The sequence below is a fragment of the Dendrobates tinctorius genome, unplaced genomic scaffold (genome assembly GCF_039654945.1).
Source record: "Dendrobates tinctorius isolate UK_male_01 unplaced genomic scaffold, ASM3965494v1 ptg000036l, whole genome shotgun sequence".
NCBI classification, from domain to species: Eukaryota; Metazoa; Chordata; class Amphibia; order Anura; family Dendrobatidae; genus Dendrobates; species Dendrobates tinctorius.
This window is the reverse complement of record NW_027361704.1, coordinates 27,559,729-27,631,817: the sequence shown is the minus strand read 5'-3', so window position 1 is coordinate 27,631,817 and position 72,089 is coordinate 27,559,729. Positions and strand designations below refer to the sequence as shown.

The 72,089-nt window shown below is 44.6% G+C and overlaps 1 protein-coding gene across 1 annotated transcript; it reads right to left on the bottom strand.

Moving 5' to 3' along the window:
* Window positions 1-46,016: 46,016 nt before the first annotated feature.
* CUNH5orf15 (chromosome unknown C5orf15 homolog) lies at window positions 46,017-71,725 on the bottom strand. Its single transcript, XM_073573781.1, has 3 exons — window positions 71,380-71,725; window positions 48,133-48,758; window positions 46,017-47,101 (listed from the first exon to the last, which is right to left on the bottom strand). The coding sequence occupies exons 1-3, from the start codon at window positions 71,543-71,545 to the stop codon at window positions 46,970-46,972; spliced, it is 924 nt and encodes a 307-aa protein (XP_073429882.1). The 5' UTR covers window positions 71,546-71,725; the 3' UTR covers window positions 46,017-46,969.
* Between the last annotated feature and the right edge of the window lie 364 nt (window positions 71,726-72,089).

The window sequence follows — 72,089 nt, the reverse complement described above, 5'->3', positions numbered from 1 at the left end:
ATACAGAATGGGCCATATATATTGCTCCATACAGAATGAGCGCCATAAAATACTCCATACAGAATAGGCCCCATATATTACTCTATACAGAGTGGGCTCCATATAATACTCTATACAGAATGGGCCTTATATATTGCTCCATAGAATGGGCCCCATGTATTGCTCTATACAGCATGGGCTCCATATATTGCTCTATACAGAATGGGCCTTAAATATTTTTCCAAGCAAAATGGGCCCCATATAATGCTCCATACAGATTGGGTCCCAAATAATGGTCCATACAGAATGCGATCCATATAATGCTCCTTAATGAATGGGCCCCATATATTGCCCTATACACTATGGGCTCCATATAATATTCCATGCAAAATGGGCCTTATATATTGCTCCAAACAATATGGGCCCCATATATTGCTTTATACACTATGGGCTCCATATAATACTCCATACTGAATTGGCCTTATATATTGCTCCAAACAAATGTGCCCCATACAATACGTGCAGAATTGGCCCCATATTTTACTGCATACAAAATGGTCCCCATATATTTTAACATACAGAATGGGCCCCATATATATCTCCATACAGTTTGGGCTCCATATAATACTCTGTACAGAATGGGCCGTATATATTGCTCCAATTAAAATGGGCCCCATATAATATGCCATACAGAATGGGCCCCATATATTACTCCTTTCAGAATGGGTCACATATAATGGTCCATTCCGAATGGGCTCCAGGTTTTCTTGGGCCACAGGTAGAGTCTCAGTGATCCCCTTTAACACACACCATGATTCATGATGAACAGTTATGGCAAAGAAATATATTGTTCTATACAGCATGGGCTCCATATAATACTCCATACAGAATGGGCCACATATGGTTCATACAGATTGGGTCCTAAATAATAGTCCTTACAGAATGCGATCCATATAATGCTCCATACAGAATTGGCCCCACATAATACTCCATACAAAACGGGCTCCATATATTACTCCATACACAATGAGCCCCCTATAATCCTCCATACAGAATGGGCCCCATATAATCCTCCATACAGTATGGGCTCCTTATAATGCTTCATACTGAATAATGGGCCTCTTATAATGCTACATACAGAGTGGACCCCATATAGTACTCCACAAAGAATGGGCCTTGTATATTGCTACATACAGAATGGGCCCCATATATTGCTCTATACAGTATGGGCTCCATATAATATTCTATACAGAATGGGCCTTGTATATCTTTCCAAGCAAAATGGGCCCCATATAATGCTCCATACAGATTGGGTCCCAAATAATGGTCCATAAATAATGCGATCCATATAATGCTCCATAGAGAATGGGCCCCATATATTGCTCTGTACACTATGTGCCCCGTATATTGCTCCATACAGAATAGGTCCCATATATTGCTCTGTACATTATGGGCTCCATATAATACTCCATACAAAATGGTCCCCATATGTTATAGCATACAGAATGGGCCCGATATATATCTCCATACAGTTTTGGGCTCCATAAAATACTCCGTACAGAATGGGCCTTATATATTGCTCCAATTAAAATGGGCTTCATATAATCATACAGAATGGGCCCCATATATTACTCCATACAGAATGGGCCCCGTATATTGCGCTATACACTATGGGTTCCATATAATACTCTGTACTGAATGGGTCTTATGTATTGCCCCTCAAAAAATGCGCCCAATATAATACTACGTACAGAATTGGCCCCATATATTACTGCATACAAAATGGTCCCCATAAATTATAGCATACAGAATGGGCCCCATATATTACTGCATACAGAATGAGCCCCATATATTACTGCATACAGAATGAGCCCCATATATTACTGCATACAGCATGGGCCCCATATATTACTCCATACAGAATCGGCCCCATATATTGCTCTATTCACTATGGGCTCCATATATTGCTCCATACAGCATGGGCCCCATATAATACTCCATACAGAATCTGCCCCATAAGTTGCTCTATACAAAATTGGCCCCATAAAGTACTCCACACAGAATGTGCCACATATAATACTCCTTTCAGAATGGGCCACATTTAATGCTGCACTCAGAATGGGCCTCATATAATGTTCCATACAGTATAGACCCCATATAATGCTTCATACAGAATGGGCCATACAGTATGAACCCCAAATAATTCTTCATACTGAATAATGGGCCCCATATAATGTTCCATACAGAGTTGGCCCCATATATTACTCCATGCAAAATGGGCCCCGTGTAATGCTCCATACAGAATGGGCCCCATATAATACTCCATACAGAATGGTTCCCATATATTACTGCATACAGAATGGGCCCCATATATCGCTCTATACAATATGGGCCCCATATATTGCTCCATACAGAATGAGCACCATTTATTGCTCTATAGATTTATAATATTCCATACAGAATGGGCCTTATATATTACTTATATTACCCATATATTTCTTCATACAGTGCATAAAGTATTAAATACTCATCTCTCCTCACTGGCCGAATGGTCGGACTCCTCAGTGTCGCCATCTTCTGGTTGTCTGCCCTGTGACTACTCTGAGTAGAGGGCGCACTGCAGTGACATCGCGGCCTCTGCCCTGAGACAGCAGGCGGAAAATGCTGAAAAGACACTAGAGGTTTGCAGGGAGAGTTAAGTCTTGCATGTGCTGTGGCCCTGAGCAAGGGGGGCCCACTTGGCACCGGATGCTACTTACTCATGGGCCCCATAGCGTGCCGGTGTCAACAGCGAGTGGGCCCCCAAGCTTGCTAAAGGCCCCGGCACTTGGTATTTACTTCAGCCCTTTTTGATGTCTGTAATTACAAGGGAGGAAGGTCTGATCTGATACCTCCACTTTCCCCTCCCCCTTTTAACCCATTTCCCACGTTGGACTTATCCATACGTTGCTATTACCTGTGGCCGCAGCCGGGATCACATGATCGGGTCTGAGAGAGCAGCGATGCCGCCGCTAACAGGCACATATGGCAACATCAGGTATTTACAAAAATGCCTATTTAAAAAGTTTAAATCGATGGACACTTTATACAATGTAGTGGACTACCTCTTTAAATATGACACATTTCCTTTGTATTGTAAAAAATATATTGTATTTTTCACTTTATAAGATATACATATGTTTTTAATGTGCTGAAACATTTAATAAAACAAATATTATTTTAATGGGGATGGAGTGGGAATCTGTGGATGAGACGCTGTTATGGAGTACTTTTGTAATTGATTTCAGATCTTCTGTCCGAAAACTTCCCCATTCCCTCCTTGTAATTGCAGACCTCTGATCTGAGTGGTGCAATTACAAGGGAGTGAGGTATCTCATATGACGTCAGGGCCGGCTCCAGGATTTCTTGGGCCCCAGGCAAAAGACTCTTCAGTGAGCCCCTTTAACACGCACCATGATTCATTTATGCACATTATGTAAGCGATATCTATTGTAAATTCTGATATAACTCAGAAACCGGTTAATCCTCTCAGCACACAGTGCATCCCCTGGGGAAATCAAGTTTTCATTTTAGGCTTGTTTTACACTTGCCGTGTTTTTTCTGCTCATTTTTGCAGCCCCAGTGCATTTCTATGGAGCCTCAAAAATGGCCCTCAAAAATACATCGGAGCGCCGTGTCCCGTATGGCCGTGAGGGCCGAATATACGGCCATGAAAAAATATCGAGCTTCCTCAATATTTTTCACGGACACGCCCTCTTTTTAAATCAATGGTACCGCAAAAACAACGGTAGCTTGTTTTTGCGGTATACCGTATTTGCGGATTGCATTTTTTTCCTTACAGTTTGTTACAACAGGGAAAAATGGTGATCCGAGAAGGATTTTTGCGGGAGACGGCAATACGGCCAGCAAAAAAGGCGTGCAAAAAAAACAATGTGTAAAAGAAGCCTTAGACTGCAGTTTAGTCCTCCATACATTATAATGGGCACCACAGAATTGAGCAGCCAATCACAGCGATTGTAGTTGCGGGGAGTTTCACCACCCCCTGGGACAACAACTCTATGTGGCTTGCTCCAAATTGGCACTGGAATTTTAATGGTAGTGCTGCGATAGCGGTCGCGGTGCCGCATTAAAGATGAGACTTATCCATACATCCCAGGTCGATAAGGCACAAGTCACAAGGATGTCTGGATACGTCCCAGGTGGAAAAGAGGGGAGGGGAAAGTGGGGGTATCATATCCTACTCTACTCCCTTGTAATTACAGACCTCAGACAGGGCTGGAGTCACCACCAAGTGCCGGGGCTCTAAGTAGGCAAGGGGGCAAATTTGCCGTCGACATCGGCAATCTATGGTGCCTGTGAGTAGGGAGAGTCCGGTGCCAGCGCACGCGAGTGGGCCTCCTGCTTGTTCAGGCCCCCAGCACTTGTAATACTTAACTCTCCCTAAAAACATCTGATGTCTTTTCAAAGTGTGTGATGTCACTAAAGTGCACCGTCTGCTCTAAGTAGTCACCGTACATAGAACCAGAAGACAGTGACGCTGAGAAGTCCAGACCTGCGGCCACCAAAGAGAGATGAGTATTTGCTTATTTTTTTGTACGGAGAAATATATTGGGCCCATTGTCTATGTGCGTGCTTGCCCTGGGGTAAATCAAAAGTTTTCATTTGAGACTAGACCATATAGTCTTCCATACAGTATTATGGGCACCACATAGTTCTCCATACAGTATAATGAGCCCCATATATTGCTTCATACAGAAAAATGAACCCCGTCAAATGGTTCATACACAATAATGGCCCTCATTTAATGCTCCATACAGAATAATGGACCCCATATAATGCTTCATACAGAATGGGCCCCATATAGTACTCTATACAGAATGGGCCCCATAGATTACTGCATACAGAATAGGCCCCATATATTGTTCCATACAGTATGGGCCCAATATATTACTCCATACAGAATGGGCCCCATATAGTACTCTATACAGAATGGGCCCCATATATTACTGCATACAGAATAGGCCCCATATATTGTTCCATACAGTATGGGCCCAATATATTACTCCATACAGAATGGGCCCCATATAGTACTCTATACAGAATGGGCCCCATATATTACTGCATACAGAATAGGCCCCATATATTGTTCCATACAGTATGGGCCCAATATATTACTCCATACAGAATGGGCCCCATATAGTACTCTATACAGAATGGGCCCCATATATTACTGCATACAGAATAGGCCCCATATATTGTTCCATACAGTATGGGCAAAATATATTACTCCATACAGAATGGGCTCCATATATTGCTCTATACACTATGGGCTTCATATATTATTCCATACATAAGGGGCTTTATATATATTCATCCATACAGAATGGTCCCCATATATTACTTTATACAATAAGGGGCACCATATATTACTCCATATAAAATTGGCCCCATACAGTACTCCACCCAGAATGGGCCCCATATAATGCTCTACACAGAATGGTCAGCATGTAATACTCCTTACAAAATGGGTCCCATATATTGCTCCACAACGAATGGGCCCCATATATTACTCCTTTCAGAATGGTCCCCGTATAATGCTCCATTCAGAATGGGCCTTATATAATGCTCCATACAGTATGGGCCCCATATAATACTTCATACAGAATGGGCTCCATATATTTCTCCATACAGAATGAGCCCCATATAATACCCCATACAAAATAGGCCCCATATATTGCTTCTTACTGAATAATGGGTCTTTTATAATACTCCATACGGAATGGGCCCCATATTATACTCCATACGGAATGGGCCCCATATTATACTCCATACAGAATGGGCCCCATATATTACTGCATACAGAATCGGTCCCACATATTATTCTATACAGAATGGGCCTTATGTATTGCTCCATACAGAATGAACTCCATATTATACTCCATACAGAATTGGCCCCATATATTACTCTACAGAATGGGCCTTATATATTGCTCCATACAGAATGGGCCCCATATATTAGTCCATACAGAATGGGCCCAATATAATGCTCCATACAGAATGGGCCCCATATATTACTCCATACAGAATGGGCCCCGTGTGCTGCTCCATACAGAATGGGCCCCGTGTAATGCTCCATACAGAATGGGCCCCATATATTAGTCCATACAGAATGGGCCCCGTATAATGCTCCATACAGAATGGGCCCATATATTTCTCCATACACCATGGGCTCCATATAATACTCCATACAGAATGGACCTTTATACATTTTTCCAAGCAGAATGCGCCCCATATAATGCTCCATACAAATTGGGTCCCAAATAATGGTCCATACAGAATGCGATCCATATAATGCTCCATAGAGAATGGACCCCATATATTTCTCCATACATAAAATATTAAATACTCATCTCTCCTCGCTGGCCACCTGGTCAAACCCCTCAGTGTCGCCATCTTCTGGCTCTCTGCACTGTGACTGCTGAGTAGAGGGCGCACTGCAGTGACATCATTGAACCCTCTGCCCTGAGGCGGCAGTCAGAAAATGCTGAAAAGATACTAGATGTTTGCAGGGAGATCCAAGTCTTGCATGTGCTGGGGCCCTGAGCAAGGGAGGGCACTCGCTCGAGTTTGGCACCGGACTCTCCTTACTCATGGACCCCAAGCTTGCTCAGGGCCCCTGCACTTGGTAGTTACTTCGACCCTGTTTGATGTCTGTAATTACAAGGAAGGAAGGTCTGATCTGATACCCTCACTTTCCCCTCCCCCTTTTTACCCATTTGCCACCTTGGACATATCCATACGTTGCTATTACCTGTGGCCGCATCCAGAATCACGTGATCGGGTCTGAGCGAACAGCAATATTGCCACTAACAGGCACATATGACAGCATCAGGTATTTATAAAAAATGCCTATGTAAAAAGTTTAAATCGGTGGACTCTTTACACAATGTAGTGGACTACCTCTTTACATATGACACATTTCCTTTATATTGTAAAATATATATTTTGCTTCTTACATTATGTAAGTGATATCTATTGTAAATTCAGAAATAACTCAGAAACCGGTTAATCCTCACAGCACACAGTGCATCCCCTGGGGAAACCAAAAGTTTTCATTTTAGACTGGATAGTACAGTTCTCCATACAGTATTATGGGCACCACAGAATTGAACAGCCAGTCACAGCTTTTGTAGTTGCGGCGGGCATCACCACTCCCCGGGACAACAACTCTATGTGGCCTGCTCCGAATTGGCACCGGAATTCTAAAGCTAGTACTGTGACAGCGGTCTTGATGCCGCATTAAAGATGAGACGTATCCATATATCCCAGGTCGATAAGGCACATGTCACAGGGATATCTGGATATGTCCCAGGTGGAAAAGGGGATGGGAAAGTGGGGGTATCAAATCCTACTCTACTCCCTTGTAATTACAGACCTCAGACAGGGCTGGAGTCACCAAGTGCCGGGGCTCTAAGTAAGCAAGGTGGCGCAATCGCCGTCAACATCGGCAGTCTATGGTGCCTGTGAGTAGGGAGAGTCCGGTGCCAGCGCACGCAAGTGGGCCCCCTGCTTGTTCAGGCCCCCATCACTTGCAATGCTTAACTCTCCCTAAAAACATCTGATGTCTTCTCAGAGGGTGTGATGATGTAAATACAGTGCACCCTCTGCTCTAAGTATCATCGTGTATAGAACCAGAAGACAGCGACGCTGGGAAGTCCAGACTTGCGGCCACCGAAGAGAGATGAATGTTTGCTTATTTTTTTTGTATGGAGAAACATATGGGGCCCATTCTCTACGTGCGTGCAATGGGGTAAATCAAAAGTTTGATTAGACCATATAGTCCTCTATACATTATTATGGGCACCACATACAGTAGTTCTCCATACAGTATAATGAGCCCCATGTATTGCTTCATACAGAAAAATGAACACGTCAAATGGTTCATACAGAATGGCCCTCATTTGATGCTCCATACAGAAAAATTGACCCCATATAATGCTCCATACAGAATAATGGATTCCATATACTACTCCATACAGAATGGGCCCCATATATTGCTCTATACAATATGGACTTCATATAATACTCCATACAGAATGGGCCTTATATTTTGTTCCAAACTAAATGGGCTCCATACTAGTACTCCATACAGAATGGTCCCCCATATAATGCTCCATACAGAATGGGCCCCTCATATTACTTCATACAGAAACGGGCACCATATATAACTCCATAAAAAATTGGCCCCATACAGTACTCCATACAAAATGGGTCACATATAATGCTCCATAAAGAATGGGCCTCGTATATTTCTCCATACATAAATCAAATGCTCATCTCTCCTCGCTGGCCACAGGTCCGGACTCCTGAATTTCGCCTTTTTTGGCTCTCTGCACTGTGACTGCTCAGAGCAAATGGCGCACTGCAATGACATCACAACCTCTGCCCTGAGACTGCACCATTAGAAAGCGCTGAAAAGACCCCAGAGGTTTGCAGCGAGAGGTGATCAGTTTGCCTCTATATAACTGTATTACTGACTTGCTATGAGTGCCGACCACTGGGTGGCGCTCACAGCAAGCCGGCACTGACAACCATAGAGGTGTCCAGGAGACCTCAGGTTGTCATGCCAACACACCGGTGACCCGCGATCACATGACGCAGGTCACCGGGGTGCGTATTTCAGGCACGATTGCTGGAAGCACGATTTATATGCCGCTGTCAGCGTTTGACAGCGGCATTTAACTAGTTAATAACTGCGGTTGGATCGCGATGCCATCTGCAGCTATTGCGGGCACATGTCAACTGTTCAAAATAGCTGACATGGCCTGGGAAAGATGTGGGCTTACCGCCGGAGCCCACTTCAAAAGGGAAGGATACCGACATTGGCGTAAATGCACGCCTGATGTCAGTAAGCGGTTAAAGGTTCCCCGGTTAATATGCAAAAAACACTTAGTTCCCTAAGTGGTCCCAGAGAATAATAACCAAAGAGTAATAATTTATCAAGAGAGCGTTACCTCATGGTGATATTATGCTGTTATACTTTAAATGTCAATCCGCTCTCCCAATATCTTCCGTTCCATCCGGGTATTGATTGGAGACAGCTGGTAACTTAGAATGGTGGAGTTGGGGCGCTGTTCAGGCCGGTGACAAAAGCTCCTTGCTGCTCTTCCAGTTCTGCGCTGACGTGTTTTCACCGCAGATCCTGTCTTCATACGCCGGTCTTTGTGCCGAAGCAGGAGCTTCGTGATGTTGCCAGTTACGTAATGCTCACTTGCCTTAGACCGGTACTGAGCACTAAGGGGACCAAAATTCAGGCACATTTCGGAAAACAAGGGGTTTCCTTCCTCAGGGATGGTCCTGCTTTTAGCGTGGTTTTTTTAAATATGTATGTTAATAGTTCTCAGGCACTAGTTAATGAAATGCAAATAGTTCTACTTCACTATTCAAACCTCGTGGTTTAAAGGGATTCTGTCACCCCATTTTTGGCATATGATATGCGGCCACCATCATGAGGGGCTTATCTACAGCATTCTGTAATGCTGTAGATAAGCCCCCGATGTAACCTGAAAGATAAGAAAAACGAGTTAGATTATACTCACCCTGGGGTCCGATCCGATGTGTGTCGCAGTCTGGCGCCTCCCATCTTCTAGCGATGACGTCCTCCTTCTGCCGTGGCTCCTGCGCAGGCGTACTTACTCTGCCCTGTTGAGGGCAGAGTAAAGTATTGCACTGCACAGGCGCCGGACTTCTCTGACCTTTCCCGGCGCCTGCGCACTGCAGTACTCTGCTATCAACAGGGCAGAGTAAGTACGCCAGCGCAGGAGCCACGGCAGAAGTAAGGAGGAGGACGTCATTGCGAGAAGATGGAAGGCACCGGACCGCGACACCGATCTAAAAATGTGCTAAAAATGGGGTGACAGATTCCCTTTAAGGGAATCCAGTTGGAAAATCCAGCGACTTTCAGCTCGCAACATCTGCTTGATGTAATCGCCCCTGCGCCAATGTTTATGAATAACTTGTAAACCCGTTACTGTTGTACCTTGTATAGATTCTCCATGATGCTCTAGAAAATGCTTTGATTAAAGATGGCCGGCATATTTTTTGATGAATTTTATATTCTGTATCCACTTTGATAAGGGTCATTTTTTTTTCTGTAAGGTTTGTCACATTTTGCATTTTCTACATGATTCGTAGATTATATGGATTTCCTTAAACCACAAGGCTTGAATTGTGAAGTAGAACTGTATACATTTCAATTAACTAGTGCCTGAGAACTATTAACATGTGTATTTAAAGTAGCCATACTAAGAGCAGGACCATCCCTACAATTTTGGTCCTCTAAGTGCTCCGTACTGGTCTAAGCCACGTGAGCATCGTGTGACCGGCAGCATCACGAAGGTCCTGCAAACACTGGCGTATGAAGACTGGATCTGTGGTGCTTACACACAGTCGCAGCATCGGAAGAGCAGCAAGGAGCGTCTGTCACCGGTTGGAACGCCTCTACTCCACTGCTCCGACTTATCGGCTGTCTCCGATCAACACCTGGATGGAGCGGAAGGTATTGGGAGAGCGGGATCAGGTGCAATAAATCAGACCGCCACCATCTTTGTGCAGATAGCGGCGGTCACATTAAAACTGTGCATGCGCTCATCCTGTACAAAGATGGCAGCAGACAGTGAATCATTCGACTGATCCCAGCGGCAGCGTGTTCGCGATGATGTTTCGCTGGTGGTATTGCGCAAGAGGCTGCGTGAGTGTGAATGTGAGTGAGTCTGTGAGTGTGTGAGTGAATGAGTGGGTGTGTGTTAAGTGTGTGTGAATGTGAGTGAATGAGTGAGTGAATGTGAGTCTGGGTGTGTGAGAGTGAGTGTGAATGTGAGTGAGTGGGTGTGTGTGTGAATGGGAGTGGGTGTGAGTGTGAATAAGTATGAGAATGGGGGGGTGTGAGTGTGTATGTGTGAGTGTATGTTAAACTGTAAAGCGCTGCGGAATATGTTGGCGCTATATAAATAAAGATTATTATTATTATTATGTGTGAGTGTGTGAATGTGTGTGTATGTGTGAGTGAATGTTAATGGATGTGAGTGTGTGTGTGTGTGTGTGTGTGTTGCTTACGGCGTATGGTGTGTGTGTGCAGAACACATGATAGAGCAGATCAAAGATAAGAATGTACCTTATAGTATCCAGATAAAAAAGTGAGGCAGGTACAAGGAAGCTGAGAGAGAGAAACAGAGAAATGTTTATCACTGGTCCCTCTGACGGACATTTCGCCAATTGGCGTCTTCAGAAAGGGGGGATAGATATCACAAAACGTGGCTGCCAGCCCGTACACTACAGTCCCTTGGAATCTGCCTGGGGGTCACTGTAAAAACCGAACAAATGAACATAAACCAAAATATTACTTATGTATAGAAACAATAGAAACTACATATGGATAAAAGTATCCTCGCGTATAACAATAAAGGTTAAAATGTCCAAAGGAAATTGAATGGCTGAACCACTCAGAGTAAAAAAACCACCAAGGTTAGGATAGAAAACTATGGGATGAATAATGAGTGAATATAGAATATACAAATAAAAATATGAATATCTAAAATAATAAATAAAACAAATATCTAAATTGTATATGAAAAAAATGTGCAATACATGTATGTGCTCATAAATATATATACACACATGCACAAATCACATAGCAATTGTAACAATAATATACTCACCCATAATGAAATGAAAATAGAATTGAAGACTGATATGATATGGATATATCTACAAATATATATAAATAAGATGTAGAGGCAGGAGGAGTGAAGTAAAAATGCCTTTATTGGTATAAAATGGCAAATTAGTGCAAAAGCACGAAAAAAGGGTGTCCACACACTAAAATATATGCATCATATATATACAGATACAAGAAATTAAAAAAAATGGCAATAATAAATTGTCAAAGATGTTATATGGGTATATGTATGTATGTATGTACAGTGACCCTATCCTATGTTGTCTGCTAAATGGCCGTGAAGAGTAAGAAGAACATAAAAAAACAATGTTAGAACACCGCACCATGGGTAATTAGTCACCATAGGATCAATAGAAATGGCAGGTCATATGTAGTGTTGAGCGATACCATCCGATACCCTAAAATATCGGATCGGATGGTATCGGCCCGATAAGAAAAAAGTATCGGGTATCGCCGATTCCGATACCGGAAGTCCCATTCAAGTCGGTATCGGAATAAGAAAAACCCTTTTCTGTCCTTGTACAGCCTCTCGGGGGTCTGTGCCGACTGTCCGGGGGTCTGTGCAGGCTGCGGGGGGCTGTGCCGGCCTGCCTGTGGTCTGTGCCGACTGCCCGGGAGTCTGTGCCGGCCTGCCGGTGGTCTGTGCCGACTGTCCGGGGGTCTGTGCAGGCATCGTTCGATGGGACTACAAGTCCCATCGGGCGATGCCTGCTACCATGATGGTGATTGACACATTAGCAAATGATGGGACAGTAGTAGTCCCATCATTCGGCTAATGTGTTGAATGTTAAAAAAAAAAAAAAATACATACTACATACATGCTACATACATACTACATATATACTACTTGCATGCAACATACATACAACATATATACTACATGCATGCAACATACATACAACATATATACTACATGCATGCAACATGCATACTACATATATACTACATGCATGCAACATGCATACTACATGCATGCAACATGCATACTACATATATACTACATGCATGCAACATACTACATATATACCACATGCATGCAACATGCATACTACATGTATACCACACATACTACATGCAACATGCATACTACATATATATACTACATGCATGCAACATACATATATACTACATGCAACATGCATACTACATATATACTACATGCATGCAACATACTACATATATACCACATGCATGCAACATATATACTACATGCATGCAACATACATACAACATATATACTACATGTATGCAACATGCATACTACATGTATACCACATACATACTACATGCATGCAACATACATATATACTACATATATACTGCATGCAACATGCATTCTACATATATACTACATGCATGCAACATACATACAAGATATATACTACATGCATGCAACATGCATACTACATATATGCTACATGCATGCAACATACATATATACTACATGCATACTACATATATACCACATGCATGCAGCATGCATACTACATGCATACTACATATATACCACATGCATGCAACATATATACTATATGCATGCAACATACATATATACAACATATATACTACGTGCAACATGCATATTACATATATACTACATATACTACATGCATGCAACATACATATATACTACATATATACTACATGCAACATACATACTACATATTTGCTACATGCATGCAACATACATACTACATGTATACCACATGCATGCAACATACATATATACTACATATATACTACATGCAACATACATACTACATATATACTACATGCATGCAACATACATACATATATATATATATATATACTACATGCATGCAACATACATACATATATACCACATGCATGCAACATACATATATACTACATGGAACATACATACTACATATATACCACATGCATGCAACATGCATACTACGTATATACTACATGCATCCAACATACATACTACATATATACCACATGCATGCAACATGCATACTACATATATACCACATGCATGCAACATGCATACTACATATATACCACATGCATGCAACATGCATACTACATATATACCACATGCATGCAACATGCATACTACATATATACCACATGCATGCAACATGCATACTACATATATACCACATGCATGCAATATACATATATACTACATACAATACAATCATACAATACATACATATAGACATACAGTACATATAACCGAGTACATACCATCACTTGTCACTTTGATCCCCGAAGCCATTGTCATCTGTGGAATAAATATTAAAATAACAAACCACCAATATACTTACCCTGATCCGCAGAAGTCCACGAGTGTCCCACAACAATCTTGCGTGGAGAACAGCAGCATCAGCTGATGCTACCGTTCTCTACGGGCTCCAGGAATCCAATGACGGGAGGTAGGTATCCTTCCGCACTGTATTCCTCCGCCACTGTAAAAAAAAAAAAAGTCCCTAGTCTCACTTTATGGCTTTGCTGTGTGAGAAATTTCCCACGCAGCTTTTGCCATAAAGTGAGACTAGGGACTTTTTTTTACAGTGGCAGAGGAATACAGTGCGGAAGGATACCTACCTCCCGTCATTGAATTCCTGGAGCCCGTAGAGAATGGTAGCATCAGCTGATGCTGCTGTTCTCCATGCAAGATCGTCGTGGGACACTGTGGATCAGGGGTAAGTATATTGGTGGTTTGTTTATTTTTTTTGATATTTATTCCACAGATGACAATGGCTTCGGGGATCAAAGTGACAAGTGATGGTGAGTATGTACTCTGTTATATGTACTGTATGTCTATATGTATGTATTGTATAAATGTATTGTATGTAGTATATATGTATGTTGCATGCATGTAGTATATATGTAGTATGTATGTTGCATGCATGTAGTATATATGTAGTATGTATGTTGCATGCATGTGGTATATATGTAGTATGCATGTTGCATGCATGTGGTATATATGTAGTATGTATGTTGCATGCATGTAGTATATATGTGGTATATATGTAGTATGTATGTTGCATGCATGCTGTATATATGTTGTATGTATGTTGCATGCGTGTAGTATATATGTGGTATATATGTAGTATGCATGTTGTATGCATGTATATATGTTGTATGTATGTTGCATGCATGTAGTATATATGTGGTATATATGTAGTATGTATGTTGCATGCATGTAGTATATATGTGGTATATACAGTGCCTACAAGTAGTATTCAACCCCCTGCAGATTTAGCAGGTTTACACATTCGGAATTAACTTGGCATTGTGACATTTGGACTGTAGATCAGCCTGGAAGTGTGAAATGCACTGCAGCAAAAAAGAATGTGATTTCTTTGTTTAATTTTTTTTTAAATTGTGAAAAGTTTATTCAGAGGGTCATTTATTATTCAACCCCTCAAACCACCAGAATTCTGTTTGGTTCCCCTAAAGTATTAAGAAGTATTTCAGGCACAAAGAACAATGAGCTTCACATGTTTGGATTAATTATCTCTTTTTCCAGCCTTTTCTGACTATTTAAGACCCTCCCCAAACTTGTGAACAGCACTCATACATGGTCAACATGGGAAAGACAAAGGAGCATTCCAAGGCCATCAGAGACAAGATCGTGGAGGGTCACAAGGCTGGCAAGGGGTACAAAACCCTTTCCAAGGAGTTGGGCCTACCTGTCTCCACTGTTGGGAGCATCATCCGGAAGTGGAAGGCTTATGGAACTACTGTTAGCCTTCCACGGCCTGGACAGCCTTTGAAAGTTTCCTCCCGTGCCGAGGCCAGGCTTGTCCGAAGAGTCAAGGCTAACCCAAGGACAACAAGGAAGGAGCTCCAGGAAGATCTCATGGCAGTGGGGACATTGGTTTCAGTCAATACCATAAGTAACGTACTCCACCACAATGGTCTCCGTTCCAGACGAGCCCGTAATGTACCTTTACTTTCAAAGCGTCATGTCAAGGCTCATCTACAGTTTGCTCATGATCACTTGGAGGACTCTGAGACAGACTGGTTCAAGGTTCTCTGGTCTGATGAGACCAAGATCGAGATCTTTTGTGCCAACCACACACGTGACGTTTGGAGACTGGATGGCACTGCATACGACCCCAAGAATACCTTCCCTACAGTCAAGCATGGTGGTGGCAGCATCATGCTTTGGGGCTGTTTCTCAGCCAAGGGGCCTGGCCATCTGGTCCGCATCCATGGGAAGATGGATAGCACGGCCTACCTGGAGATTTTGGCCAAGAACCTCTGCTCCTCCATCAAGGATCTTAAGATGGGTCGTCATTTCATCTTCCAACAAGACAACGACCCAAAGCACACAGCCAAGAAAACCAAGGCCTGGTTCAAGAGGGAAAAAATCAAGGTGTTGCAGTGGCCTAGTCAGTCTCCTGACCTTAACCCAATTGAAAACTTGTGGAAGGAGCTCAAGATTAAAGTCCACATGAGACACCCAAAGAACCTAGATAACTTGGAGAAGATCTGCATGGAGGAGTGGGCCAAGATAACTCCAGAGACCTGTGCCGGCCTGATCAGGTCTTATAAAAGACGATTATTAGCTGTAATTGCAAACAAGGGTTATTCCACAAAATATTAAACCTAGGGGTTGAATAATAATTGACCCACACTTTTATGTTTAAAATTTATTAAAATTTAACTGAGCAACATAACTTTTTGGTTTGTAAGATTTATGCATCTGTTAATAAATCCTGCTCTTGTATGAAGTTTGAAGGCTCTAACTTATTTGCATCTTATCAAACCTGCTAAATCTGCAGGGGGTTGAATACTACTTGTAGGCACTGTATGTAGTATGTATGTTGCATGCATGTAGTATATATGTAGTATGCATGTTGCTTGTAGTATATATGTATGTTGCATGCATGTAGTATATATGTAGTATGTATGTTGCATGCATGTAGTATATATGTAGTATGCATGTTGCATGCATGTAGTATATATGTTGCATGCATGTAGTATATATGTTGTATGCATGTATATATGTAGTATGCATGTTGAATGCATGTGGTATATATGTATTATGTATGTTGCATGCATGTAGTATATATGTGGTATATATGTAGTATGCATGTTGCATGCATGTGGTATATATGTAGTATGTATGGTGCATGCATGTAGTATGTATGTTGCATGCATGTAGTATATATGTAGTATGCATGTTGCATGTAGTATATATGTATGTTGCATGCATGTTGTATATATGTATGTTGCATGCATGTAGTATATATGTGGTATATATGTAGTATGCATGTTGCATGCATGTGGTATATATGTAGTATGTATGTTGCATGCATGTAGTATATATGTAGTATGCATGTTGCATGCATGTAGTATATATGTTGCATGTATGTAGCATGTAGTATGTATTTTTTTTTTTTTAACATTCAACACATTAGCCGGATGATGGGACGACTACTGTCCCTTCATTGGCTAATGTGTCAATCACCGTCAATCACTTGTAGTCCCATCAGACGATGCCTGCACAGGCCCCTGCAGCCTGCACAGCCCCCCGGACAGTCGGCACAGCCCCCCGGCAGGCCGGCACAGCCCCCCGGCAGGCCGGTACAGACCCCGGCAGTCCGCACAGACCCCCGGGCAGTCGGCACAGACCGCCGGCACAGCCGGCAGGCAGGTACAGACCCCCGCAGCCTGCAAGACCCCCGGACAGTCGGCACAGACCACCGGCAGGCCGGCACAGACCCCCAGCAGGCCGGCACAGACCCCCAGCAGGCCGGTACAGACCCCCGGGCAGGCCGGTACAGACCCCCAGGCAGTCGGCACAGACCCCCCGGAAGGCCCGAACTGACGGCGCATCATAATGCGCACAGACCGCGCATCATGATGACGTCATTTCGGCAGCCAATCAGAGCCACAACAGTGGCTCATTGCATTATGGGAACTTCCGATTCCGATATTGAAAAAATATCGGTACTCGGTATCGGAATTCCGATACAGCGAATATCGGCCGATACCCGATATTTGCAGTATCGGAATGCTCAACACTAGTCATATGTATAAAGCCATGGATGGAAGTCCTCCCCACTCAAATGAATTAGCCAAGCAGAAATGGGTTAAATAATATATACATGAGTGTAGATAAGGCAGGCCACCGGTATGCGGAGCCACTGAAAAGTTATCTACAGTAGCTGATCTGTGAACAGCCCTCCGAGGAAGCCCACGCAAAAAAACGCACGTTGGGACTGCCAAAGGACACGCACACATGCAGACCTCTAGTCTTGTTTTTCAATTAGGATTGGGTTGTCACATTAACTGTGGAATTGTGGAGACCACTACTTAATCCTTTCCCCTTTTGCACTTTAATATGCACTAAGCACTATGTGTACATTATTTTTGAGTAAAAGCAATTCTTTATGGAGGCTTGCTAGCTTTTCCTTCCTGTTACAACAGTGTTTTGGTCCTAACACACATGAACTTCTGTAAATTGTGGACTTAGTACTCCGTTGTTCTTTTGTAGGATCTATAGTAGCTGATCTGTACAGTATTGTATGTAGACTGCATGGGAATGCATTTTAGGTTTCCTTTATGAATAAATCAGTGGACATCCGTTTGAGTTATGCATGGGGAAATTCAGGCTAGGTATACAAGTACATTATATGCATAATATGTAATTTCCCACTTACAGTATGGCAGTCTGATGACCAGTTATTAATTATTAGTAGTTGAAAAAAATATTAAACTAAATACTGATTGTATTTGTCATAAAAATGTTTTAAACATAGTTTAGTTCTACAATGGGGAGGGGGGCTTAGTTGGGATGGGGGTGTACAATGATTCTGCACTGGGAAGGGAGGGGGGCTTAGTTGGGATGGGTGTGTGCAATGATTCTGCACTGGGAAGGGAGGGGAGGCTTAGTTGGGATGGGAGTGTGCAATGATTCTGCACTGGGAAGGGAGGGGGGCTTAGTTTGGATGGAGAGAGGGGGGTCTGCAATTACAAGTTTGTTTATTCATTTGTCATATACAACATTGTACAAACTTTCATTTGTAAAAAAATTCTTTGAAACTGTTAACACTAATAAAAATTAATAAAACTAAAATCTGTTTTACCAACTTTATCTTTAAGAAATGTTTTTATTGAATTGATAAAAGCAAAATGTTCAAGATACAAAATATTGCAGGAAAGTACATCAAGCATTACATATCTTGTAAGAAACCAATAAAAATTGACTGTACATTTTGTGCAATTAGTAAAACAAATTAATAAATCTAAAATGGGGAAACACTAGGGCGATACCCAATGGAGGGGACAGTAGGAGAGTGCTGGTTACGTTGACCTCATGGAGTTGTTACCGACACATCTCCTATGTAGGCATGAAGAAAAACAGCTGCAGCCTCGTGGATTGTGGTAAATCCTCAAAGAGATATTGGATCCAGTTGGATGAACATGTAAGGTAGACTGTGCTGCTGGAGTAAATTGTTTCTTCAGAAATGATATTAAGATTTTTTTTTTATTCACTACGCATTTCAATGCTGTACTGGCATCTTTATCATGTGATAAAAAAATAAATATTAACGGTACAATAAGGCAAAGGGAGAGATTGCACTGTGTGATCAACTCTAAGCAGTACTTCATAGATAGGTGACCAGTAGAGAAAAGTTTGGGTTCGGGTACCAGAACAGAGCTGGGCCCAAACATCCAGTGTTTGACACGCTATCATGTGCATGACAACGCGACAAGCACTGCTTCTGATCGGCAGTAAACTCATTACCGCTGGTCAAACAGCCGCGGTTCCCACGCTATCAAATAACAGTGTAAGCCTGCTGTGATCGGAGTTAAAAGGTTTAACTCCGGTCACTAACATCGGCTGATGGAACTACTGCTCCCATCATCCGATGCTTGCTAACAGCGAGAGCAGGCAGCAGCTGATGGGGAGTATTCATCAGCCGGTGTCTGCGCTCTAAATAATTTAAAAAAACCCAGCATGTGTCTCCCCCATTTTTGGCAACCAATAAAGCTAAAGCAGACAGCTGAGGCTGGTAATCTCAGGCTTGTAAGGGGCCATGGATGCTGCCCACCCTCCCCAGCCTAAAAATAGCCCACAGACACCCAGAAAAGGCGCATCTATTAGATTCACCAATTCTGGCGCTTTGCTTGGTTATTCCCACTTGCCCCCTGTAGTGGTGGCAAGGGAGGTTAATATCTCTTTGGTTGGTATCATGTTTGTATTGTACGATGAAATCAAGCCCACGGCTTACTAATGGAGAGGCATCTATAAGACAACCTATCTATTACTAATCCTAGAGTTGTATTGTAAATAAACACACAGCAAATAGTCTTTTATTTTAAATAAAACAAAACACACTTTTACTTTTTCCAATTAAAATAACAAACAGTTATACGACACCTAACGCCCATTACATTGAATCCCTCGTCTCCTGTAATAAAAATAACAACCATATCCCTCACCAGAGTTAAGCGAAACGGGTCGAAAAAATTCAAAAGTCACCGACTTTCGCCAAAGTCGACCTTAGCGTGAGGTCGGCCACAAGGTCGGCGACTTTAGCGCCAAAGTTGCGTTTCAAAAGATGCTTTAGCGCCCTTTTTCAGCCAATCAGGAAGAACGGACACTGTGGCCAAACATCATGACATAGGCAGCGGTCACCACCATCTTGGAGAAGGGCATGCAAGTGATTGGCTTGCTTTGTGGGGCGTCACAGGGGGTATAAAAGGGCGTGCACGCTGACCGCCATGTTACTCATGCTGATCTCAGAATAGGGAGAGCTGCTGATTCTGTAGGGAGAGCGTTAGGAAGGCAAAGAGAAAAAAATGCTTCTGCTGATGGCGCTTTTCACTGTAGTTACTGTGCAGTGAAAGGTGAAGATTTTTGCTTTTGTGCAGCAGCGCTGGTGGTGATTAGCCTGCCTTTTAAGGCTAGCTGCATTGCTGTGTGCACACTGGTGTTCAAACTGCTTTTTTAAAAGCAATCCAAATTTTATTATTTTGTCCTGGTGAGGTACTGAGCGTTCATTTTTTCACACACCGTACAGCGGTGTACGCTCCACACACAGTACCGTGTAATGGCTGTTATCACGGCCAAATTGAAGCTATCTAAGTGTGTGACTCTGTAAGGAAAAGCCGAGGAGTTTGTCCATTCTTACAGACCTACACCTTAAAGTTTTGTCCGTTTTTCAAACAGTTTAGTATATCTGCTGTTTGATAACATTCAAAACTAGAGAGAGACAGCGTGTGTCAGTCCGTATACAAAAACACGGAGCTTGACAATTTTACATACACCGTACAGCGGTGTACGCTCCTCACAGTACCGTGTAACGGCTGTTATCACGGCCAAATTGAAGCTAAGTGTGACTCTAAGGAAAAGCCGAGGAGTTTGTCCGTTCTTACAGACCTACACCTTATAGTTTTGTCCGTTTTTCAAACAGTTTAGTATATCTGCTGTTTGATAACATTCAAAACTAGAGAGAGACAGCGTGTGTCAGTCCGTATACAAAAACACGGAGCTTGACAATTTTACATACACCGTACAGCGGTGTACGCTCCTCTCACAGTACCGTGTAACGGCTGTTATCACGGCCAAATTGAAGCTATCTAAGTGTGACTCTAAGGAAAAGCCGAGGAGTTTGTCCGTTCTTACAGACCTACACTCTATGGAGATTCCAATTCTGCCCAATTCTATATACACCTTGTAGTTTGTCATACACCAGGCAATTTCTGCCTGTCACATTGCGGTGCAATATAAACAGGGCCTGACAGAATCCAACTGTGTCCTGAAGTCTAGAGAGATTCCAGTTCTCCCCAGTCCTCTATACACCTTTCTTACACCATCCAGAATCTGCCTGTCACATTGCGGTGTAATATAAACAGGGCCTGACAGAATCCATCTGTCCTGAAGTCTAGAGAGATTCCAATTCTCCCCAGTCCTCTATACACCTTTCTTACACCATCCAGAATCTGCCTGTCACATTGTGGTGTAATATAAACAGGGCCTGACCGAATCCAACTGTGTCCTGAAGTCTAGAGAGATTCAAATTCTCCCCACTGCTATATACACCTTGTACCTTGTTTTACAGTACCATATAGTTGGTGGTTTTTTGGGTACATTTTCCTCAAAAATGAGGACGTATGGTGGAAGAGTCCATGGAAGTGGGCAGGGGTTGGCAACTGGTAATGATGGTGTTGGTGGTGGATCTGGTAGTGGCAAAAGCAAAATAGCACCTAATGCAGGAGGTGTTGAGCCTGCATCATCGTCTGGCTCCACAAGGCCTCGAAGGCTCCCTTTTCTGGGAGTAGGTAAACCACTTTTAAAGCCGGAGCTTCAAGAACAAGTTTTGGCTTACATTGCTGACAGCCTCCAGCTCTATCGCCTCCTCTTCTGAAGTTTTAAAAAATAAAAGCACTGAGTCGTCATTGGAGGCTCATGGTCATGAACCACACTTTTTCTTGTGTCCTTCACCCCAACCAAAATTAAAGGATGCGGCAGGCAACACTACAGATTACTCCATGGAGCTGTTTTCACATACCATGCCTGGGTTATCAAGTCAAATCGTGAATTACCCAGGCCAAGATGAATCTGACATGGAGTGCACTGATGCACAGCCACTGATAGATGATTCTGCTGGTACATTCACTCAGAGCACTACATTGTGTACTGAGGCAGAATCTGACCCTGATGAAACTCAGGTGCCCCTTCCCGCATACTATACCACCATACACGGTGACACAAAGGAAGGTGCACATGACATTGAAGAGGAGGTGATGGATGACCCAGTTGTTGACCCAGATTGGCATCCATTGGGGGAAGAGGGTGCCGCTGCCAATAGCTCAGAAGAGGAGGAAGAGCAGCATCCGCAGCGGGCATCGACATCACAACAGCTGTTATATCTGGCAGGCCCGGAGCAGTCCAAAAACAGGTTACAAAAACCAAAAGAGTTGCAGGACAGCTTGGCCAGACGGTAAAAATAGCACAGCGTGCAAGGCCTCAAAATGTCTTCCATAGTAGGAAGAGTGCAGTGTGGCACTTTTTTTAGCAAAATCCTAATGATCAGGCAAAGGTTATTAGTAAGAAGTGCGCAAAGACTTTTAGCCGAGGGAAAAATCTGAGAAATTTGAACACCAGTTGCATGCTAAGACATTTAACCACCATGCACTTGCAAGCGTGGACGGACTACCAAAACTCGCGTACCACATGTGCAACTGCTCCCAAAGAAGGTAGTCAGCAACACTACATTGTTTCCTCCACTGTAAGCCCACCGGTTAGCACACCACCAGCAGCAAATGTTGAGTTGTCGTCGCAAGGGCAAATCAGTCAGGGAATCGCACTGTTATTGCAACGAAAGACTGAATCTAGGCCATCAGAAAGAACACCAACTCCATCACCATCATCAACCCTCTCTGTCCGCCATGTCCACCGCTAGTTCGACCATATGCAGTTCTCAAGTCTAGCTCACCCTACTAGAGACTGAGTAGGACAAGAAAGAAACTCATCCTCTCATCCGCGTACACTGGGTTTGAACGCCCACATTGCCAAACTAATCTCGTTAGAGATGATGCCCTATCGGTTGGTTGAAAGCGCAGCTTTCCGCGGTCTCATGGCCTACGCAGTACCACGCTGTGACCTACCCAGTCGCCACTTTTCTCGCAAAGCCCTCCACCTTCATGTGAAAGACCGCATTGTACATGCACTCAAGCAATCAGTGAGTGGAAAGGTGCACCTCACAACTGATGCATGGTCCAGTAGGCATGGCCAGGGCCGTTACGTGTCCATCACTGCGCACTGGGTTAATGTGGATGCAGGGTCCACAGGGGACAGCGGTGGTGGGACAGTGCTGCCTAGCCCACAGTATAGGAAACAGTTGGCTGTAGGCGTTCGACCCTCCTCCAGAAGCGAAAGCTCATCCACAGAACGCAGTCGCACGAGCACTACATCCGCAGCTGCCAGTGTTGCACACGAGGTGTCGCCCTATCGATCAGCTAGTCGAAAGCGTCAGCAGGCTGTGTTGAAGATGATGTGTTTGGGCGACAGACACCCCGCGGAGGTACTTTCAGTGACAAACTGAGTCATGGCTGGGCAGTCTACATCTTGAGGCAGGCAAGTTAGTGATAACGGCCGGAATTTTGTGGCAGCAATAGCTCTTTCAAAACTCAGACACATACCTTGCTTGGCTCACACCTTGAACCTGGTGGTGCAGTGCTTCCTCAATAATTATCCGGAGTTAACAGGTCTGCTCCAGAAGGTCCGAAGACTGTGTTTGCACATCTGCCGGTCGCTGGTACACTCCAGTCGTATGCAGAAGCTGCAGCGATTGCTCCACCTTCCCAAGCACCGCCTAATTATCGACGTTGCAACAAGGTGGAACTCCACCCCTGCACATGGTTGAGCGGCTGTGCGAACAGAGGCAGGCCGTGATGCATTTGTGGGAGGATACACGGGCAGGCACTTTGAGGGCAGACATGGAGTTGACAGGTGTGCAGTGGTCGAAGCTGAAAGACCTCTGTAAAGTCCTTCAGTGTTTTGAGGAATGCACACGGCTGGTAAGCGCAGGCGACGCCATCATAAGCATGAGCATCCCACTAATGCATCTGCTCATGCAAACTTTGACGCCCATTAAGGAGCAGGCGTCTGCAGCTGAGGATGATGAGGAAGAGGAGGAGGGAAGCCTTGATGACAGTCAGCCATTGTCTGCTCCGGGAACTCTCCTGGACGAGGTGGAGGAAGAAGAGGAGGATGATGAAGGGGATGATTATTTAGGGGAGGAGGATGCTTCTCGTGGAGCAAGAGAAAATGTTGGCGTGGCAAGGTCTGGTACAGGGTTTGTGCGTGACTGGAGGGATGTGGATTTGCCAGAAAGTGCTCCTCCACCCAGCACTCGCAGAGCATCATTGACACCGGGAACATTGGCCCACATGTCAAATTATGCCTTGCAGATCCTAAAAAGGGACCCCCGCATTGCCAAAATGAACGATGGCGACTACTGGTTGGCCAGCATCCTGGATCCACGCTATAAAGGCAAATTCCAAAACATCATGCCACAGGAGAACCTTGACCTAATATTGGCTAACAAACAAGCAACTCTGGTAAACCGGTTGGTTGAGGCATTCCTAGCACACAGCAGCGGTGATGATTCTCACATGAGCCGTAGGGGCCGGGGGTAACTTGGAAGAGGTGTTGGTGGTGCACACATCAGAAGTGGCGTTGGAGACAGGGGTTTCATGACCATGTTGTGGACTGATTTTTCAAGTCCCACTCCCACAACTGGTAATACTGCATCGATTGAAAGTGACAGGAGACAGCACTTGTCAACTCTGGTTACAAACTACTTCTCGTCCCATATCGATGTTCTCCCTCACAGGTCATTCCCATTTGACTCTTGGGTCGCTAAACTGGACACCTGGCCTGAATTAGCACAATATGCCTTACAGGAGCTCGCTTGCCCAGCTGCAAGTGTGCTATCGGAAAGAGTCTTCAGTGCTGCTGGATCAATCCTGACAGAAAAAAGGACCTGTCTCTCAACCCAAAATGTGGATGATCTAACCTTCATTAAAATGAACCATGCATGTGTTTCCAAGGATTTTGTCACACCTTACCCTGATGACACATAGGTTGCCAGAAAAATGGCTTTCTTTGGTACTCCTCTTCCTGGGACTTGACCAATTTCACCTTTAGCAGCAGGTGAATGTCCCACATCAACATATGCCATTTTATAAACCTCCCTAACTGGGCTGCCTCCTCCCCCCATGGCCGGGGTTACCACCTAGCGCACGCAACCGTGCGAGTGTCGTTGCCCTGGACAGGTGGGTGGGCCGACGCTTGGGCACTGGCACAGGGTCCCTCATAGTGCAATCAAGTGTCTCTGACGGTGGGGGTGCACACCCGCCGTCAGACACACCGCTGTACTATGAGGGGCCCAGTCCCAGTACCGACGCCCACGAGTGGGCCCCCCTTGCTTGGGAAGGGCCCCAGCATTTGCAATGTTTACCTCTCCCTGCTCCTCCGCTGTGTAGTCTGGGCTGTCAAATCCTTCACTGGGACTGCCACTACAAATTTGGTGAACTGATAGATGATGGTTAAGAAGTAGCTATGCCCTGTCCCGCTGGCCAGGCTCTAGCTTCAGATGATCAATGGCTTCCATTTCTTATGGACGTCGACTCACAATGAGATGCAGTGGTGGTTTCTCATCAGCTTTCACAGTTTTCCTACCACAGACGTGTGACATTCCAGCGCACATTTTTAAATGTGCCCTCTCATGCCAATCCAATTGAATCGCCTACGGCCTGTGGCTTCTGTGTTTTGCACTCCAAAGTTATGTGACAGATCATGATAGGCAGTGAGCACCATGTTTACATCTCTCCCTGTGATCAAAATTGGATGGATATGAGTAACGGCGATGGGATCAACGGTACTGCGATACAGCAACACTTTCTTCACAAAGAAAGGTTTTTGCTGTCTCCACACACTAATTAATTGAGGGTCAGCATCGCCTCTGAGAATTGTGACGGAAGTTTTTCCCGTGAATAGTAATTCCTAGATTTCTGCAATCACTAGACTTTGTCAGTAATTGTATGCATCTCATTTCCTATTGCGGAGCGTCTGGACTGTCTTACTGAGACAGAAATATTTTGCATTTTTTCAGGAATGCCGGTTAGGCCTAATTCAGGAATTGTGGTTGACCTGCACTTACTGGGAAATCATCGTTCGCGGGGAATAATTGGAATCACAGTTCCCCATCACTAACGGTGTTCAGCGGGTTATCTGCACCTGTAAGCGACAAAAGCTGGTCTTTTCAGTGTAGCACGCATGCAGCTCCGGACATGTAAGGCCATGATAGACCTGCTATTGCTCGATGTCACATGCCAGAGCCTCGCGTATCCCTCTAGTAAGCTTGACGCATACCGCGGGGGCATGCCGGAGTCTCGTTCGTTAACGGAATAAAGCTGACAAATCGCTAGCACAACTACAAACGGACATACCACACCACACACAGAATCGACAAAACTTTCAATGTGTGCATCTTTTCTTGAGGTGGCATGGTTGTGGTTTCCCGGGTGGAGTCCAATTAAGCCGCAGGCTCCACTCCTGGTGGTGCCCTTTTGGGCATTCCTTTAAGGTTCAGCTTTGCAATCATACTGCCCCCGGAAAGCAAACACTTTGCCTACATGGACGCTATTTGGAGGTACGTGGGAATAACGCCGCCTGATCGCCAGTTGGCATAATTTATTGGTGGGAAGTCCGACAGTATATGATCGTGTTCGATTTCAGAATTTTTTTTTTTTGGTTGGTATTTTACATTTTTATTCCAGCCTTTCTTGACTTCATAAGGGCATGACAAGCCTATATCTGTGTCTCCTCCACCTCCTCCTTTTACTCCTCCACCTCTTTTCTAAATGTAGTTGCCCTTTTCCATATGTTAATTTTTGTCTTCTGAGCATTTTTTTGGCTTTGGGACACCTTTTAAGGTGTTTTGTGTTTGTTTGTGTTTGCCTGCCATTGTTTTCAATGAGGTTCGACGAACATGCGACGAACTTGCCTCCTGTGCGACGAACCAAAACACTAGCGGGATGGCTCAACACTACTCCTGATATATAGACGTACGTTGTTAATGTTTAAACTATGCTATATATACCTGCTATCTGATGATACTGTACACTTTGTCTACTTTTTATATTATCTAATCCATACTGAGCCTGTGAGCCTCTGTGTGACTGATGGAATATATATGGAGATTGACAATTATCCTTTGACTGAATAGAGCTGTACGCTTCTGATACAGTGCCATATATCTGATGTTATTTTGTGCTAAATTTTGAAGTTTGGTGGAAGAGGCCGTGGACGTGGGCGTGGGGGGGCCAGCTGGTGCTGATGGTGGTGGTGCATCTGCTGGTAGTGGCAAAAGCACAATAGTAGCTAAGGCAGGAGGTGTTGAGCCTGCGTCATGGTCTGGCTCCGGAACGCCTGGAAGGCTACCTTTTCTGGGAGTAGGTTAACCGCTTTTAAAGCCGGAGCATGAGGAACTGGTTTTGGCTTACATTGCCGAAACAGACTCCAGCAAATATGCCCTCCTCTTCTGAAGTTTCAAAAAATGCAAGCACTGAGTCATCAAGTGCTGGCTCCTGGTCAGGAAGAACCCCTTTCCTTGTGTCCTTCACCCCCACCAAAAGTGAATAATGCAGCAGGCCACACTTCACATTAGTCCATGTAGCTCTTTCTATCATACCATGCCTGGGTTATCAAGTCAAATCGTGAATTCCCCAGTCCAAGATGAATCTGACATGGAGTGTCTGAGGTACTCGCAGTGCTGAGTTCAATGAAGTTCCCCCTGTTGACTCTTTTGGAACTTTCTCGTATGGCAGGGAGCCGTAGCCTTTTCCTTCTGGCTCCCACACGTCGCTGCTGGGGCCTCCGAGTCTTAGTTGGGTACAGAGCATTTACAACTGCTGCTTCCTCCGGTTTCGGCTGCAGGAACGTCTGTCCCTACAAACTCAGAGACCGGAATCCGGACCATGCGCTCCAGCTAGGAGTGAGCCTTAACTCTGCTCATCCTCCAGCTCCCCTTCTCATGTCCACACACTTCCCCTTCCCTTCACAGACTGCCCTAACTTACCTCCTGACCACAGAGAGCAGCTCCTCAGCAGTCAGGTTCAGAGGTCTCCCTGCTGGCCTGGAGTGGGAAATGTGTTGTGTGTTGGTTTAACTGCTAGAGAGATCCTTCGTTGCTCCCAAGCATGACATCACACTCCCTAGGAGGAAGGTAATGCCACTGGCGACCGTACTCCTGGGGGCGTCACAAGTGCACTGATGCCCAGCCACTGCTAGATGATTCTGCTGGTACATTGACCCAGACCACTACATTCCCCTCGCTCTCTACACAGCGAGAATCTGACCCTGATGAAACTCGGGTTACCCTTCCCATATACTGTACCACCTTACACGGTGACAAAGAGGAAGGTGCAGATGAAAGTGCAGGTTCGGGCCACCCGCCGTCAGACACACCGCCGTACTATGAGGGGCCCTGTGCCAGTGCCGTCGCCAACGAGTGGGCCCCCCTGCTTGCTCAGGATCACAGCACTTGCAAAGTTGAAATACTTACCTCTCCCTGCTCCACCGCCATGACGTCTTCCGCGTTTCCTGACAGTGATATTCTGATCAGAGAGCGCAATGACATCACGTCTGTACGCCCAGACTAGTACAGGGATTCCCTAGCGAGGAGACTTATTTGGGGAGACTTATTTAATTGTTTTCAATGTTGGGACAGCAATTTTTGGGGAGCACTATACTCTGGAGAATGATATATGGGGCCCACCATACACTGGAGCATTCCAAAGGTGGACATCAGACACTGGAGCAGCATTTACAGGGCCCATTATACACTAGAGCATTAGAAATGGGGCCCATTATATATGGAGCATTATTTGGGCCCATAAGACAGTGCAGCTTCATCCATGGGGACCAACATATACTGTAGCATTATGTGGAGCTCATCATATACTGTTTCAAACATATGGGACCAATGATTCTGTATGGAGAAATATATGGGCCTCATTACTCTATATAGCGCACTATGTGGTGGCCATAATACTGTATGGAGTAATATACTGTCATTTTTTGGAGCTATTGGAGAATTTAAAATGGATATCAGTCATGAGATGTAAAAAGTGAAGTATTTTTCATTGTACTATACCGCTATTTCTCTGCCGTATCGGAGCATCATGAGTTGTGGTATGTGTTAAAGGGGCGCTCTTTGGCCTAGGGCACATGAAAACCTGGAGCCAGCCCTACCCCCCCACAAATTTAGCCAAATAACCCCCATTTTTCAGTGTGTAACTAGTATTATGAAGTAAATTAAGGTTGAAATGCTTCAGTAATAAGAATTGATGTTTTTGGCATTCAAAAGGGCTCTGTAGGTGTGTTTCCTGTCCTCCACTCCCTGCCGACTTTGCTTCCCCATTGACTTGCATTGGGTTTCGTGTTTCAGTTGGCCTTCGACTTTTCACAAAAATCTGCCGATTTCGTTTGACCTGACTTTTGCGAAAGTCGGGTTTCATGAAACCCGACTTGACCCGAAAAAAGGCAGTCGCTCATCTCTATCCCTCAAATGTCCAACATTCTTTCCCATGCCGTAATCCATGTCTGGGGATAAATAGTTTTCAACCTGGACGGTGCCAAGATGCGACCGTCCAGGCTGAGAACCACCGATGATCAAGTGTTACCACCAGTCACTGAGGCTGCGTTCCTAGCCGGGAGTTCACTGATAAATTTCTCACAGTGAACTGTGGTGAACTCTCTGAGCTCAGCGTTTTGCCATGAGCCTTTAAATAAATAATTTTAAATAATGATGCTGGTTCCCGTTTTTTTTTTTTTGTAACAAGCCACACAACCCTCAGCTTTCAGCGTTTGCAAGGCTGGTTATCAAGAATAGTGGGGTCCCATTTTTTAATGATTTAAATAAATTTAAAAATACTGCATGGGGTCCCACTGCCATTTTTGGCAACCAACCAATCTAAAGCAGGGAACTGGTGGCTGGTATTCTCAGACTGGTAAGGGGCCATGGATACTGGCGGCCCCCCCCCAAGCCTAAAAATAGCAGCCCACAGCCGCCCAGAAAAGGCACATCTATTAGATGGGCCAATTCTGGCGCTTTGCCTGGCTCTTCCCACTTGTCCTGTGGTGGTGGCAAGTGAGGTTCATATCTGTGGGGTTGATGTCACCTTTGTATTGTCCGGTGACGTCAAGGCTTAGTAATGGAGAGGCGTCTGTAAAATCCTATAGTTATATTGTAAATAAACACAAGCCAGAATAAAGTCTTTAAAATAATGACAGACTCCTTTAATGATTCTAAACTAAACCATAGTCATGTCGTCGCCCATTACACTGAATCCCTCGTCTCCTATAATAAAACAAATAAACAACTCTATCCCTCACCTGTCTGTCGTTCTGTCTCACTCTGTAATCCATGTCTGAAGATAAACAGTTTTCAACCTGGACGGTGCCATTATGCATATATCCCAGGTCCGCTAGCCAGAAATGCATGGACCAGGGATCGTCCCGCCGAATGCCCACTCTCCCTTTAACGTGGGCATAACACTACAGACAATACAGGATGAGGAATACAGTGTGGCAATGCTTTATTGAACCACAAAACAGGCTGATAACATGTAGAACAGTCCCAGCAAAATCCCCTAAGATGGTGCACATTACAGAGTCTCACATTTCCGCTGACTCGCCGTGATAATGGTAGCTGTTACTTCTGAGCTGCCAGGGTCAGCTACCCCACCTGTGGCATGCACACAGAGATGAGGCAACAACAAATGCAGTGAGATGACAGTCCATTCAGGTACAAAGCCAGTTGACCTGAAGATCACAACCTGGCTTCTCTGAACATCTCCATGGAGCAAGGCGACCAGTGGGTCACAATCCTGGCTTTCTCCAAATGTATCCGTGGTTAGGCAATGGTCAATTGAGCAGATCTGTATGCATTCAACAGGAGCCTGAATCCCCTAATTTGTTTCCTGTAGAATGAAAGAACTGTGTCCATCACGATGGAACCATTATGTATTGGCTTGTGTCCTGTCTCTGGTCCTTTGGATGTCTTGGCAGGATCTCTGGCTGTCAGTCAGACTATACAGAGGTATATCACCTCTTTTTAAATTTATATTAATGTCCTTCAGTCCAGTCTTGCAGAAAAGGGTAAGAATGGCGACAACAGGTGTCAGTGCCTGGGCCCACCAGAGAATACTCCGGTTCTCTAGTGGACCAGTACGACTCTGTGCACATTAGTCTCCTCCTTCCGCTGACTCACCGGGATAATAGCAGCTGTTACTTCAGAACTCCCGGGGTCGTCTACCACACCTGTGGCATGCACACAAAAAGGAAGCAACAAGCAAAGTGAGATGACAGTTAAGGCAAGTTGACCCAAGGGTCACAACCTGGCTTCTCCAAACATCTCCATGGAGCCAGGCGACCAGCAGGTTACAATCCTGGCTTTCTCCAAACATATCCATGGTTCGGCGATGGTCAATGGAGCAGATCTGTTTTCTTCCAACCGGAGCTGAAATCCCCTAGGTTGTTTCCTGTAGAATGATAGATCTGTGTCCCTCGTGATATCCTGTCTCTGGTCCTTTGGATGTATGAATGTCTTGGCAGAATCTCTGGCTGTCTCTGTCTTTCAGACTATACAGAGGCATATCACCTCTTATATTTAAACAACTGTCCTTCAGTCCAATCTCACAGACAAAGGGAAGAATGGTGACGACCCAGACGCCTTGTTTGATTATGTAATCTATTTGCATAGAATGTCCTGTTTTAACCCCTCTCTGACATCAGACGTTCTATTCCATCCATCTGCCCTGGGCCTGTCTGACCATGGACGGAATAGTTCATCTCAGCGATTGGCCGTGCACATGGGTGGTGTGCGGCCAGGTGTCAGCTAATTCCCACTGCTGACACCCGGTACTGAGTGCCAGGAGCAGTCACGGACCGCTCCCGGGCCTTTAACCCCCTGAAATGCTGCGATCGAACACGATCGCAGCATTCTGGTAACAGGCAGAGGACTGACAGCCCCTCTGCCTTTGGATCAGAGACTCCGCGGCGTGACATGGGGTCCCGATCACTGCCATGGTGATCCAATGTAGTCATGATGACATCTTTGTCACCAGAGCTAAGAAACTTCCTGGTCATGCACAGTACATGTCACAAAGTCTCAGGTCAGTGCGCAGTGTGCATCAGCCTGCCAAATATGATTGTCCTATAGTGGGACAAAGTGTAAAAGTTAGAATAAGGTAAAAAAAAATGTAATTGTAAAAATAAAATAATAAAAAAATCAATATTTTATCACTAAATAAATATTTGAAAGAAAAAAATCTAAACAATAAATGTACACACATTTGGTATAACCACGTTCGTAATGACCTGACCTATAAAACTGTCCCACTAGTTAACCCCTTTAGTGAAAACCATAAAAAACAAAAAACAATGCTTTATCTTCATAACGCCAAACAAAAAGTGGAATAACATGCGATTAAAGACTGCTATAAATCATAACAGAACCAAAACAGTAACATGTACTTCCTGATGTTCGGTACGGACGCGGAACTGTACTGTTTAGGTTCACCCATCTCTAGTGACAGGCCCTATAGCAAACACCAGGACAAGTGACAGATCCTATGAGTCACTTATTCCTGAATTGATAGCAGAAATGTCATTTCACACATTATGAGCACAATACTTTTCAAATCGATGCCCCTCTAGAAGGCTTCTTTGGTTGTATCCATTATAACCTTTGTGACAAAAACAGCAACTAGATCCTCATTTAGAGAGTAACAGCAATGATAGATATCTCATAGAGTAATAAAACCTAACTTTTAATAATTATATAAAACCAAGGTACACATACAATTCAACAAATACCACAAAAGTGCTCAAAATGACCAGTGCAAATAGTAAAATGGTTAGATCTTACCCCTTAGATGTCCTGGAATGAGCCATACAGTTGTGGCCAAAAGTATTGACACCCCTGCAATTCTGTCAGATAATACTCAGTTTCTTCCTGAAAATGACTGCAAACACAAATTCTTTGGTATTATCGTCATTTAATTTGTCTTAAATGAAAAAACACAAAAAGAATTGTCCTAAAGCCAAATTGGATATAATTCCACACCAAACATAAAAAAGAGGGTGGACAAAAGTATTAGCACTGTTCGAAAAATCATGTGATGCTTCTCTAATTTGTGTAATTAACAGCACCTGTAACTTACCTGTGGCACCTAACAGGTGTTGGCAATAACTAAATCACACTTGCAGCCAAGCCAGTTGACATGGATTAAAGTTGACTCAACCTGTGTCCTTGTGTGTACCACATTGAGCATGGAGAAAAGAAAGAAGACCAAAGAACTGTCAGGACTTGAGAAACCAAATTGTGAGGAAGCATGAGCAATCTCAAGGCTACAAGTCCATCTCCAAAGACCTGAATGTTCCTGTGTCTACCGTGCGCAGTGTCATCAAGAAGTTTAAAGCCCATGGCACTGTGGCTAACCTCCCTAGATGTGGACGGAAAAGAAATTGACAGATTTCAACGCAAGATTGTGCAGATGTTGGATAAAGAACCTAGACTAACATCCAAACAAGTTCAAGCTGCCCTGCAGTCCGAGGGTACAACAGTGTCAACCCGTACTATCCCTTGGCGTCTGAATGAAAAGGGACTGTATGGTTTGAGACCCAGGAAGACCCCACTTCTTACCCTGAGACATAAAAAATCCAGGCTGGAGTTTGCCAAAACTTACCTGAAAAAGCCTAAAACGTTTTGGAAGAATGTTCTCTGGTCAGATGAGGCAAAAGTAGAGCTTTTTGGGCAAAGGCATCAACATAGAGTTTGCAGGAGAAAAAAAGGCATTCAAAGAAAAGAACACGGTCCCTACATTCAAACATGGCGAAGGTTCCCTGATGTTTTGGGGTTGCTTGGCTGGCTTTGGCACTGGACTGCTTGACCGTGTGCATGGCATTATGAAGTCTGAAGACTGCCAACAAATTTTTCAGCATAATGTAGGGCCCAGTGTGAGAAAGCTGGGTCTCCCTCAGAGTTCATGGGTCTTCCAGCAGGACAATGACCCAAAACACTTCAAAAAGCACTAGAAAATGGTTTGAGAGAAAGCACTGGAGACTTCTAAGGTGGCCAGCAATGAGTCCAGACCTGAATCCCATAGAACACCTGTGGAGAGATCTAAAAATGGCAGTTTGGAGAAGGCACCCTTCAAATATCAGGGACCTGGAGCAGTTTGCAAAAGAAGAATGGTCTAAAATTCCAGCAGAGCATTGTAAGAAACTCATTGATGGTTACCGGAAGCGGTTGGTCGCAGTTATTTTGGCTAAAGGTTGTGCAACCAAGTATTAGGCTGAGGGTGCCAATACTTTTGTCTGGCCCATTTTTGGAGTTTTGTGTGAAATGATCAATGTTTTGGTTCTTGCTTCATTCTCTTTTGTGTTTCATTTAAGACAAATTAAATGAAGAGAATAATACCAAAGAATTTGTGTTTGCAATCATTTTGTGGAAGAAACTGAGTATTATCTGACAGAAATTCTACTCTTATGTGTGTCCTTTTGTATCAATACAATGGTATACTTATTCATTTATTAGGTGTGCACATCCTTAATCGGGCCCGGATTGATAACCTGCCCCACCGGCCATTTTTCTGCTGGGCCGCAATGTGTCCATTTATAATGGTCCGGCGGTGCCCGCTCATCAGGCCGCCCGCATGCTGATCCGGCCACAGGCCCTTTACTTCTGTGGGGAAGGTGACTTGACGGACATACTTGACTGGAAGTAGGAGGGGACGATGTGTGCACTATAGACGGAGATTGGTAATGACAGAAAGGTAACAGCAGGGAAAGACAGAAAAGGGAGTGCAGTACTGAAATTTGACCACAAGATGGCAGGGGGAGTGTAGTTCAGGACTTAACATCAGCTTACGGCTATAAAACTGCTTAGTCATGGGGGAGGGGAGATAGGAACCCAGGAGGGGAATTCCCAGTGAGAGGGGGGATAAATAGGACTGGTTGGGGTTCCAGAGAGGCTAGTCCCAGGAGGAGCTCAGCAGAGGAAGACTCAGGACTAGAGTTGAGTGAAACGGGTCGAACAAATTCAAAAGTCGCCGACTTTCGCCAAAGTCGTGTTTCATTGAACAAAACCGACCTTAGCGTGAGGTCGGCCACGAGGTCGGCGACTTTAGCGCCAAAGTCGCGTTTCAAAAGATGCTTTAGCGCCCTTTTTCAGCCAATCAGGAAGGACGGACACTGTGGGCAACATGATGACATAGGCAGCGGTCACCACCATCTTGGAGAAGGGCTTGCAAGTGATTGGCTTGCTTTGTGGGGCGTCACAGGGGGTATAAAAGGGCGTGCACGCCGACCGTCATGTTACTCATGCTGATCTCAGAATAGGGAGAGCTACTGCTGATTCTGTAGGGAGAGCATTAGGAAGGCAAAAAAAAAAAAACTGCTTCTGCTGCTAGCGCTTTTCACTGTAATGCAGGAGGTGTTGAGCCTGCGTCATCGTCTGCCTCCACAAGGCCTCGAAGGCTCCCTTTTCTGGGAGTAGGTAAACCGCTTTTAAAGCCGGAGCTTCAAGAACAAGTTTTGGCTTACATTGCTGACTCAGCCTCCAGCTCTATTGCCGCCTCTTCTGAAATTTTAAAAAATAAAAGCACTGAGTCGTCATTGGAGGTTCATGGTCATGAACCACAACTTTCCTTGGGTCCTTCACCCCAACCAAAATTGAAAGATGCGGCAGGCCACACTACAGATTAATCCATGGAGCTGTTTTCACATACCATGCCTGGGTTATCAAATCAAATTATGAATTACCCAGGCCAAGATGAATCTGACGTGGAGTGCACTGATGCACAGCCACTGATAGATGATTCTGCTGGTACATTCACTCAGAGCACTACATTGTCCTCGCAGTGTACTGAGCCAGAATCTGACCCTGATGAAACTCAGGTGCCCCTTCCCGCATACTATAACACCATACACGGTGACACAGAGGAAGGTGCACATGACATTGAAGAGGAGGTGATGGATGACCCAGATTGGCATCCATTGGGGGTAGAGGGTGCCGCTGCCAATAACTCAGAAGAGGAGGAGGAGCATATGCAGCGGGCATCGACATCGCAACAGCTGTTATCTGGCAGGCCCGGAGCAGTCCAAAAACAGGTTACAATAACCAAAAGAGTTGCAGGACAGCTTGGCCAGACAGTCAAAATAGCACAGCATGCAAGGCCTCAAAATGTCTTCCCTAGTAGGAAGAGTGCAGTGTGGCACTTTTTTGAACAAAATCCTTATGATCAGGCAAAGGTAATCTGTAAGACGTGCGCAAAGACCTGTAGCAGAGGGAAAAATCTGAGAAATTTGAATACCAGTTGCTAAGACATTTAACCACCATGCACTTGCAAGCATGGACGGACTACCAAAACTCACGTACCACATGTGCAACTGCTCCCAAAGAAGGTAGTCAGCAACACTACATTGTTTCCCCCACTGTAAGCCCATCGGTTAGCACACCACCAGCAGCAAATGTTGAGTTGTCGTCACAAGGGCAAATCAGTCAGGGAATTGCACTTTTATTGCAACGAAAGACTGAATCTAGGCCATCAGAACACCAACTCCATCACCATCATCAACCCTCTCTCAGTCCGGCATGTCCACCGCTAGTTCGACCATATGCAGCTCTCAAGTCCAGCTCACCCTACCCGAGACTGAGTAGGACAAGAAAGTACTCACCTCTCATCCGCGTACACTGTGTTTGAACACCCACATTGCCAAACTAATCTCGTTAGAGATGATGCCCTATCGGTTGGTTGAAAGCACACTTTCCGCGAACTCATGGCCTACGCAGTACCACGCTATGACCTACCCAGTCGCCACTTTTCTCACAAAGCTATCCCAGCCCTTCACCTTCATGTGAAAGACCGCATTGTACATGCACTCAAGAAATCAGTGAGTGGAAAGGTGCACCTCACAACTGATGCATGGCCAGGGCCGTTACGTGTCCATCACTGCGCACTGGGTAAATGTGGTGGATTCAGGGTCCACAGGGGGCAGAAGTGGTGGGACAGTGCTGCCTAGCCCATGGTATAGGAAACAGTTGGCTGTAGGCGTTCGACCCTCCTCCAGAAGCGAAAGCTCGTCCACAGAGCGCAGTCGCACGAGCACTCCATCCGCAGCTGCCAGTGTTGCACAAGAGGTGTCCCCCTATCGATCAGCTAGTGGAAAGCGTCAGCAGGCTGTGTTGAAGATGATGAGTTTGGGTGACAGAAACACCGCGGAGGTCCTGGCCGACTACTTTCAGCGACAATCTGAGTCGTGACTGGGCAGTCTACATCTTGAGGCAGGCAAGGTAGTTAGTGATAGCGGATGGAATTTTGTGGCAGCCATAGCCCTTTCAAAACTCAGACACATACCTTGCTTGGCTCACACCTTGAACCTGGTGGTGCAGTGCTTCCTCAATAATTATGCGCAGTTAACAGGCCTGCTCCAGAAGGTCCGAAGACTGTGCTCGCACATCCGCCAGTCGCCGGTACACTCCAGGTAGTATGCAGAAGCTGCAGCGATTGCTCCACCTTCCCAAGCACCGCCTAATTATCAATGTTGCAACTAGGTGGAACTCCACCCTGCACATGGTTGAGCGGCTGTGCGAACAGAGGCAGGCCGTAATGCCTTTGTGGGAGGATACACGGGCAGGCACTTTGAGGGCAGACATGGAGTTGACAGGTGTGCAGTGGTGGAAGCTGAAAGTCCTTCAGTGTTTTGAGGAATGCACACTGCTGGTAAGCGCAGACGACGCCATCATAAGCATGAGCATCCCACTAATGCATCTGTTCATGCAAACTTTGACGCACATTAAGGAGCAGGCGTCTGCGGCCGAGGAAGAGGAGGGAAGCCTTGTTGACAGTCAGCCATTGTCTGCTCCGGGACCTCTCCTGAACGAGGTGGAGGAAGAAGGAGGAGGATGATGATGGGGATGATTATTTAGGGGAGGATGCTTCTCGTGGGGCAAGAGAAAATGTTGGCGTGGCAAGGTCTGGTACAGGCTTTATGCGTGACTGGAGGGATGTGGATTTGCCAGAAAGTTCTCCTCCACCCAGCACTCGCAGTGCATCATTGACACCGGGAACATTGGCCCACATGTCAGATTATGCCTTGCAGATCCTAAAAAGGGATCCCCGCATTGCCAAAATGATGAACGATGACGACTGCTGGTTGGCCAGCATCCTGGATCCACGCTATAAAGGCAAATTCCAAAACATCATGCCACAGGAGAACCTTGACCTAATATTGGCTAACAAACAAGCAACTCTGGTAAACCGGTTGGTTGAGGCATTCCTAGCACACAGCAGCGGTGATGATTCTCACATGAGCCGTAGGGGCCGGGGGTAACTTGGAAGAGGTGTTGGTGGTGCACACATCAGAAGTGGCGTTGGTGACAGGGGTTTCATGACCATGTTGTGGACTGATTTTTCAAGTCCCGCTCACACGACTTGGTAATACTGCATCGATTGAAAGTGACAGGAGACAGCACTTGTCAACTATGGTTACAAACTACTTCTTGTCCCGTATCGATGTTCTCCCTCACAGGTCATTCCCATTTGACTATTGGGCCGCTAAACTGGACACCTGGCCTGAATTGGCACAATATGCCTCACAGGAGCTCGCTTGCCCAGCTGCAAGTGTGCTATCGGAAAGAGTCATCAGTGCTGCTGGATCAATCCTCACAGAAAAAAGGACCCGTCTCTCAACCCAAAATGTGGATGATCTAACCTTCATTAAAATGAACCATGCATGTGTTTCCAAGGATTTTGTCACACCTTACCCTGATGACACATAGGTTGCCAGAAAAATGGCTTTCTTTGGTACTCCTCTTCCTGGGACTTGACCAATTTCACCTTTAGCAGCAGGTGAATGTCCCACATCAACATATGCCATTTTATAAACCTCCCTAACTGGGCTGCCTCCTCCCCCCATGGCCGGGGTCACCACCTAGCGCACGCAACCGTGCGAGTGCCGTTGCCCTGGACAGGTGGGTGGGCTGACTCTTGGGCGCGGGCACTGGCACAGAGTCCCTCATAGTGCAATCAAGTGTCTCTGACGGTGGGGGTGCACACCCGCCGTCAGACACACCGCTGTACTATGAGGGGCCCAATGCCAGTACCGACACCCACAAGTGTGCCCTCCTTGCTTGGGCAGGGCCCAAGCATTTGCAATTTTTACCTCTCCCTGCTCTTCCACTGTGTAGTCTGGACTGTCAAATCCTTCACTGGGACGTCGACTCACAATGAGATGCAGTGGTGGTTTGTCATCAGCTTTCAGTTTTCCTACCCACAGACGTGTGACATTCCAGCGCACATTTTTAAATGTGCCCTCTCATGCCAATCCCATAGAATAGCCTACGGCCTGTGTCTTCTGTGTTTTGCACTCCAAAGTTATGTGACAGATCATGATAGGCAGTGAGCACCATGTTTACATCTCTCCCTGTGATCAAAATTGGATGGAGATGAGTAACGGCGATGGGATCAACGGTACTGCGATACACCAACACTTTCTTCACATAGAAAGGTTTTTGCTCTCTCCACACACTAATTAATTGAGGGTCAGCATCGCCTCTGAGAATTGTGATGGAAGTTTTTCCCGTGAATAGTAAATCCTAGATTTCTGCAATCACTAGACTTTGTCAGTAATTGTATGCATCTCATTTCCTATTGCGGAGCGTCTGGACTGTCTTACTGAGACAGAAATATAAATGAAGATTAAAAAATACCACCAAAAGTGTATACTGGTCTATGCTTCAAATACATGTCATTTTTTCGACTTTTTAGATTGCTGTGTAATCTATACTGAGAACACGGAGATTTTAAATGTTTAAACTATGCTATATATACCTGCTATCCAGTGATAATGTACCCTTTCTCAACTTTGTATAATCTGGTCAAATCCATACTGGGCCTGAGAAAGTCTGAGTCTGCCTCCTGATCTATAGACATATATTTTTAATGTGTAAACTATGCTACATATATACATGTTATCCGGTGAAACTGCACCCTTTATCAACTTGTCGAATCCATACTGGGCCTGAGAACACCTGCCGAGCTGTTAAGCAAGCTACAGCACCTGTGGTTTGGACACGTAATGTTTTGGTTTTTTTTCTGGAATGCCGGTTAGGCCTAATTCAGGAATTGCTGTTGACCTGCACTTACTGGGAAATCATCGTTCGTGGGGAATAATTGGAATCACAGATCCCCATCACTAATGGTGTTCAGCGGGTTATCTGCACCTGTAAGCGATAAAAGCTGGTCCTTTCAGTGTAGCGTGCATGCAGCCCCGGACATGTAAGGCCATGATAGACCTGTTATTGCTCGATCTCGCGTGCCAGAGCCTCGCGTATCCCTCTAGTAAGCTTGACGCGTACCGCGGGGGCATGCCGGAGTCTCGTTCGTTAACGGAATAAAGCTGACAAATCGCTAGCACAACTACAAACTGACATACCACACAGCATCGACAAAACTTTCAATGTGTGCATCTTTTATTGAGGTGGCATGGTTGTGGTTTCCCGGGTGGAGTCCAATTAAGCCGCAGGCTCCACTCCTGGTGGTGCCCTTTTGGACATTCCTTTAAGGTTCAGCTTTGCAATCATACTGCCCCCGGAAAGCAAACACTTTGCCTTAATGGACGCTGTTTGGAGGTTCGTGGGAATAACGCCGCCCGATCGCCAGTTGGCATAATTTATTGGTGGGAAGTCCGACGGTATATGATCGTGCTCAATTTCATTTTTTTTTTTTGGATTGTTTTTTACATTTTTAGTCCAGCCTTTTTTGACTTCATGAGGGCAATGACAAGCCTATATCTGTGTCTCCTCTACCTCCTCCTTTTACTCCTCCACCTCTTTTCTAAATGTAGTTGCCCTTTTCCATGTTATTTTTGTCTTCTGACCATTTTGTCGGTTTTGGGACACCTTTTAAGGTGTTTTGTAATTGTTTTCTATGTGTTTGCCTGCCATTGTTTTCAATGTGGTTCGACGAACGTTCAACGAACTTGCCTCCTGTGCGACGAACCAAAACACTAGCGGGGTGGCTCAACACTACTCCTGATATATAGACGTACATTGTTAATGTTTACACTATGCTATATATAACTGCTATCTGATGAAACTGTACACAGTCTACTTTTTTTTTTCTTTGCTTCATAACCCCTCCACCAAATCTGAAATCAGCTCAGCCTTACAGAATTATTTTAGTGAAAACGACTCCATCCTCCTAAATCCATTTTCCTGTTGGAACGCTCACAAGGCGGTATTGAGGGGAGTTTTGATCCAAATTTCTTCCAGACAAAAAAAAAAGAGATAAAATCCTTACCCTACAACAGTCAATTAAATCTACAAAAGAACTTTGGCGATCCTCTGTTTCCTCTAGCAAACAAGCTGTATTATCAGAACTTACCGATCTTAGAATGCAATTAAGGAAACTCATATTCAATTTTTACGACTCGGCTATTAGATCGGCAAAATGCAAGCATTACTTATCTATAAATCGCCCTTCAAAATACATGTCAAACAGAATTAAGAATATACGGAAACGGAATAGAACTGACACTATAACTTCCTATAATGGTACATCTCTGGTCCACCCTAAAGATATTGTAAAGGCTTTTGCCGATTATTACAAAAATCTGGTATAATATTAATCAGGATAACCCTAATTTGCAGCCAACTACCTCAGAGATTGGATCATTCCTTTCCAGCATGAACGTTCCAAAACTCAACTCTGAAGACTTATCTTTTTTGTCTTCTCCCTTCACTGAACAAGTCCTGGAAACTATAAAAAAACATTTAAATCACCCGGACAAGACGGGTTTAGTAATGATTATTTCAAGTCTTTTAATCACCTTCCTTGTAAAAGTATTTAATTCAGCTTTCCAATCAGGTCAATTTCCCAAAGAGATGCTGGAAGCGACTCGTAATCCCTAAACCAAATTCTGACAGCCAAGTTTTTAATTATAGACCTATATCCCTCAACACAGACGTAAAAATTTACGCAAAAATCTTGGCTAATAGACTAAATCAATTTCTCCCGACGCTAAAGCCCCCGTTACACACTGCGATATCGCTAGCAATATCGCTGTAAAGTCACCGATTTTGTGACGTTGCAGCGATATTGCTAGCGATATCGCTGCATGTGATACTTACCTCCAACCGGCTTCCCCGCTGGTTATCGTTGATCGCGCGAGAAGCTGCTGGACCATTCCTCGTCGGCCACTTCCTGTGGCGCTGACGAGCGAGGCATGGAGCCGGGCGGGAGGACGCAGGATCGCCGTGTCTGACAGGCAAGTAGCGATCCCCGTCCCCAGCGATGTCGCTGGTGAGCTCTGCCTGTGTGGCAGCTCACTAGCGACCACCTAGCGATGCACCAGCGATCCTGACTGCGTCATATCGCTAGTCGGGATCACTGGTGCATCGCTAGGTGTAACGGTACCCTAATTTCCAACGATCAGATAGGCTTCATTAAAGGAAGACAATCCATAGATGGTACGAGAAGGCTCATTAACATAATTAAGCTCATTTCCTCGAAAAAGCTCAAAGCCACTTATCTCTCTTGATGCTGAGAAAGTGTTTGACCGCCTTAATTGGTCTTATCTCGAAGCGACTCTCAAAAAATTTGGAATGAATTCTCGACTCATGGGAGGTATTATGGCTTTGTACTCTGGCCCTGGGGCGAGGGTATATTCCAACAATCATCATTCCCCAACGTTTAATATAGCTAATGGGACTAGACAGGGCTGCCCCTTGTCACCATTGCTTTTCGCATTGGCCATTGAACCTCTGGCCCAATTAATCAGGAATAGTACAAAGATCTCAGGAATTAAAACCTTGCATAGAGATTTTAAAATAGTGTTATATGCAGATGATATAATTCTTACCCTTACCGATCCAAGCAACTCTATCACTGCCTTACAAACTCTAATCCAGACTTTTTCCAAGGTCTCTTATTTTAAAATAAACGACTCTAAATCCAAAATACTTGGCTTTAACCTGGGTATAGACCAAGGAAAAATTGAGGGCCTCTCGCCTTGGGGTTGGGCTACTGATGGGCTGACATACCTAGGCCTAAAATTTGTCAAAAATATAAACTCTCTTATAAAATTAAACTTAGAGATTTTTACCAAAAAGCTTTTTAATGAATTTCGTATATCTAGAGATGATGGACTCTCTTGGTGGGGAAGAATCATGACGGTTAAATCATACGTCTTCCCCCTCGGGAGCAATTTCCTGGATGGAATATAATCAGCTGAGATCTTTTATTCGGAGACATTTGGGCGACCGTTATTCTCACCCACCCATGACACGGTTTGAAAACTTACTATCACAACAAGACCCTCCTTCTCACCTGATTTCTGTTCTATATAAGCTACTTCATTCAGAAAACTCGGATGCGGCTCCAAGTTACATCCGAGCATGGGAGGAGGAGATGGGACATAAATTTTCATCTGAAGACCTTGATAAAGCTTATTTTTTCACACATAAAATGTCTCCGGCCGGGGGCGCACAGGAGAAAAATTTCAAGATACTGTCCAGGTGGTACCTGTCCCCCGTCAGGCTAAAGTCAATTTATCCATCAGCTGACGATACCTGTTGGCGATGTGCGACGGAAAGAGGCACGCTTTTCCATATCTGGTGGCAGTGTCATGCTATACAACCCTTCTGGGTAAAGGTATTCGGAGCGTATCAAAAGATCTCTGGAACACGTTCCCCCCTCCTCGCAAATTGCCCTTCTGTCGATCCTCCCGGGCCCCATATCCACTCAGAAAAAAAGCCTTCTCAGATTTTGCATATCTGCGGCGCGCATGGTTATTCCACGCCATTGGCGCACAACAATACCGACCATGGCAGAATGGATGACAGAATTTGCAGATATCTTTCGTATGGAGGAATTAATGGCCGAAATGGAGGGAGACAGTACCCGCATGATCCGTGTGTGGCAGCCTTGGATACTATTCAAGGAAACCCCCGAATTACCTCGCTTGGTCGAGGGAGCAAATTAAAGGTCGACTTGGAGGCCCGAGGCCCACTCACTTCCCCCCCTACCTTTTTCTTTCCTCTCCCCATCACGCTCTCCTTGAGTTTCTTATTTTCCTTTCTTAGGTTTCCGTTACTGTTTCTTGACGTACACCTCTGCTGGTTACATGGAGACTTTGTTAAACACGCTCGCAGATACTACTCTCTTAATAATGATGTTGATATCCCGAAAGAAACACAGGACGGCGTGACATCTTTTCCATTGATATCTGAATACGCAATAGTATATGACAAATGTATGTATAGTTAAGAATAACAAACCATGGGATGACATACGTATGCCCTCTGGTATACAATTACATTGATGAATATGCACCGTTTTTTTTTTGTTTTGTTTTTTTATCTAACAGGGGAGTTACGTGCCGTGGCACCAGAAGATATCTCATCATAAGTGAATGACAATAATGTGGCTTCATGTGCCTTGGTGTACACTGTTTGTTGTCTTGTACTTTGTTGTCTATTTGTTTTCAATAAAATAGATTCAACATAAATCATACGTCTTCCCAAAAATCCTATATCTACTTCGCTCCCTTCCTTTAAAAGTTCCCACTTCTTCTCTTACAAATCTCCAAGCCTGAATTCCTTTATATGGAATAACAAAAGACCCAGAATAGCAAAAAACATTCTCTACAAATCATAAATCTTATGGTGGAGCTGGTTCCCCAATTATCACAGCTTATTACACTGCAAATTTAGTCAAACAAAGCGCATTCTGGTGGCCACATGATAAGACACCAGCTTGGCATGAACTAGAATTGTCTTTTAACAATTATAAACCTCTTCTACTAATGATGAACCAACTCCCTCATAAAAAATTAATTGAAAATTCTCATCCAATTTTACAAGCTATTTCTGAAGCTTGGAAAAAATTTTCTGTTCCAAAAAGAGGCTCTAATAAAGAAGTCACATTAAAAAATTTGACCTTATCAGTTATTTTTCAAGCATCCAATCAGATTATTGACCCTGTTTGGTCTGCACTTGGTCTCAAAAGACTCAAAGATTTATACGATGGTGCGCTTTGTATACCTTATAACAAACTCAAGTATAGATTTCAATCTACTACTTCTGCTTTCTTACAATATGTCATCCTTAAAGACAAACTCCATGAGTTCCTTGCTATTTCACCAAGAATTTCTGAACCAGCAGTTAAAGGGAATCTGTCACCCTTTTTTGAGATATCATATAATGATATAATTCAATTGTGTGTCACATAAGGATTCTCTTAGTACTTTTGCTTCCCCCTGACCCCGCACCTTTCATGCATAAATACCTTTTTTATATCGGTTCAGATGTATGTAAACTGCCATGGTCCGGTCCGATGGGCGGGGCTTATTCAACTGCTCCCCCCAGAAATGCGTAGAGCAAGACAATAATTGACCCTCCTGACCTTGAACAGGCATGCTCCCTCTCGTACGCCTCTACCATTTCCTTATCACTACAAGAGACCCACTTCAAACTTTTAACGAGATGGTATTATACCCCTGTAAGACTCCATAGAATCAACCCTGACAATTTTCCGCTCTGTTGGAGGGGTTGTGGAAGGCCAGGAAATATTTTGCATATATTTTGGCAATGTCCCAAAATTGTTCCCTTTTGGAGAAAGGTTTCAAATCTTATCGATTTTATCTTAGGAACGAGACTTATTTTGTCTCCTCGTCTGGCCCTTCTTTCTCTAGACGCTGACAAAATTGACCCTACTAACAGGCTGTTGATTATGCACATTTTACTAGTCTCCAAACACAATATCGCTTTCCTTTGGAAAAATTCAAAACCTCCACAAATTAACGATATTATAGACAAAATTAGCCTTCATCATTCCTTTGAACTGAAATTTGCACATATGCATGATCAATTTGCCAAACATGCTAGGAAATGGTCTAGATGGCTGGAGCTGTTCTCTTAAGGTCTTCAACCAGAGTGCGCCTGCCTAGGCCCCTTTGGGGTTTAGGTCTTTGGCTTGGAACAAATTTTTAATATATTATATGCTTAAATACTTACCTTTGTAATAGTTCATTGTATAATATGCTTCTGCATTAACATGTTACATTTTATGTATTCTTTACATTTGGACATTGTTGTCCTTCCTCTTTTCTTTCCTTCCCTCCCCTACACCTTCTTCCCCATTTATTAAAACTCCAATAAAACGTTTGGAAAACAAAGTATGATTGCTCCATTAAGCCAGCTGCACAAATCCAAGAATTATAGGTCGTAGTTAGCTCACAATATGCAGCCTTACTACTGGGTCTTCTGACAGGAGCAACCTTTCTCCTAGGCAAGGTCGCTCAGGTCAAGTAGTCAGATGGAGCAGGGTTTTCAGATCCTTACAAATGTAAATGTTTTCTGAGATCTACAGAGCAACGTCCAGTTAAGTGTGCAACTTTGTGCAAATTTTCTCAACAGTATAAACAAAAAAAAAGTTATGTAAACCAGAGTTTATATAAAAAAAAATTTGTATTTTGTATAGCACATTTGTATTAATAAAAAAATTAACGATTGTCACCCTAATACCAGAATTTCTCTAGTTTCACTTCAAACTCCGAAGTTATAATCAGAATTAAAAAAAAATAATCTTTAATCTTAACTATATAATCAAGTAAATGATTTATGGCAAAGGAGCCTAAAAATAGGCCCAAAAAGGCACAAGAATGCTTGAAGTCCTTCAAAATACATAATTTTTTGAGTTTCTTAGGGAAGGCATTGCTTCGCTCACATTCTGATCAAGTCGGCGGTAACCAGTGTTCTTTGAGCAGAGACCTTCGCGCCATCTCCTTCTCTGGATGAAAAGATATATCTGCAAAAGAAGAAAAACAAATTAGCATCTGTATCACAAATTAAAGTAAAATAAAAGGAATGATGTCATCAATAGACCTATATGCCTAGTAAATACTTGTGTTCCCCGGTTAATAAGGCTGGAGAATCTTTCCTTATACCTCTGCACTGAGCCGATCCTCTGTTACTAGAGAGGTGTATAAACAGAGGTTGTGCTTCCAGCAACATGATAGTCTAAGAACGGGACAGAACAATCATGTAGACAGGCCTAAAGGGCCTGTTACACATAGCGATATCGCTAGCAATATCGCTGTAACGTCACTCGTTTTGTGACGTAGCAGCGATATCGCTATGTCTGATACTTACCTCCGACTGGCTCCCCCGCTGGCTATCGCTGATCGCACGAGAACGTCCTGGGCCGTTTCTTCTCGGCGCTTCTTTCTGGGCTTCCTGTAGCGCCAACAAGCGACACGTGGACAGGATCGCCACGTCTGACAGGCAAGTAGTGACCCCCGACCACTGCTATGTCGCTGGTGAGATCTGCCTGTGTGGCAGCTCACTAGCGACCACTTAGCGATGCACCAGCGATCCATATCGTTGTCGGGATCGCTGGTGCATCGCTAAGTGTAACGGTACCCTTGCACATACCATTTTTGAGGGCTGTAATAAAGGCCCAGTATAGAGACCCAACTGATTATATACCTATCAGCAGTTGGAGGTCACAGCTTGAGCCACCATGCTGATTGTCCAAGAGCCAATTCAGATCTCTGCCCCCCAAAAAGCAGGGTGTCAGGAGGCTGGGGAGCAGTGCAATCCTGTTAAACATGAGTAAACATTTAACAGCACAGAATCGGCCAATCTAAATGGACGTGTATGATCTATTGACAAACTTTGTGGCCTTTTACATAGACGAACCATTATATTCAACATTGAGTGGTTACATTTTTTTTCCATTGCATTCTGTCAGCCATAAAACAAACTAAAGGAATAAAAGCCATGATGATTAGTTCCAAACATGTACAATGAAAGAGGATTTAAAAAAAAAATACACACCCTTCGTTTGTTATGATAGGCAATGTACACTACAGCGATTAAAGACGCTATTACAACCAAGTGCAGGAAGAAGTGACTATCTTCATCTGAGTCTGAATCATTGTTGACTTTTATCTCGTAGTCATTGGAATTTTCGTCATAATCTGTGTCAGCAGGATCTTGATCACTCTTGTCTGGCATAATTACATCATCGCTTGCCAAGCGGTCATTCTCCTTATCTGTTTCCTCATAGTCCGTGTCTGGATAGTCCTCATCCTCTGATTCAGTGGCAGATGGCAGGGTGGTAATGACATTGCTTTTGCCATCAGGTATTAAGTTGTCTTCTACAGACGTGCTTTCAGTTGTCTCCGCTTCAGTAGTTGCTTTAAGTTTTAGAAGCTTAGTGACAAAGGCAGAAGTCACAGCGCCCTTGCCCACAGCCTGTGTGGTGCTGGCATTTGCCGCAAGTGTTGGTGGAACCTTCTGACCAGGAGTTGTTTTGGTGGCAACGGTCGTAGTAGCAGCGACGGTGGTGGCATTATTGGCATGATTTTTACTTTCATTTTTAGGTACAGTCGTCAAACTTGTAATGTTACTAGATGCACCACTGCTCAGCGTGCTCACAGAGTCTGGGGGTGTCGTTTTACCTTGAAGAGGAAAAAAAAAATTGATATAATTTGTCATAAAATATGCATGTTAACTCTTAACTTAGTAATTGACGTCATCTTCTCAGCTTATTACATTTTTTACCTTTTTCTAAGATATATTTGCCAGAAATCTGATGCAAACTTGCACCCAGAGACTGTTTTACATCATTTACGACATTTAAACATTTGTGGCGCTTCGTTTGATAAGCGCACTTGGCTGTACGTGTTGCGACAACGCACCAAGATTTTAGCACGTTTCTGACACAAAGCAAGTCCGTAATCGGTGGCATAAACTATGGCTACATGTGCACTTGTGTTCTTGGGAAAGGACGGATTCAACTAATGTCCAAAACTGATCACTCAATAAGTGAAGTAAATAGGAAAAGGGGGCTTCATTGATTATGGCGTTTCTGGGTTCTGCTAGGTGCCAGTTATTAGAACAAAACAAAAACAAAGTACTCATGATGCACTCTTATTCTAAAACCAGGCACAACCAAGCTGGCCTCCATGAATAGGGACCATGGAAGTCTGCACCTGTATAATATGGATGATAAGAGTAGTCTACGTGTTAGACACTTTCTAAATCAACCCTGATGTTTTGAAGTGACTGACAGCTGATTTATGCCATCACATAGTGAGAGACCGATCACTCCGACAGCAAGTCATGGAGAAGGCTACTTTCACACATCAGTTTTTTGCCGTCAGGCAGGATCCGGCTATTTTTAGAAAAAACGGATCCGGCATAAATTTTGGAGAACTGTAGAAACGGATCCGTTTTTTTGCTGGATCCGTCTAGCAGGTTATATCTGTTCCTGGGGGCTGGCCAATTGGATCTGAGCATGCGCAGACTTAAAAAAAAAACGGATCCGGTGGCTGGATCCGTCTTTTTCTGGATCCGGCGCATTCCGGCGCCCATAGACTTTCATTGTAGCAAAAAGCTGGAAGCGCCGGATCCGGCGCTTCCGGCTTTTTCGCCGGAGACAAAAAACATTACAGTAGCCGTTTTTTCCAGACGCCGGAATGAGACAAGTTGCCGGATCCGGCAAAAAACGGATGAAACGCAATGCCATCCGGCACGATCCGGCGCTAATGCAAGTCAATGGGGAAAAACTGGATCCGGCATTGCATTTTGCCGGATCCGGTTTTACAAAAAAAAGCCGGATCGCGCCTGAAGGCAAAAAACTGATGTGTGAAAGAGGCCGAAGCCACCACACACCTGCTGTTGCAGTCGTCGCCTGCGTTGAGCCACAGCTGCCTAAGGCTGTGTGCACACGATGCAGATTTGCAGCGGATCTGCAGCGGATTTTACCACTCAGAAACATTGCATATCCGCATTGTGATGTACAGTAGCCTTAAAATCAATGAAAAAAAAAACCGCTGTGCAGACGCTGCGGATTTTTCCGCGGTACAAAATCCTCAGCATGATACTTCTTTTGTGCGGTTTTCCATCTCCCCTGTCACCAAATCCGCAGGGGGAAAACCGCAGGAAAAAATGGAAGAAAAATGCAGGTCATTTGACCTGCGGATTTCTTCCATTCTGAGCGGAAAAATCCGCAGGGCCAAAAAGTCCGTCTGCACTCAGCCTAAATGTGTAATTTCTTCAGAAATACCATTTCAGAGTAAAACAGGCTAAAATGATGAGCCAGAGATGGATTCATGCTGCCCGTCAGCAGTAAGAACTCTAGAACAGCCCTTTTATTATACAGGTATCTATCCATATGTGGATTTTGAAACACATAGGATTCATATTCTGGAAAAACAACTCCATAGCTTCCTTCTAGATAGAGCAGTGAGCATTTTTACTAAGCAAAATGAACTGGCTTTAATTCTATATAAAAGCCCATAAAAGTCAGTAGAAAAAGCTGTGTGGAAACTTATGGAAAAAAAAATGCAACATGAAATACTGACAACCAAGTCAGAGTGTTGAATAGAAGTATTCATGACAGATGGCTGAGTAAGTCACAGGACAACACTTGTTCAGATCCACACAGACATGTTCTGCATCAAGTTTGTTTCATACCAATAGAAAAGGAAAAAAAAATGGTTATTTGAGCACTTGGCTGGTACAGCAAGAAGAGAAACCTGAATAATAAGCCTTGTGCACGGAGCTTGTGCAGTAAGTCCCTGCACTCCACTGAGTAAGAAACAGGGTGGTCATTATAGACCGGAAGAACCCTGCAGAGGTGGGTGGATCGCTATATGCCCTACCGTTTCTATGCCAAGCACAAGGATTTAATGAGACATTTGTGACAGAATGGACCATAATCTGGAGATAAACTTCCTATCAGGCTCTTAAAGGAATAGTTGTCAGAACATGGGACTCCCCTTAGATGCGGGAAGACCCCACTGCATGGACATTCATCTGAATGACTGACACTACACGAGGAGATCACCAGCAAATGGCCGCCTGACTAGCTGATTACAACTGCATCTCTCATATTAGAAGGTCATGTGATGTACAGTCTCCTCTCCTCCGGACCGTGGGTATCATCCGCAATTGTTCTGCTTACTTTTCGCATGGTGTGCACAGCCACATGCGGGAAATAAGCGGAACAATGCATTCCTATGGGTGCGGGATCGCCGCGATTCCGCAAAATTAATGAGTATGCTGCAGTTTTTACTGCGAAGCGATTCCGCCGCGGTAAAAACCGCAGCATTAGCACAGCATTGCGGAATCCCATAGGAATGCATGGGATGCTTATTTTTCGCGGCAAAATCGCGCGATTAAAACCGCCGCGGAAACGTGAAAAAAACGCCACGTGTGAACTCAGCCTAAAGGACTGTTCCTGCGTCATGGTGAAGACGACATAAGCACTTGGTTCTACCAGATGACAAGTCTTGCACAGCAGGAATCCTGAGCACTCTGTACGTGTGAATAACACAGGTCAACGAAAAAAATTTTTTTTTCTGGTGTCCAAAATATTTTAATGAATTTGGGGTATTTTTGGGGTGCTGATTCTGAATATGTCATCAGTTTTGCCAGATTGGCTCAAGTTTTTGAGATTTTTGGTATCTTATTTATAGCACTTGTTGGTAAATGCGACGCATCATCTCATTAATTTCTTTGGATTAGTACTTGAACTGAGCAGTTCTCAATATAGTTTTGTGTTAATTAGTGTTCTAAAAGTTTGTTCATAGCTTGATTTTTGCACTAACTTTATGTTGTTGTCTGTTTTCCAGTGAAAAGCATGAACTCATCATGAAGAAGTTGTCTTAACGATCCAGACTCATTCTGTTACATTTGTGGTGAATATACACTGCCAAAACATAGAAGAAACATAACAGACTTCGTAAAAAAAGTGTATTTTGCCTATTTTGGGGTTATGCTTGGGGACCAAGACAAGTTTTGGGCACCACACATAGTGTGCAAAGCATGTATCGAATTATTACGAAAATGGAGCAAAGGACAAAGAAAAAGCTTCAAATTTGGTGTTCCAATGGTGTGGAGAGAGCCAAAAAATCATCATGATGACTGTTATTTCTGTGCAGTGCAAGTGCAAGGATTCAATAAGCATAAGAAACGAAAATGGGAGTAACATGGAATCTGCAAGAAGGCCTGTCCCTCATTGTGAAGATGTGCCTGTACCTGTGTTTACCATAAATAACAGTCATCATGATGATTTTTTGGCTCTCTCCACACCATTGGAACACCAAATTTGAAGCTTTTTCTTTGTCCTTTGCTCCATTTTCGTAATAATTCGATACATGCTTTGCACACTATGTGTGGTGCCCAAAACTTGTCTTGGTCCCCAAGCATAACCCCAAAATAGGCAAAATACACTTTTTTTACGAAGTCTGTTATGTTTCTTCTATGTTTTGGCAGTGTGTATTCACCACAAATGTAACAGAATGAGTCTGGATCGTTAAGACAACTTCTTCTTGATGAGTTCATGCTTTTCACTGGAAAACAGACAACAACATAAAGTTAGTGCAAAAATCAAGCTATGAACAAACTTTTAGAACACTAATTAACACAAAACTATATTGAGAACTGCTCAGTTCAAGTACTAATCCAAAGAAATTAATGAGATGATGCGTCGCATTTACCAACAAGTGCTATAAATAAGATACCAAAAATCTCAAAAACTTGAGCCAATCTGGCAAAACTGATGACATATTCAGAATCAGCACCCCAAAAATACCCTAAATTCGATGAAATATCTTTGGCACCAAAAATGCTGTTGACCAGTGTAATAGGTGCAGGAATGTCCTCCATCAAGTTTGCCTTGACTACCACATCACAACAACCGGCCATTACCTGGAACAAGCAAGTACACATTACTCCATTACTAAAGAAACCCGCTCTCGACCCATCCTGCACAAACAACTACAGACCAGTCTCCAATCTCCCCTTCATCTCTAAACTTTTGGAGCGCCTAGTTTACTCCCGCCTTACCCGTTACCTCTCCACTCACTCCCTTCTAGACCCACAGTCCGGCTTCCGCCCCCTACATTCGACTGAAACTGCACTCAGCAAAGTGACCAATGACCTTCTGACAGCAAAACGTAATGGTGACCACTCTCTGCAGCTTTCGATACTGTTGACCACCATCTCCTACTCTCTAGGCTCCAGTCACTAGGCATTAAGGACACTGCTCTCTCCTGGTTCTCTTCCTATCTCTCTGACCGTTCCTTCAGTGTTTTGTTCTCTGGCTCCACTTCATCTCCTCTTCCTCTTGCTGTCGGGGTACCTCAGGGCTCAGTCCTTGTCCCCCTTCTCTCTACACAGTCCCAATTGGACAGACCATCAGCAGATTTGGCTTTCAATACCATCTTTATGCTGATGACACACAACTATACACGTCTTCCCCCGACCTTACCCCCTCTGTACTACAGAACGCCAGTGACTGTCTGTCTGCAGTCTCCAATATCATGTCCACTCTCTATCTGAAACTCAACCTCTCCAAAACTGAACTACTTCTGCTCCCGCCATCTACTAACCTCCCTAAATCGGACATTTCGCTCTCCGTGGGTGATACCACAATAACACCCCGGCAGCAGGCGCGCTGTCTAGGCGTTATGTTTGCAACCAATCTCTCCTTCACATCCCATATACAATCTCTTGCCCGCTCTTGCCGCTTACACCTAAAGAACATCTCTAGAATCCGCCCTTTTCTCACCATGGAAACAAAACCCTCACTGTAGCATTGATCCACTCCCGCTTGAATTACTGCAACGCTCTATTAATTGGCCTCCCCGTCACTCGACTATCCCCTCTCCAGTCGAATACTTAATGCAGCAGCCAGGGTTGTCGATCTGGCTAATCGGTACTCGGACGTGTCCTCTCTTCGTCAGTCGTTACACTGGCTGCCCATTCATTATAGGATCCAATTCAAAGTACTTGATCTCTCCCACAAAGCGCTCCACGGTGCGGCACCCCCCTACATCTCCTCCCTCATTTCTGTCTATCGGCCTAGCCGATCGCTGCGCTCTGCAAACGACTTTTGACTAACCTCTGCACTAATCCGTACCTCCCACTCCCGACTCCAAGACTTCTCCCGTGCTGCTCCTATCCTCTGGAATGCTCTACCCCAAGAAATTAGGACTAACCACAATTTGCATAGTTTTAGGCGCTCCCTCAAAACACATTTGTTCAGAGTGGCTTATCACGTTCACTAATCAAAGTCATTCTATGTGTAAATGTGCGTGTGTAGCCCATTCACTATATCCATCCATCCTTCACTCCCTCAAGATGGCTGGACCTTCATTGTAAATACATCATTGTAAATATACACCTGTACTTTGTATCTCCCTCACCTCATTGTAGATTGTAAGCTCTCACGAGCAGGGGCGGCTTATTTTGTCTTATTTTGCTTTAACCCCTTACCTACAATGGACGTAATATTCCGTCCATGTGACCCTGGACCCAATTCCCATGGACGGATTATTACGTCATAGCGATCAGCGGCGCCCACATAGTGAGCGCCGCTGATCGCGGCCGGGTGTCAGCTGATTATCACAGCTGACACCCGGCACAATGTGCCAGGGGCGTTCACGGACCGCCCCCGACACGTTAACCCCTTGCACACCGCGATCAAACACTATCGCGGTGTACCGGGGGTTAAAGGGAAGCATCGGCAGGGAGGGGGCTCCCTCCGTGCTTCCCTGAGCCCCCCACAGCAGCGCAATGTACAGCCTGCTGCGGGGGGCTCTTTCCCTGCAGGTCCCCGGATCCAAGATGGCAACGGGGACCTTCGGGGGCCTGCAGGGAGCTGGCTTCCTCATGCCTGCAAAGCGCAGGCAAGGAGGAAGCCTGCAGCACTGCCTGTGACAGATTGCTGATCTGTCACAAGACAGTGATGTCCCACCTGGGACAATGTAATAAAGTAAAAAAAAAAAGTAAAAATAATTAAAAAAAAACGCTAAATAAATTAAAAATATATATTCCCTAATAAATTCATTTTTTGGAAACAAAAAAAAAACACCAATAAAAGTACACATATTTGGTATCGCTGCGTCCGTAACGACCCGCCCTATAAAACTGTCCCATTAGTTAACCCCTTTAGCGAACCCCTTAAAAAATAAAAATAAAAAAGGAAGCAAAAAATAATGATTTATTATCATACCGCCGAACAAAAAGTGAAATAACGCGCGATCAAAAGGACGCATATAAATATCCATGGTACCGCTGAAAACGCCATCTTGTCCCGCAAAAAACGAGCCGCCATACAGCGTCATCCGCAAAAAAGTTATAGCTCGCAGAATAAAGCGATGCAAAAAGAATTATTTCTTATATAAAATTGTTTTCATTGCATAAAAGCGCCAAAACATAAAAAAACGACCTAAATGAGGTATCGCTGTAACCGTACTGACCCGAAGAATAAAACCGCTTTATCAATTTTACCGCAGGAGGAACGATGTAAACGCACCCCCCAAAAGAAATTCATGAAACGCTGGTTTTTGTTAATTCTGCGTCCCATAAATCGGAATAAAAAGCGATCAAAATATGTCACGTGCCCGAAAATGATACCAATAAAAACGTCAACTCGTCCCGCAAAAAATAAGACCTCACATGACTCGGGTCAAAATATGGAAAAATTATAGCTGTCAATATGATGGTGATGCAAAAACTATTTTTACAATAAAAAGCATCTTTTAGCGTGCGGACAGCTGCCAAATATAAAAACCGCCATAAATAGTAAATTAAACCCCCCCGTTATCACCCCCTTAGTTAAGGAAAAATAATAAAATTAAAAGAAAATGTATTTATTTCCATTTTCCCATTAGGGTTAGGGCTGAGATTAGGGTTGTGTTGGGGTTAGGGTTGGAGTTAGAATTGGGGGTTTCCACTGTTTGGGCACATCAGGTGCTCTCCAAATGCAACATGGCGTCGGATCTCAATTCCAGCCAATTCTGCGTTGAAAAAGTCAAATGGTGCTCCTTCCCTTCCAAGCTCTGCCATGCGCCCAAACAGTGTTTTACCCCCACATATAGGGCATCAGCCTACTCAGGACAAATTGCAAAATAACTTTTGGGGTCCAATTTCTCCTGTTACCCTTCGGAAAATAAAAAATTGGGGGCAAAAATATCATTTTTGTGGCAAAAAATGATTTTTTTATTTTCACGCCCGGGCGTTATAAACTTCTGTGAAGCACTTAGGGGTTCAAAGTGCTCACCACACATCTAGATAAGTTCCATGGGGGGGTCTAGTGTCCAAAATGGGGTCACTTGTTGGGAGTTTCAATAGTTTAGGTACATCAGGGGCTCTCCAAACGCACATGATACCCGCAGACCATTCCATCAAAGTCTGCATTCCAAAACGTCACTACTTCCCTTCCAAGCCCCGACGTGTGCCCATACAATAGTTTTCTCCCACATATGGGGTATCAGCGTACTCAAGACAAATTGGACAACAACTTTTGGGGTCCAATTTCTCCTGTTACCCTTGGGAAAATAAAAAAAATGGGGACTAAAAGATCATGTTTGTTGAAAAAATACGATTTTTTTATTTTCACACCAGGTCGTTATAAAATTCTGTGAAGCACTGGGGGGTTCAAAGTGCTCACCACACATCTAGATAAGTTCCTTAGGGGGTCTAGTTTCCAAAATGGGGTCATTTGTGGGGGGTTCCACTGTTTTGGTACATCAGGGGTTTTCCAATCGCGACATGGTGTCCGATCTCAATTCCAGCCAAAAAAAGTCAAATGGCGCAGCTTCCCTTCTGAGCTCTGCCATGCGCCCAAATAGTCGTTTACACCCACATATGGGGTATCAGCGTACTCAGGACAAATTGCACAATAACTTAGGGTTCTGTTACCCTTGGGAAAATAAAAATTGGGGGTGAAAAGATCATTTTTGTGGAAAAAATATGATTTTTTAATTGTACCGCTGTACCTTATAAACTTTTGTGAAGCCCCTGTGGGTTTAAAGTTCTCACCACATATCTAGATAAGTTACTTGGGGGGTCTAGTTTCCAACATGGGGTCACTTGTGGGGGGGGTTTCCACTGTTTAGGCACATCAGGGGCTCTCCAAATGTGACATGGCGTCCGATCTGAATTCAAGCCAATTTTGCATTGAAAAAGCCAAACGGCGCTCCTTCCATTCTGAGCTCTGCCATGCGCCGAAACAGTGGTTCCCCCCACATATCAGGTAACAGCGTACTCAGGACAAATTGCACAATAACTTTTCCAGTGCAATTTCTCCTGTTACCCTTGGTAAAATAAAAAAAAATTGAACCTGAAGTATTTTTTTTGTGAAAAAAAAGTTAATGTTCATTTTTTTTTAAATATTCAAAAAAAATTCCTGCGACGCACCTGAAGGGTTAATAAACTTCTTGAATGTGGTTTTGAGCACCTTAAGGGGTGCAGTTTTTAGAATGGTGTCACTTTTGGGTATTTTCTATCATACAGACCCCTCAAAGTGGCTTCAAATGTGATGTGGTCCCTAAAAATAAAATGGTGTTGCAAAAATGAGAAATCGCTGGTCAACTTTTAACCCTTATAACTTCCTAACAAAAAAAAAAAAATTGGGGTTCCAAAATTGTGCTGATATAAAGTAAACATGTGGGAAATGTTATTTATTAAGTTTTTTGTGTGCCGTATCTCTGTGATTTAAGGGCATAAAAATTCAAAGTTGGAAAATTGCGAAATTTTAAAAATTTTCGCCAAATTTCCATTTTTTTCACAAATAAACGCAAGTTATTTGAATGAAATTTTACCACTAACATGAAGTACAATATGTCACGAGAAAACAATGTCAGAATCACCAGGATCCATGGAAGCATTTCAGAGTTATTACCTCATAAAGGGACAGTGGTCAGAATTGTAAAAATTGGCCCGGTCATGAACGTGCAAACCACCCTTGGTAATGAAGGGGTTAATCATTGTATTGTTAACGTTGTTACTTATGGCTTGTGTTTTGAAACTGTTAAACTGTAAAGCGCTGCGGAATATGTTGGAGCTATATAAAGATTATTATTATTATAATTAAGTATACGTCTATTTTAACTGGCTCCATCATACAAGTCTCCTCCACTGAAAAGGCTCCCAGAAATACCTTATACTTTAATAGACAAGGTAAAGCAAATATGGCAACATCAAACAGAACACCAAATTATAATATCTGCCACAGAAATTTACCATAGAATAATAAGAAGGCACTAATAAGGTGCACATCATAGTGGGTATAGCCCAATAATAAAATAGAAATATTGGCATATATGATATAATAAGGTCCCAATAATAAATCCTCTGTCTAAGGGAATAAAATAAGCAAAAATACAGATTGAGCTACGATTTAACAGGGACCATAGAGAAAAGCGATAAACATAAAGCATGCAAATATCAAAGGAAATATGACAGACGAAGATACCGTATCCCACCCTAAATGTATCCCTGCCTAGCCGCAGAGGTTGGCTCCCCATCATACTCAAATTAATAATTCATTTTTATTTCTATAGCGCCGACATATTCCGCAGCACTTTACATTTCAGAGGGGACTTGTACAGACAATAGACATTACAGCATAACAATAATCACATAGATCATAACAGATACCAAGCGGAATGAGGGCCCTGCTCGCAAGTTTACAGTCTTTGAGGAAAGAGGTAGACACGAAAGGTGGGTGGTAACAGTTGCCCTGATTGTATGGACCAGCCATAATGTTAAGTGTGTAACAGTACAGACACAGAGGGCTAATGGATGCATAAAGCATGTGGGAACATGATGCAGGGAACCTGGTTATGGTAAAAACTTTTGGCTGTGCCACGCAGGGATAGATTAGGTTAATGTGTTGAGGCGGTAGGCCAGTCTGAATAAATGAGTTTTCAGGGCACGCTTAAAATTGTGGGGATTGGGGACTAATCGTATTGACCTGGGAAGTGCATTCCAAAGAATTGGCGCAGCACGTGTAAAGTCTTGGAAACGGGAGTGGGAGGTTCTGATTATTGTGGATGCTAACCTCAGGTCATCAGCAGAACGGAGGGCGCGGGTAGGATGGTATACTGAAACAAGGAAGGAGATGTAGGGTGGTGCTGAGCCATAGAGGGCTTTGTGGGTGAGGGTAATAAGTTTGTACTGGATTCTGGAGTGGATGGGTAGCCAGTGTAATGACTGGCACAAGGTAGAGGCATCTGTGTAACGATTGGCGAGGAATATGATCCTGGCAGCAGCATTCAAGACAGATTGGAGGGGGGAGAGTTTGGTAAGAGGGAGACCGATTAGAAGAGAGTTACAATAGTCAAGATGAGAATGAATAAGAGAAACAGAGTTTTTGCAGAGTCAAAAGAAAGAAAAGGTCGAATTCTAGAAATGTTTTTGAGGTGCAGATAACAAGAGCGAGCCAGTGATCGTATGTGAGGGACAAAGGAAAGCTCAGAGTCAAGTATGACCCCAAGACAGTGGGCATGTTGCTGGGGAGTAATAGTGGAACCACACATGGAAATGGCAATGTCTGGTATAGGTGCATTAGTTGAGGGAGGAAACACAAGGAGTTCAGTCTTTGACAGGTTCAGTTTCAGATATAGTGAGGACATGATGTTAGACACAGCGTTTAGACAATCGCTGGTGTTGTCTAGAAAGGCTGGCGTGATGTCAGGAGAAGAAGCGTATAATTGGGTGTCGTCAGCATAGAGATGGTACTGGAAACCAAATCTACTGATTGTTTGACCAATAGGGGCTGTGTACAAAGAGAAGAGGAGGGGGCCTACCCCCTGCACCCCACTTAACGTGGGCTGGTCCCAATATGTCATAGAGGACCTACGTTATTTAGGACTAGTGTACCGACGTCTAGTCTAAGTACAAGAGTAACTCACACAGAAGGTAAGCATCTCTTAAGGCATGACAAACCAAAGTGATCATGTAACACATGAAGCATACATTTGGACCAGCCTGCGTTGAATGGGGGTGCCAACCACTCTGGCTAGACAGGGATACATTTAGGGTGGAATAGGGCTTCTACTATGAATCATTTCATATTGATATATTTGTGTCTTTATTTTGAATTATCTTTTCTACTGGGACCATAACAAGTCATATAGCCCAATATTTTAATTTCATTATAGGGCTATGCACATTGTTATGATGTACCCCTTATGGGTGCTATCCAGTACCTTTTGATTATTTTACTGTAAATCTTATTTTTGCGGTTTATTTTCTTCAATATTAGCACGTGATCTTTTATAATAATTTGACGTATAAGGTTTTAGAAGGTATAGTTCAGTGAGCCCTTTCAGTGATTACATATACTGTGGTGTGGAACTAGACCTAGTCTGAACAGCTTTTGTCTCCTCCATCGCTTGTGTAGATAGGTGACATGGCACTTCTGCCATCATTATTTAGGTCATAGTATGCATGGACGTCACTCCCGTGAACAAGGCTCCGATTCCAGAACAAGCACGTACACTTTCGGTCCTGTGTCAGGAGACAACTGCATGAAGTATTAGATCTTCACATTTCCACGTCATTGGCACAGTCCTTACCTGCATACTAAAATAGGTCACAAATCACTGACTTGGCATTTACAGAATGGGGCAAACTGACATTCAGTCACTGGAGCAGAGCGGGTGGCATATATGGGCATGTGAATGGAAGCAATGAAATCCAACAAGCAGAACCACTCAAGTTTCCAAGTCTGAATCAGCACAATGGGGACAGTACACATCTGCCCTGCTGTGGTGACCGGATCGTTTGGGGACCTCTAATCCATTACAAATCAGTGATAGGATTAGTTATCCAACTTATGCTGGAAGGCCTCCCAGATAAAAGATCATTGTAATATTTTGCCAAGATTCCCACAATGGCACTACAGCAACACCTCGTGAGGGTTATTGGGCAGTCTCCGATCCGCAGCAAGTAAAAGGCGAACGATGGAAACTGGTCCCGACTCATTAATACTGGTCTTAAGTCTGGAACTAGAGTACATTTGTGTCTATTTACACCACCTTTGTAGCATTAACTATGTTGACTGTCAGCCGCACTTGATCACGTACGCCTCATGAAGCTCCACTTTCCAAACAGGTCTGAGGTTAAGAAGGCTGGTATAAGAACATTTGTTATGATGCAAGGTGCACTAAAATTTAGTCACATTTCAGTTTTACTCCAGAATTCTGTCAAAAAAGGCATGAATAAAGACCCACACGCTACACTTGCCCTTTCCATGGGACATGCAGCAATTTGAGGTAAATTGTGCTGCTTGGTTTGCAGTGGACACTACCACCACTAATCCACACCCTGCCAAATACTGACCACTATACATTACATATCTGAGGTAAAACGTTGCCATCGTCCTAGTCATTCGCCACATACCACTGCCAAGACTTAAGCAAAGCAGTTTTCACCCTAAACTTGGTATAAAACCTGTGCTAATAAGTATAGTAATTTTGTATACGCCAACCGAGCATGCACATGATAAGTAGTTGTCTATAGTCAGATTCAAAACATGGCGGATACGATGTGGCTAAGGCTAAGCTATCAACATTTGCAGACAGGAAATGCAGTGCATTACTGTAGCCAAGTGCCGTGAAAGCAATCTGCTGCTCCTATCGACCTGAGATACTGATTGTACATTTGGCCTACCAGTTTATATTACAAAACACATGAACATTTTGTACCCAACTTGCAAGAGAAAATGTTCATGAGTGAGTGGACTCAGTTTTCACCATCCTGCCACAAATTGTGTATGATTAGGATAGATGGGATACCCCCAAAGCTGTAGTCACATCATGATGTCCCATTTAATGCTGCCTTCGTGAAGAAAGTCTCCATAATACCAAGTTAGAGCTGCAGAAGACTTCAGAAGGACCCGGAGGTGGTAAACCTGGCCATGCGCATTGCATCTAGTAGACAGAAATCTGACTTTGTAAGATTTCAGGAAGTCACTATCAAATATTAACCGGTCACCAGGACGCCACTAAGGAGTGGAACAATTACATGTTCTAACAAGGCATAGCTGGTCAAAGTACAAGTTTATGTGAAATCGGACCATACAGCCTGTGGGTGTCATGGCTTACAGATTCCACCTGAACGACACGCTGCCATGTGATAGGCTAGAGAAGTCGTGGTAGCATATACTGATAAGATTCTGCACCCTGAGCCTAGAAGGAAGAATGGTGGAATAAGAGATCTTAAAATTGCACGAACTCCAGGCAGCCAGTAAAATGTAGAATCTTCAGGAGGTATGAAGCCACTTTTCACAGAACAAGAAAAATCACTAAAAAACAAGTTCCTGGGTGACCACTTGTGTGAGGACTCCTATTATCCTATGTGGTATTTCAAGGTACCTCAGTCTCTATTGTTCCAGACACTAAGTGACCATTGTTATGACTGAGTCACCGAGGAGTAAAAAACAAAACAAGCTCAGCCCAGAAAAACAGAGGTTGGAACCTAGCGGATTGCAGACCCCTAATCCTATCACACAACTAGCAGTAGCCGTGGAGTGTTCCTACGGTGATCCTAGACACCTCGTCACAGCCGGAGATCTACATAAGCCTAAAGAGAGAAAAGGGAAAAACTGACTGCCCCAGAGCAGACCCCAAAGCAATCGGCAGCCCCCAACATATAATGACGGTGAAGCAAGATGAAAACACTAACACAGATAGAAAGATAGGTTGAGCAAACGATGGGGCCCAAGCTAACTAAAAAGAACAGGATAGAAAAGCTGCTGTCTGCAATCCGAGAAAACCCTGCTAAAAATATTACCAACACAACTGATAAGCAAAAAGGACCCTGAAGTCACTAGACTTCAAACCCTATATCAGCACTCAGAATATTCTGGAAGCAGAGCAAAAGAGAACACTGATCAAGGAAAAAAGAATCCAGCACACCCCCCGGCCGGGGACGGCTGAACTCCAAAAAACAAGGTAAACAAAACCAAAACTAATAAGTTCAATAGCAGAGCAAAAACTTATCTTTGGGAAGCAGGAATCAGACTGTTCTCCAAGAATCCAGCAGAGAAATCACCAGCGACTCAGAAGGGCGTCGGCTGCCTTATATCCAGTCAGAAGTTCCCGTTACCCAGTCACCATCCACCTGATCAGGTGTTTGGTAATCAGCCTCACTACCTTCCTTCACCAGAAGAGGGAGATCCTCGGACACAAAAGATGAATGAACAGATGAGCTCACAACAGACCTTACAAACAAACCTTCCCATCACGTGCCTCCATCCCTTGTAGATTGTAAGTGCTGAACACCCAGATATCAGCTGATAATTCAATGTGTATGGGGGTCTCCCAACTCTCCCTGACAGATGTGTCAGGGAAGATAAGGGTCAGGATATTTGAATTTTTATATTCAGGAGATAGGCTGCTACAAGAGCAGTTTTGCACCACTCATCCCTTTGGAAATACATCAACGTTTAGTTTGGCAGACCATTCATGGGTATAGGGCAGTTGGGAATCTCTGCAGAAAGCAGATGGCCGAGCACTAATTTGGCCGTCATATGTGTATGACCAGCCCATGTCTTCGCAGGAAGGATCCCTTTCCTCTGTCAGAGTCTGTCATTGAGCAGTATCCATGTAAACCTCAGCTATGTACCATTAAATTAATGTATGAATACCTCTTTTCACCTTCATGTGTAACAGCACCTTACAATCAGGGCTGTGGAGTCGGTAAGCCAAACCTCCAACTCCTGAATTTCCATGACACTGACTCCACCAAAATGGGCTCCAACTCCGTCTCCACGACTGACTCCATAGCCCTGCTTACAATTACTAAGCTTTGGTAAAATCTCTTCCACTATGAGGGGAGAAAGGTAAAACTATACAACTCTGGTGGAGACTTATCTTCCCTGGGAACCAAAGAACGAGGCATTGAAGTTTATGAAGACCAATTCATCTTTCCATGACATCTTTGTGGGATGATGGCAACAGGTCATCAACCATATAAGATAATCGGCCGGTTCATCTGTCTTAGCTCCAATCTGTGGCTCGATTCACACGAGGTGATTACTTGCTGAATGACAGAGTCCTGTCCTGAATGGAGTGGAGCCGCCCATGGCTGACCTCCAATGCATTGATTTGTCTATAAGCCTGGTGGAGAAATCAGAGGTCAGCACTGCGCCATTTCCAACAGATCCATAAACAATGGTGTGGAGACAGAGTATGGACACCTGCTCTCTTTGGGATGAGGCCCTGCAGCGCACAGTTCCCAGAGCTGCATCAGAATCACTGGTGGTCCAATGGTCAGACCCCAACAATCAGGTTATCCCTCATCCCACGATTAGGGGATAAGTTCCAAACTTAGGAATAACCCCTTCACAATCAGACCGTTCTATAGAAACATCAGAATAGCCTCCAGCATGCCCTTTGTTTGCCAGTACCAGTCATAGGCAGCAGTGTCATCCACCAGACATACCAGAAAACATGCACCATATAATAACCAGGACTGCCACGTTTGGCCAGAGACAAGGAGACAGCTTCACTGATTAGGTCACCAAGCCACATCATGGAAATAATGGGTGGTCCAGCCAAATATAAAGAAGACCCCTCCATCTATGGAGTCTAGGTCTCACAGGGGAACATTACAAGGGGCCATCTTGGAGTATTGGTTGTATGCAGCACTCCTTATAATCAGAGGAGCTGACTTATACAGAACACTGCACTGTCAGGACTCACCAATGATGGATGTAGGGTCTATTTGCACTGTCACACAATATGAAGACACAGGAAAATACCATGCAGTTAGAGGATCACCTCAGCTCTTCATACAGATCACACAGGAGACCAGGACACTGCTCACGGGACACATGTCACATAAGTGACAGATCTTCATACAGATCACACACACAGGAGACAAGAGTGACCAGGACGCCATCACTCAGGGGGCACATCACACAAGTGACAGACCTTCATACATCACACAGGAGACCAGGACACCGCTCACGGGACACACGTCACACAAGTGACACTCTGATCCTCATACAGATCACACAGGGGCACACATCACACGGGACAGATCCTCATACAGATCACACAAGGTACAGATCCTCATACAGATCACACAAGGGACAGATCCTCATACAGATCACACAGGGGCACACATCACACAGGGGACAGATCCGCATACAGATCACACAAGGGACAGATCCTCATACAGATAACACAGGGGCACACATCACACAGGGGACAGATCCTCATACAGATCACACAGGGGACAGATCCTCATACAGATCACACAAGGGACAGATCCTCATACAGATCACACAAGGGACAGATCCTCATACAGATCACACAAGGGACAGATCCTCATACAGATCACACAGGGGCACACATCACACAGGGGACAGATCTTCATACAGATCACACAGGGGACAGATCCTCATACAGATCACACAGGGGCATACATCACACAGGGGACAGATCCTCATACAGATCACACAGGGGACAGATCCTCATACAGATCACACAGGGGACAGATCCTCATACAGATCACACAAGGGACAGATCCTCATACAGATCACACAGGGGCACACATCACACAGGGGACAGATCCTCATACAGATCACACAAGGGACAGATCCTCATACAGATCACACAGGGGGCACACATCACACAAGGGACAGATCCTCATACAGATCACACAAGGGACAGATCCTCATACAGATCACACAGGGGACAGATCCTCATACAGATCACACAGGGGACAGATCCTCATACAGATCAGACAAGGGACAGATCCTCATACAGATCACACAGGGGACAGATCCTCATACAGATCACACAGGGGCACACATCACACAGGGGACAGATCCTCATACAGATCAGACAAGGGACAGATCCTCATACAGATCACACAGGGGGCATACATCACACAGGGGACAGATCCTCATACAGATCACACGGGACAGATCCTCATACAGATCACACAGGGGGCACACATCACACAGGGGACAGATCCTCATACAGATCACACAGGGGCATACAGATCACACAAGGGACAGATCCTCATACAGATCACACAGGGGACAGATCCTCATACAGATAACACAGGGGCATACAGATCACACAAGGGACAGATCCTCATACAGATCACACAAGGGACAGATCCTCATACAGATCACACAAGGGCATACAGATCACACAAGGGACAGATCCTCATACAGATCACACAAGGGACAGATCCTCATACAGATCACACAGGGGCATACATCACACAGGGGACAGATCCTCATACAGATAACACAGGGGCATACATCACACAGGGGACAGATCCTCATACAGATAACACAGGGGAATACATCACACAGGGGACAGATCCTCATACAGATAACACAGGGGCACACATCACACAAGGGACAGATCCTCATACAGATCACACAGGGGCATACATCACACAGGGGACAGATCCTCATACAGATCACACAAGGGACAGATCCTCATACAGATCACACAAGGGACAGATCCTCATACAGATCACACAGGAGACAGATCCTCATACACATCACACAGGGGCATACAGATCACAGGGGACAGATCCTCATACAGATCACACAAGGGACAGATCCTCATACAGATCACACGGGACAGATCCTCATACAGATCACACAGGGGACAGATCCTCATACAGATCACACAAGGGACAGATCCTCATACAGATCACACAGGGGACAGATCCTCATACAGATCACACAGGGGCACACATCACACAGGGGACAGATCCTCATACAGATCACACGGGACAGATCCTCATACAGATCACACAGGGGACAGATCCTCATACAGATCACACAGGGGCATACATCACACAGGGGACAGATCCTCATACAGATAACACAGGGGCACACATCCTCATACAGATCAGACAAGGGACAGATCCTCATACAGATCACACAGGGGACAGATCCTCATACAGATCACACAAGGGACAGATCCTCATACAGATCACACGGGACAGATCCTCATACAGATCACACAAGGGACAGATCCTCATACAGATCACACAAGGGACAGATCCTCATACAGATCACACAAGGGACAGATCTTCATACAGATCACACAGGGGCATACATCACACAGGGGACAGATCCTCATACAGATAACACAGGGGCACACATCACACAAGGGACAGATCCTCAAACAGATCACACAGGGGCATACATCACACAAGGGACAGATCCTCAAACAGATCACACAGGGGCATACATCACACAAGGGACAGATCCTCATACAGATCACACAAGGGACAGATCCTCATACAGATCACACAGGGGCACACATCACACAGGGGACAGATCCTCATACAGATCACACAGGGGACAGATCCTCATACAGATCACACAGGGGACAGATCCTCATACAGATCACACAGGGGCATACAGATCACAGGGGACAGATCCTCATACAGATCACACAAGGGACAGATCCTCATACAGATAACACAGGGGCACACATCACACAGGGGACAGATCCTCATACAGATCACACAGGGGACAGATCCTCATATAGATCACACAGGGGACAGATCCTCATACAGATCACACAGGGTCATACATCACACAGGGGACAGATCCTCATACAGATCACACAAGGGACAGATCCTCATACAGATCACACAGGGGACAGATCCTCATACAGATCACACAGGGGCATACAGATCACAGGGGACAGATCCTCATACAGATCACACAAGGGACAGATCCTCATACAGATCACACGGGACAGATCCTCATACAGATCACACGGGACAGATCCTCATACAGATCACACGGGACAGATCCTCATACAGATCACACGGGACAGATCCTCATACAGATCAAACGGGACAGATCCTCATACAGATCACACAGGGGACAGATCCTCATACAGATCACACAAGGGACAGATCCTCATACAGATCACACAAGGGACAGATCCTCATACAGATCACACAGGGGACAGATCCTCATACAGATCACACAGGGGCACACATCACACAGGGGACACATCCTCATACAGATCACACAAGGGACAGATCCTCATACAGATCACACAAGGGACAGATCTTCATACAGATCACACAAGGGACAGATCTTCATACAGATCACACAGGGGCATACATCACACAGGGGACAGATCCTCATACAGATAACACAGGGGCACACATCACACAAGGGACAGATCCTCAAACAGATCACACAGGGGCATACATCACACAAGGGACAGATCCTCATACAGATCACACAGGGGACAGATCCTCATACAGATCACACAGGGACATACATCACACAGGGGACAGATCCTCATACAGATCACACAGGGGACAGATCCTCATACAGATCACACAGGGGACAGATCCTCATACAGATCACACAGGGGACAGATCCTCATACACATCACACAGGGGACAGATCCTCATACACATCACACAGGGGACAGATCCTCATACACATCACACAGGGGACAGATCCTCATACACATCACACAGGGGACAGATCCTCATACACATCACACAGGGGACAGATCCTCATACACATCACACAGGGGACAGATCCTCATACACATCACACAGGGGACAGATCCTCATACACATCACACAGGGGACAGATCCTCATACACATCACACAGGGGACAGATCCTCATACAGATCACACAAGGGACAGATCCTCATACAGATCACACAAGGGACAGATCCTCATACAGATCACACAGGGGACAGATCCTCATACAGATCACACAGGGGACAGATCCTCATACAGATCACACAAGGGACAGATCCTCATACAGATCACACAAGGGACAGATCCTCATACAGATCACACAGGGGCATACATCACACAGGGGACAAATCTCCATACAGATAACACAGGGGCACACATCACACAAGGGACAGATCCTCAAACAGATCACACAGGGGCATACATCACACAAGGGACAGATCCTCATACAGATCACACAGGGGACAGATCCTCATATAGATCACACAGGGGACAGATCCTCATACAGATCACACAGGGGACAGATCCTCATACAGATCACACAGGGACATACATCACACAGCGGACAGATCCTCATACAGATCACACAGGGGACAGATCCTCATACAGATCACACAGGGGACAGATCCTCATACAGATCACACAGGGGACAGATCCTCATACAGATCACACAGGGGACAGATCCTCATACACATCACACAGGGGACAGATCCTCATACACATCACACAGGGGACAGATCCTCATACACATCACACAGGGGACAGATCCTCATACACATCACACAGGGGACAGATCCTCATACACATCACACAGGGGACAGATCCTCATACACATCACACAGGGGACAGATCCTCATACAGATCACACAGGGGACAGATCCTCATACAGATCAGACAAGGGACAGATCCTCATACAGATCACACAGGGGACAGATCCTCATACAGATCACACAAGGGACAGATCCTCATACAGATCACACAAGGGACAGATCCTCATACAGATCACACAGGGGCATACATCACACAGGGGACAGATCTCCATACAGATCACACAGGGGCATACATCACACAGGGGACAGATCCTCATATAGATCACACAGGGGACAGATCCTCATACACATCACACAGGGGACAGATCCTCATACACATCACACAGGGGACAGATCCTCATATACATCACACAGGGGACAGATCCTCATACACATCACACAGGGGACAGATCCTCATACACATCACACAGGGGACAGATCCTCATACAGATCACACAGGGGACAGATCCTCATACAGATCAGACAAGGGACAGATCCTCATACAGATCACACAGGGGACAGATCCTCATACAGATCACACAAGGGACAGATCCTCATACAGATCACACAAGGGACAGATCCTCATACAGATCACACAGGGGCATACATCACACAGGGGACAGATCTCCATACAGATAACACAGGGGCACACATCACACAAGGGACAGATCCTCAAACAGATCACACAGGGGCATACATCACACAAGGGACAGATCCTCATACAGATCACACAGGGGACAGATCCTCATATAGATCACACAGGGGACAGATCCTCATACAGATCACACAGGGGACAGATCCTCATACAGATCACACAGGGACATACATCACACAGCGGACAGATCCTCATACAGATCACACAGGGGACAGATCCTCATACAGATCACACAGGGGACAGATCCTCATACAGATCACACAGGGGACAGATCCTCATACAGATCACACAGGGGACAGATCCTCATACACATCACACAGGGGACAGATCCTCATACACATCACACAGGGGACAGATCCTCATACACATCACACAGGGGACAGATCCTCATACACATCACACAGGGGACAGATCCTCATACACATCACACAGGGGACAGATCCTCATACACATCACACAGGGGACAGATCCTCATACAGATCACACAGGGGACAGATCCTCATACAGATCAGACAAGGGACAGATCCTCATACAGATCACACAGGGGACAGATCCTCATACAGATCACACAAGGGACAGATCCTCATACAGATCACACAAGGGACAGATCCTCATACAGATCACACAGGGGCATACATCACACAGGGGACAGATCTCCATACAGATAACACAGGGGCACACATCACACAAGGGACAGATCCTCAAACAGATCACACAGGGGCATACATCACACAAGGGACAGATCCTCATACAGATCACACAGGGGACAGATCCTCATATAGATCACACAGGGGACAGATCCTCATACAGATCACACAGGGGACAGATCCTCATACAGATCACACAGGGACATACATCACACAGCGGACAGATCCTCATACAGATCACACAGGGGACAGATCCTCATACAGATCACACAGGGGACAGATCCTCATACAGATCACACAGGGGACAGATCCTCATACACATCACACAGGGGACAGATCCTCATACACATCACACAGGGGACAGATCCTCATACACATCACACAGGGGACAGATCCTCATACACATCACACAGGGGACAGATCCTCATACACATCACACAGGGGACAGATCCTCATACACATCACACAGGGGACAGATCCTCATACAGATCAGACAAGGGACAGATCCTCATACAGATCACACAGGGGCATACATCACACAGGGGACAGATCCTCATACAGATCACACAAGGGACTCAGAACATCAGACAAGCATGATGGGAAATGTAGTCCTGTCCTCCTCCCCAGTCACAGTCTCCTAATACGAACAATATACAATCTTACTGTCTTCCATTTCTGGGCTGTCCGCAGTGACGGAGCCGGCGGTGAGCAGGAGTGCTAAGACAAGCAGCAGCCAGGAGCTCCCGAGACTCCGCGACGTCTTACTGGCGGCCATGATGAATGAGGAACTGGAAGGGTTGTGTTGGCACTGACAGATACTAGGATGCATGACGTCACAGACCGCGGCGTCTCTCTATCGTTCCTGAACGATCCGATACAAAGAGCCGGCTCCCCGCTGTGAACAAAATGAGCCGGCTCTGCAGGGAGAACCAGCCGGTTTTTTTTCTGGCGCCTGGCAGCAGCTTATCAGCCCCAGCTTACTGAAGCCTGACTGTGACTCATCTGGGGGAGGAGCAGTCAGGAGAGGGCTGTGAATAAATGCAGGGGAGTTAACCCCTCAGTCCCAAACATACACTGCCAGTTCCTCCATGGCATATATGGCATGGAGGGACTCAGCACATTGTCATCATCATCATCTGCAATGACCTGTGCGTTACCTTTAGTCCCAAATAAAGCTCCACTTTCCTGGCCCCTCATCCCTGGCGTATACATACAGTATATGATCTGTGTAGGAGGAGAGACTCCGCACATTGTTTGGTATATCATCTTCTCATAGTGTTAGGCCAGGTTCACATTGCGTTAATGGCCCTGCGTTCAACGGGATCCGTTACATAGCGGCACTAACGCACCCATTGGCCGCAATGCTACTAACG

Excerpts from the sequence above, each read along its gene's own strand:
- CUNH5orf15 (XM_073573781.1), bottom strand. The coding sequence starts at position 71,545 with ATGCATCCTAGTATCTGTCAGTGCCAACACAACCCTTCCAGTTCCTCA. Across the intron at positions 48,759-71,379 it reads CAGCCCAGAAATGGAAGACA|GTAAAACGACACCCCCAGAC; the intron begins GTAAGATTGTAT and ends TTCCTCTTCAAG. Across the intron at positions 47,102-48,132 it reads CCTATCATAACAAACGAAGG|ATATATCTTTTCATCCAGAG; the intron begins GTGTGTATTTTT and ends CTTCTTTTGCAG.